Source organism: Peromyscus eremicus, chromosome 5, assembly GCF_949786415.1.
Source record: "Peromyscus eremicus chromosome 5, PerEre_H2_v1, whole genome shotgun sequence".
NCBI lineage: Eukaryota > Metazoa > Chordata > Mammalia > Rodentia > Cricetidae > Peromyscus > Peromyscus eremicus.
The window spans coordinates 110,949,965-111,022,053 of record NC_081420.1 but is presented as its reverse complement, the minus strand read 5'-3'; positions in this window follow the sequence as shown (position 1 = coordinate 111,022,053).

Below are 72,089 nucleotides of genomic sequence, written 5' to 3'. Positions count from 1 at the left end.
TAACTTGTTAAAAGGAATTAAGGAAAAGCTTAGAGCTAGCTGTGATGGGGCACACCTTTAACCCTACCCAGCACTGGGGAGGCAGAGACTGATGGATCTCTGAGTTTGGGGCTAGCCTTGACTATAGAGCAAGTTTCAGGACAGCCAGTCTTAGGCAGTGAAGGACAGAAATTTGGTGAAGATATAAATGAACAATGAGGCCATGTTCCAGCCCAGTAAGCAGCAGGACTTGGCAAATTCAGCCATATGGTTCTGTGTTTAGAGTTAAGGCTAGAAGAAAGGAGTTATGGAATAAAGCCACTGAGGCCAGGCATGTTTCAGGGTTGTCCCTGAATGGAGGCCTAGTAGAGAGGCCATTGCATGAAGCTGGGAATTTGAAGCCTATATTGCCTTGGAAAAATTAAGATGTTTGAGATGCCAGAGCCATGAGAAACCTGCCAAAGAGAGCTGCTAACAGGGAGTGGAACCATCCCAAGTGACAGAGTGTGTTGCAGACAACAAGGCTGAGTGGAGTTGTAGATGTGGAGAGCATTTTGACATCAGATGTAAAGATGCAGAGTTTGGAGTTCACCCAGCTGTTTTTTAGTCTGTCTTTGGTTCAATATTTCCTCACTATGCTCCATTTCCTGCTTTTTGGAATGCTAAACATATCCTGTGCCATTATATGTTGGAAGTATGTAATCTATTTTTTAAATTTTTATTTTATGGGGGATTACAGTTAAGAAATTGTATGAATCTCAGAAGAGTCTTTGAACTTTGGAATCGTAAATATTGTTGAGACTGATTGACTACAGGGACTTTTGAAATTAGACTAAATGCATTTTGCATTGTGATATTGTTACAAGTTTTTGTGGGCCAGTGAGTTGAATGTGATAGTTTGAATGTAATTTACCCCCCACCCCATAATCTCATAGGGATTGACATTATTAGGAGGTATGGCTTTGTTGGAACACATAAGACCTTATTATAGGAAGTGTGTCACTGTAGGGGCAGGCTTTGAGGTTTACTGTGCTCAGGATACTGCTCATTGTGTCAGTAGACTTCCTGTTGACTATAAGATGTAGCACTCTCAGCTCCAGCACTAGAACTGCCTGTATGTTGCCATGCTCCCCCTCATGAGGATAATGGACCGAACCTCTGAAACTGTAAGTAAGCCATCCCAATTAAATGTTTTCTTTATAAGAGTTCTTGTGGTCACAGTATCCCTCTTTCCACAGCAATAAAAACCCTAACTATGACAAGTAGTCTATCCCATTATAGCATTTCTATAGCTTAGCAAGACAGCTTCCATAAGACTGGTAATATAGACAGTAGGGAAAAGACATCACAGCCTTTCAGCACTCACAATTTTAAGTAATAAGATTTAACATAGTTTAACACGGGAAAAGATTTCTTAAAATAAAATTGGCAAGTGGTTGCGAATCACAGTGACAAAATCTCTAGTTCTTTTACACATAACTTAATTGTGATCCAAGCTACAAACCCATACTATAATACTTTAGTAATAAAGGAATGGTATTAATTAATTGATATTTATTTATCTTGCAGTGGATTCTAAAAGATACCTGGCAGTCTATGCTTGTTGTTTTTTATCCACTATCCATAGACATGGATCTTATTTCATTCTAAGGTAATAATTTCGTATGATATGAATTCAAGGGGAAAAATGATGAAGACCTTTTTAAAAACCCTGTATGTTGCAGCTTTTTTTTTTCCGGAAATAGAAACTATTTGCTTCCCTAAAATTGTTATGTAAGAATAAAAATGTATACAATTAACAGGCTAAGATGAAGATTAATGCATTACACAAATATTGGGGAAGAACATTATCGTTCCTCTCTCAAGATTGCAGAACACAAATCATTTGAAATTTCACTCTGAATATAACTTTTAGTAAAAAGTCTACCATCCTATTGTGGTGCTTTCAAACTACCCTAGATAACAGAGTGGAACAGTACCATGTACATGCACACAGGCTCTCACAAACACACACAAAATAACTGAAGAATAATTTTTGCTTTAGTTCATGAAGGCATTTACTTTTTATTAAAATAAAACAAAACACAAAAAATTCCATAAAAATTCTTTCCATGTAATTGGCAGTGTGGTGCAGTGAGTAAAGGTGCTTAACTGTAGGACCCTGGAGACCGGAATTAGATCACTGGAACTCATATAACAGTGGCAGGAAAGACTAACTCTACAAAGTTATTCTCTGACCTCCACATATGCACTATGGCACTTGCATCCACATCCCCAAACCCCACACTAATAGTGAATAAAAATTTAAATAGAAAATCATTATATTGAGTCAGTGCCTATTGACTGCTTATAGTATATTATAGAAAGTAACCTGGTATTTTCATCATTGGAACCTGAAGTGTCTTAGTGCACTTAATGCTCAGCATGCTGACCTAGTATTTATTTTTGGCAGTTCTTGCATTGGGTATTTAATATTACAGAAGCAAATACAAAAGCAGGCAGGATTTTGTCCTTAAGGTCCTTACTAAATTGTTCCATATTCAGTATTCATCTTTCTCATTTAGTTATGGAAAGTATTCTTGTTCTTAAAAAGCTCATTGATATATGGGCAACAGCTATAAAGTTGCAATGCTATATGGATCATTCAAAAAATGTTTTTAATTTTACTTTGTACCAGATAGTAAATAGATGTCAGGGTTACAGTTATTTACAAAATGTCCCTCAACTTATGGTCAAGTGAGGATTATTAAATTCATAAATAATGTTAATTCTTTATAGAAAGTACAGAGAAACCTCTGGGAAGTCATATATTAGATGCTATATCAGTACACATGACTAAAGTATGTAATCCCAAAGAGGAAGCATGTCAATACAAGCAGAGATGAGTTAACCAGACAAAGAGTGGAACAAATGGGAATAAGGAACAGGTGTAGGGAATGAGATCTTTCAAGGTAATATAATTATACAATACAGTATCATATTAGAGGGTGAGAAGTATAACAGGTATTGAGGGTATCAGGTTGTGCTAGAACCTGTTCATAAAGGTTGTTGGATATGATTATAAAAGTAGTCGAACATGATTAGAGAAATCAGAAATGCTGTGGAATGTCATTCTGTATGCTGTGAAGTGTGTTGCTCTGATTGGATGATAAATAAAATGCTGATTGGTCAATAGCCAGGCAGGAAGTATAGGCAGGATAAGCAGATAAGGAGAATTATGGGAAGAGGAAGGTTGAGTCAGGAGTTGCTAGCCAGACACAGAGGAAGCAAGATGACAAGGCAGAACTGAGAAAAGGTACCAAGCCATGTGGCTAAACATAGATAAGAATTATGGGTTAATTTATGTATAAGAGCTAGATAGTAATAAGCTTGAGCTAATGGCCAATCAGTTAAAATTAATATAAGCCTCTGTTTGTTTATTTGGGTCTGAGTGGCTGTGGACCAGGTAGGACACAGGAAAACTTTCAACTACAATTGTAGTTGGGTGCCAATTGTAGATGAATTTCTAAATGGTCTTATTAAATAAAAATCATGGAGCCAAATATAGGGATGAAAGCGTTAGAGAGATCAGAGAAATAGGGAAAGCCACCAGCCAACCTTACCTCACCAACTCTGCAGCTTCCAAATGCCATGACTTCCTGTTTACCCCCACCTAAATGCCTTACTATTCTGCCATCTAATTTGCTCTCTCCATTCAGCTACATCACTTCCTCTTCCTACCCAAATCTGTCAATTCCTGTCTGTCTGTACAGACCTTCAGACCTCAATAGTTAACCAATTTTGGAATTTAAGGCATATGCCACTACACCTAGCTCTGTTTCTAGTATGGCCTTGAAGATACAGAGATCCTGCTCGCCAAGTGATAGGATTACAGGTATGTGCTACCATTGCCCGACTTCTTTGTTTACTTACAAGGGCTTGCTGTTTCCTCTGATCTCCAGGCAAGCTTTATTTATTAAAGCACAAATAAAATATCACCACATTTAAGCACAAATAAAATATCACCACACAGAAAGAATACTAAAGTTTTTTAAATTCTTTTATTTTTTTGTGATTATAATATAGTTATACCATTTCTCCCTTTTCTTTCTTCTCTCTGAAACTTCCTTGGTCTCTTTCAAATTCATGAACTCTTGTTTATTAATTGTTTTCACATGAGTAAAGGTATATTGACCAGACACTACACCCATCAAATCTTACCGACATAACTGTCTCAACATGCTCAACAAGGACATCAATAAGAGACGCACTGAAGGATTTTAATCCAAGTGCTTGATCACATCTTTATCTCAAAATGATGTTTTTGATGGCATATAGGAAAAGGGTTGACATAAAAATTGTCCTTTTGAGGCTTTCAATGAGAAGAGATGGAGACATGCTTTAGAACTAGGATCAGAGAGGGATTTTCAGAAGTGATTTTAATGAATATGAACACTAAGTCAAAATCTTACAATATTAATTAAGATAGCATTCTTAAGGTGCTTTCTGAGGACACAAAATATGGCCTCACATAGCAGAATAAATAAAAGTTCTTTCCACATGGCTAAATATTAAAAACAGCTGTTTACCATTAGTGATTTCTTAAATGAAGAATCAAAATGACAAGCTTGTTAAGACAATAAATCAAATATCAGCAATTATTTTTGGATACCAGAAAGCATACACTCAATGCTATATAACATTATTCTTCTGAGACAGAGTCCCCATGCATAGGTAAGGATGCCCTAGATCTTGAGTTCCTCCTGCTTCAGCCTCCTGAGAGTTAGAATTAAAAGAGTAAGCAATCTTCCTGCCTCTCCATGCTATACTACATTTAATTGAAGATACTGGGGGCCTATGGAGATGGTTTATATAATCTTCTCAAGAATCTGAAGCTAAACAGTTTTCAAAATATGTTTTCTGAGGAAACAGAAATCTAGAAAGATGTTTGATTCATTGTAGCTAGTGGAGTAGAAAGGTTGAGATTTCAGATTAGGCTGAGTGATTGTTTTAATTGTAGTTTGTTTCTTTAGGAATCAGCTTGAGATAGTTTCTGCACAATTTGAATGTCTTCACAGTCTCTGTGAAGAGCTGGTAGATATATTCTTTTGACCCTTTGGATTTTAGGTTCTTGCACCAGAATGCACTCTCAGACCCACAGTCAGACCAAGGACACCTGAACCTGATCCCAGTATTTATTCATATCCCAGTGAGAGGCACAGCAATTTTCTGTATGCCATGTACCTAGACAACATTGTGTAATTCAGAGTTCAGATGTATCATGAAGAATAACCCAGAACCTTGGGAGAAACTGGTTTCCTTCAGCCAAACCCAAAACAAGTTCTGCTAAGGAACATAGATTGTATCAAACTAAGAAAGTGAGTTCTGACCTCCACTTCGAGTGTTTCACCATAAAGCTGCTGAGAATAAAGTTTGCTCACAAGTCATCAGCAAAAGTTTCTACCTAAGCAGGCAACACCTGACCTGTCATGCTGATTGGGGAAGTTTTGTAACCAATTAATAAGCCTGATGTATGTCACTATTTAAGGAACTCATAGACAAAGTATAGGAAATAAACTTAGGCCTTAAAAGCAAAAAACAGCAAAGATGCTTGCTCTTGTGGAAATTAGAAGAAATGGACATGGTATGTCATTCTTAGTTCTTAATGTTTTCCCCCAGCAGCATTCCATGCTTAGCTTCAATAGGAAAACCTATTTACCAGCTTTTTCTACCTCTACAAGGATTGCAGAGGAAGGGAAAGTATTAATATGAAGCTGTAGCAAGAAAGTCAACTCCTCCACAGTCTTGACTACAGCACAGTGTGGGGGTGAGATGAGTAACGCATATGGGGAATGTGTAATTTTTCCACATTACTCCACCCTCATCATCCACTTATAAAGCTTTTGCATTGCCTGGCAAATATGACCTTTTATCTAGCATTCAAAATATCATATTCAAAGCCTGCATTAAGGGAAATTACTTATTAATAATATTATTAAAGCTTTCTGTTGATCTTATCAACAAAATTAAAGTTAAACCTCCGACTTTTGGTATGTTTTATTACGTCTTTGCCTAAGGGAAGGCAATTTGACTTTCTTGATGTTGCCTTCCCTTTCTCTCCTTTCAAAGCTATGATTAAGAACTAATTTATTTAGATCTGCCTGTGATTAGTTGAATGATTCTGCTTCTTGTTGTAATTAATTTTCAGACACTTTAATTGATAGTACCTGTACTATATTTAATGCATTTTCAGGTGCTAGAGTCAAGTTGGTTCCTGTTGAGGCAGTCAAATATTCATCAAAAAAATGGAACACCAATTGTGTACAGAACAAATTTTGATACATGTTTTTCCAATGACGATTTTGAAGGGGGCAAATGTAAAGTCAGCAGTCTTGAGTATTCTAATATATATTAGGAAACAAAGAGTCAAATTATTTCACAAATTAATATAGTACTCATTGATTCAAAGATCAGAGATCCAGGAGTGGCTGTTTAAAGGACTGAATCTAGAAGGAGGGAGGAAGAGAGGGAGAGAAAGAGAAGGGGGAGAGATATACATGCAAATAAAATTTGTTATATAAATGGTGAACTTCAGACAGATTCACTATTGCTGGTAGGAAAGTGAATTAGTCCAGTAAGTATGGATATTCCTCATAAAACTAAACACAGGACTACCCATGGGACCCAGCTCTATGAGTTCTGGATCTAACACAAATGGTTTTAACTTACCATAGCACTGAGATACTTGCATATTGATGTCTACTGCAGCACTTCACCATAGCGAAACTTATAATCCATCAACTGATGTGTGTATAAAGGATATACATATATATATATATATATATATATATATATATATATATATATATGGATTTTATTCAGTCAAAAGAAGAATGAAGTTATATCATCATCAGGAAAAGTCAGAAACATTAGGTCTTAAAGACAAATACCAAACAGTTTTCTGTTTTAATCTTTACAAAGCCTATTTATGGGTCCCTGGCCTTTAAGTCAGTGATAACATTTTTGTGTATGTGAAATAATTTGTCTTGTCTTTCACTCTCATAAATCTTATTCTGTAGATAAGAGCTCTCTCTCTCTCTCTCTCTCTCTCTCTCTCTCTCTCTCTCTCTCTCTCTCCCACACACACACACACACACACACACACACACACACACACACACACCACATAGAAATAGAAAAGAGATTTTTATGGGGAAAGGGAGGTAGCAGGAGGAATAGGGGTAGAAAGGATGACGCAAGATAAATAATGTAAATATGTTGAGTATAAATTGTATTTTATAAAACTGCCTATATGAAATCTATCACTGTGTATAATGAATACTTGATAATAAAATTTCAGGTGCAAATTTTTTTCTAAACTTTCCATATATACTTAACTTTCCATAAACCTTGTAAAATATAAAACCAAATGTCTTAGTTAGGGTTTTATCACTGTGAGGAGACACCATGGTCACAGCAATTCTCTTAAAGGGAAACACTTAATTGGGGCTGGGTTTCGGTTCAGAGGTCTAGTTCACTATTATCATGGTGTGACATGGCAGCATTCAGGTAGACATGGTGCTGGAGAGGGAGCTGAGAGTTCTACATCTTGCACACACAACAGGAAGTGAACAGAGACATTGGGCGTAGCTTGAGCATATATAAAACCTCAAAGCTTGTCCCCACAGTGACTCACTTCCTCCATCAAGGCCACACCTACTTTAACAAGGCCACACTTCCTATTATTACCACACCTTATGAGCTTATGGGGGCCAATTACATTCAAATCACTTCACCAAATAACCAAATTTTAAATCAGAATTTTTTAAATCTCTGTTTTGGGGCTTATCATTAAAGTATATACTGGCATTTACCTTATAACAAGGATTGGGCTAGACACATTAAAAAAGTTTTATATTTTAATTGTTATGAAATCATTTTGTGAATCTAGAAAGGTAAATTAAAATGTTTGCTATTGATTAAGGTTTTAGTCATGATAAAGTTTTAGAAATTTCAAAGCTGATATGTATTTAAAAATGTAAGGGAAATATTTTTCCACTTGATACATCTGAATTTTGCTAGATTTCTTTCTAGTTAATGTCTTCTTGGAGTATGATTTATATACTTTTGTGGAGAACTTTTTGATACAGGTGAAAACTTATGCATACTTTCAAATGTGTTTCTGAATGCACTATCACTGTACAAGGTGAGTCTCTGCAACTTCTGGTTCCTCATTCCCTTCTCCCAGGTGAAGAGGATGCTGCATCTGCACAGTCACAGAATTGTGTTAAATACAATACTGTGTACTTCTGACGTTCACCATAATAATCACACACCCTCATGCACTTAACATTTCACATAAGGATATTCCATATCTGATGCTATATTGAAGACTATGTATTTAAAATACTGTTCAATTATTTTCTCTTTTTTTGCGGAACCTATTGCAACTGAAACACATCAGGAAAAAGCTGTGAAATTTAAATGCCACACTCATGCAGTGTAATACATGCCACATCTAGGCGGCTGCTGTCTCAGTGAGATTTCTGTGACAGATCTGAGCTCTCAATCAGTTCACAGCATAACAGTATGGGAGACTTTCTTGGACATAGAAAACCATTCCCTTAAAAATTCAGGCAATGAAATAAAATTTCTGATGTAGATGAAGTAGACAGTCTACTGGCCTCACCATCACTGAGGTGCTGTCGGCAGAAGATAGTTGCTGAGGAAGAGAGATTGTTCTTTGTTGAGAATGTGGTACTGGTAGGTTTCCCTTACTCCAGTTCATGGCTCACATCCACACATACATGGGCAGCACTAATTAAAATTAGTGGGTTATTAAAAAAAAAGGCATGATGTTAGGATAGAGACATGTTGAGAAGGACATACTGGGGAAGAATTGGGGTTTGGGAGGTAGATGCCGTATTTTATACACATATGGATTTTTTGAGAATAAATAAAAATTTTGAAATTCAGCACTGATAAGCACCCTAATTATGGGGGGTAGTAATGATGATAGTAGTGGTAGTTCATGAATCAGAGGACAACTTCTTAGGAATTTTGTATTTTTGTTTCAGTACTTGCTGTACACGTGAGTGAACAAATGGGAGCTTCTGTAGGCTAGAAGTCCCAGGTTACCTCTTTCTCAGATAAATGACAGAGATGAGTGAAATTCTAGCCCACAAGTGCTTGGGCAATGTCTAGCTTCTTGTTCCTTCTCAGACAGGAAAATATGTCATTATGGCTGCTTTTGGGCACCACCATTTTAGTTATTTTCACAGACATGTGGCTTTTATGATGTGTGCAAATGTTTGGTGGAAGCATCTGACCACCCATGCTTGCTGCTGTCTCTTCTCCTTTCAATATACTTGAAACAGGTGTCGCTTTCTTTATCTTTATCTACTAAAAATTGATGTATAATATTCGTCCATATTTAGGGAGTATAGTATGATTATTTTGTGCATCTGTACAAAATGTAGGGCTCAAGCCAGAGAAATCAGCATTTTCATATCTTCAAACATTAATCATTTTATTTTAAAGTTAGACTTATCATTGGTGTGTATTAATCATAAAAAATAATGGGCTAAGTTGTGATGTGTTCTTATATATGTAAAATATACTTAAGACTGCGGTGTATGTGTTGAGAAACCATAGGGTCTCCTTTTTTTATTTTGAAGTGTATCATTAACTGCTGCCTGAACATGCCCCACTGTGTTAGAGAGCACCAGCAGACTGTTCCTGATACAATGATTTGCTATGAGATTGAGAGTAGGGGTTTAAAAGTGTTATGAATTTTAACGTAAAATCTCTCTTTTTAGAGATTACAAATTAATACATAAACAGCTTTCCTCTTTTCTCTACAGTCTGTTTTCAACATTTCATCTACAGATTTTCCAACACTGTGTTACTGCTTCCTACTGAGTGTTAATGCTCTAGAATCTGCCTAAGGGCAACATATATATTGACTATGACACACCAACAATACCTTATCAAAGTTTAAAATGAGAAAACATCGGGGTAACTCATATTCCCTACTACCCAAGAGGCAATGTCAAGGTTGAATATATATACATCTGAGTCTAAATTTGCATTCTTTTTTAGTAAAATCTAAACTTTGTTTTTAGTAACAAAACTTTTCTCCCAAAGTTGTCATGAGGATTAAATAGGAGGATATCATGTGCCAAGCAACCAGTCTAGAGCCTATGACAAAGAAGTACTCAATAAATGTCAATTTATCTTCAGAAATACTCTAGGTGCCCCTTATATTTTAATCTTGTGTCCTTGCATATTAAAATTATCAAACAGCTATCATTATGGGTCCTTGGTGGTTAGTGGCCTTTCCACAATAGATCTTCATGCTCTTTCCAGACCTTTAAAATGAAATTGCAACTTAATCCTTTTTTTCTCAGCTTACTAAAATCTGAACCTATCTATGGATCTGAATTATGAAATAACAAAAATTTTCAGGAAACTTTATTTACATGGAATTGTCTATTTTCTAGTGAGAATGACTCTTCCAGGTCATTGTTTTGAAAAGCCTTGTAGTAACCTAGTCCTACATTCCATTTTCATAATCCAAATTCACTCTAATTAACCTTTAGAAAAAGCTTACACAATTGTTTTATACACCTATATATCACATTTTATACATATGCACATATCAGACTATATATACACAGTTCAAATTTTCCAACCAATTTAATCTAATTTGTACATACTTTCACATTTATTTGTGCACATTTTTCTGTTGATTTTATCTTTAGAATACATATGTCAATGTTTCTTAAATGTGGCATTTTACTTACAATTTTTTCATGGCTAGACAAAGGTCAGTTTTATAATTTATATTACAGATTAGTTAAAGAAATAAGATTAAGCAAATGGGAATGGTAGCCTTATGATCTACAAACAATTCAGGCAGAACAAATTTATTGTTCTTCTGTTTATGATATCACCCAGATTTTCTCTCTTAAGCTAGTTGATCTACCTGAAGCATATGAGTACAGCTTTAAAATGGCATAGTTCCTTGTTTTTCTTTTCCAGCACTTACTAAATATCTATCACTGATTTTCCAGATTAGGAGATATATTTATACTTAGAATGTTGGAATTTGAAGTGTCTTTCAGAGTCATATTAGTACATTATTCCAGTTTATACAAGTGAGCCTGAGCTTCAGAAAAAGATAATAAAAAGATTAGGCCTGCTTACAGAGTAAGACCAGTCAGTCCTTTGTCTACTGGCAAGAGGGAGTTAGCAGAGATGGCTCAGTGGTTAAGAGTACTGACTGATCATCCAGAGAACCCAGGTTCAATACCCAACACCGACATGGCAGCTCCCAACTGTGTGTAACTCCAAGATCTGACACCCTCACACAGACATACATGAAGGCAAAATACCAATGCACATAAAATAAATAAAAAATTAAAAGAGGGAGTTAAGTCCTTACATGGGTATTAATTCATCTTTGTTTCTGAACATTCCATATGAATTAGATGATAATAGAAAGTTGTCCTGTCCTATGGTTTCCAGCTCGTTGAAGAACCTTAATTATAGCTGCACCACAGTAATGTTGAATAAATAAATGGATAAATAAATAAAAGTAAATAAGCCTTCTGTATTCGTTACTTCTCTCATTACTGTGGCAAAGCACCCAACCCAAACAATTTAAGGAAAGAAGGATATAGGGATATTTTGCTCACAGTTTGAAGGCACAGTCTATTACAGCAAGGACACCAGTGGTGCATTAGCAAGAGGAAGCATAAGTACTCATCACTTTCTCCTGCTTTTATAGAACTCAACTCAAGCCAGAGAATGGTGTTGCCCTCTTTTGGGGTGAGTCTTCCCACAGTCTGGATCCTGTCAAGTTGATCATCAACATTTAATGTTACAGCCTCATACACATCACTACAAAGAAGCAAAGGAACAACAACAAAAAGAAAACACCTATTAATGTCTTGGAATACTAGGTTATAGAATATAAAAACAAACCACTTTAGGACTACAAACTTTGATGCTATATTACCGGGTATTGAATTCCAGCTTCTAGGGTTTCCAGCTATCCTTGAGCATGTTACTCATTCTCTATGCAAAGGAGTTTTCACCTATGAGATACAATGATGAAACAGGATGGTCATTCCTCAGCATTCATAAATTGCTGACACATGGAGATGATGTACACACTGAGCAGTATGAGAAGAGCCAGGCTGCCAGACATGTTGCATGAATAAATGTATGAAAACTATAGCTCACATACTTAATGTGGTGGTGCTGCTAGATACCTCAGGCCATGGCAAGTTCCACATTGCTGTGTCTGAGAGAATCATAAGGCAATGGTTTTGCATTTAGTTAATGGTGTGAGGCTAGTTCATCCATCTTGAACTGTGAGATGGTAGCAGCTTCTACCTTAGCTTTCTTTTATTTATTTATTTTTTGTCCATGACTCATGTCCCTGATGTTGGTTACTAGTGAGTTCCTGCTGACAGACTCTGTCCATTACACATTTTGGTACCCAGATATCTTTAAAAAAATTGATATCCAGAGAACTTTTGGCTCCATCATTCCAAACACAGCAGGGCAGTCTCCATGACCAAAAAAAAAAAAAAAAAAAAAAAAGCATTTTCAGGTGGGAAAGATTCCCTTTTCTGTCCTTGCTCTAGCATTAAGTCACAAGCTCTCTCCTTCAATTCCTAAACAATTTGAAGGCAGTTTTCAAATCAACTCCAGATTTAACTAATCGCAGTTCTATGCAGTTAATCTTAGATAGCAATTTATCACTGTGCAGAAATCCATTCAATTATGTCAGTCTAATATTATGTTTTGACAATCCTTTTGTTTGACTATTAACATTGCTGGCAGTTACTTAATAATTAGGCACAGAACTGATTAATAAGACTTAAGTCTTAACAATTGGATCTTTACATTATTAAAGTTTTGTCTTTTCTTGGCTGGTAAATTTAATGGTACATGCTAATTGATTTGCATATATCATCTTCTTTTGATTCACTCATATGGACTGTATTTGTATACCTTGTGTAGTCTATGCTATGTATTCAAGGGGAATCCAATCTATCCCCAAATCTTTGCTTTATTGCTACAGATTATTAAGCAGTTCCACATTATAGACACAGAACATGACTTGGGATTCAAATTAAAACAAGTTTAAAGAGGCTGCAAAGCTTTTCTCAGCATGCTGGCTTCTACATTAAATACATGAATTAATGCACATTGTCATTCAGGCACACAGTCTCCATTTTCTAGGTTCTAACTACAGTGCCTACTTAAAAACATAATTAAGTTTAAGTAACATATTAAGTAAATTACATAATTTTATCACTGCACATCATATCTGTTTACTATGTGAAAACAAAAAGTTCTATATCCTCCTTATCTTTTATCTATGACTAATATCCATTAGATAATAAGTTGTGCTCAAAGGACAAAATGAATATACTTGAACTTTAAATTATACAACCACTTATCTGTTCACTCACTTATTTGGTTATTTGATGGATTCTGCTAGTCTTTGGATGACTTTACATTTTTTATTGAATTCACATACTTATTTTCTTGTGTATGTGTGCACATGTGATATGGTATTCATACAAAAATCAGAGGAAGACTTGTGGGAGTTTATTTTCTCCCTCTGCCATGTGGAACTTAGGGACCAAATTAGACACTGAGCCATCTTGCCACCTCCCTCTTTGCCAATTATTATTATTATTATTACTACTATTATTATTATTATTATCATCATTAATCTGTTATACAACCATCCTCCATTTCTCCCTTGCTAGCAATACTTTGTATTTCTCTTCCCCCCTTTTACGAAAAATAAATTAGTTTCTCATACAATATATACAGTTTCTCCTCCATTTACTCTTCCCAATTATTCTTCACTGTTACTCCCATCTGGATCCACTCACTGTCTGTCTCATTAGAAAAGAACAGGGTTTTAAGAGATAATAACAAAACATAAAAAAATAAAATATAATAAGATGTAACAGAAACCATCATGTTGAAGTTGGACAAAGCAGTCCAACAGAAGAAAAAGAGCCCAAGATAAGGCACTAGAATCAGAGAACATTAGTTTGAACATTCAAGAGTCTCATAAAAATGCTAAACCGAAAACTATAATATATGTGTAGAATACATGATGAAGACCCATGTCAGCCCTATTCTTGCTGCTTCAGTCTCTGTGAATTCATGAGTGTTGCTCAGTTGGTTCAGAGGACCTTGTTCTCCTGGTGTCCTCCATCCACTCTGGCTCTTAAACTCTTTCCATATCCTCTTCCTTGAGGATCCCTAAGATCTAAGGGGAGAGATTTAATGGAGACATCCCATTTAAGTCTCTGTGCTCCAAGGTCTCTCACTCCCTGAAATGTTTGGCTATGAATCTTTGTATTTGTTCCCATCAGCTGCAGGAGAAAGCTTCTCTGATTGGCTGAATAAGACATTGATCTACAAATATAGCAGAGTATCATTAGTAGTTATTTTATTGTTTTATACACACACACACACACACACACACACACACACACACACACACATCAGTAGTATTTGGTTTTACCCTAGGTCTCTGAGCTGTTTATTCTCTGGTTTTTGGTCACCCAAGCAATATCAGTCAGGGTTGGTCTTAGTTAGGTTTCTATTGCTGTGAAGAGACATCATGACCACAGCAACTCATATAAAGAAAACACTTAATTGGGGTGGCTCCCTTACAGTTTTAGAGGTTCAGTCCATTGTCATCATGCCTGGGAGCATGGTGGCATGAAGGCAGACATGGTACTGGAGCTGAGGGTGCTACATCTTGTATGTAACAGGAAGTTGACTGACACACTAGCAGTATTCTGAGCATAGGAAACCTAAAAGCCCACCCTCACAGTAACACATTTCCACCAAGAAGGCCATACCTACTCCAACAAAGCCACACCTCCTAATATTGCAACTCTCTATGAGACTATGGGGCCAATTAAATTCAAACTACCACATATGGGTTCCATCAGACTGGGCTTTAAATCAAATCAGATATTGATTGGTTATTCCCACAAGCTTTGTACACCGTTTATCAATCAAAGAGTTTTGTAAATTTTCACTTCTCTGTGTGGATCCTGGTTAGCATAAGCCCAGCAAATGGCTGACAACCTGTTCACAGTGATAGGCTTAGTATGAACTTAAAGCTGCTGTCCACAATAATGACATAAGAGCTGTGCTCAACACTATGACAAACCCCATCACATGCAGAGTCACAAAACAGAACTCCTTCAGGTGAACAGGGAGAGATGTCAAGCAAATGATGACAATTCCTATGTTGACAGCTGCTGTTGACAGATGTTAGACTTTAACATTTACATTATATCCTAAGTACCGACACAGTAATGTATGAGCAACTATCCTAAACCTCTTCAGGACAGTAAACATCATTATTCAGGCATCAGTTACTCATTGAGGCAGTTTTCTGGTTTTTCACTTGGCTTTCTCAGTATTCAGATTTAGTTGTGAGTTATTTAGGAGATCCTTGATTATAATGATTGGAGTGACTCCCTCTGGCCTCCTATCTTTCCTATTCATCCTGCAACCAGTGTATGTCTTACACTTTCATTTAAATGATGATACAGAAAGAATGAACAAGACCAATGCTCTTTTTAACATTCCTTTTGTGTGGTGCTTGCTAAGATTCACTTGCTCCAAAGCAAACAGCAAGATCAAAGGAAGAGAGCAAAGCAAACGATAAGAGTCACAAAGGGAAAGACCAAAAAGGTAGATGTTAAAGGTGATGATAAGAAATCATTGAGTAAATGGCACCATTGTCAGGCACAATATATAATGTACTTCAGTTTTACAAAGACCACATTAGAAAGACAAACAAAAATTCTATAACTAAAATGATTTCAAATTACTTTTAAAAATCTGTCTATCAAAAATGTTCTGGTTTGTTTTCCAATTTCTGTTCTTTCTTTTATGCTCATCGCTTTGCGTCCTTTAGCTACCCTGTGTGAACAATATACAGCTCTTGAAGTCATCTGAGAATGAGGTATGGAGAGAACGGTATTTTCCTTGATTGGAATATCTTTTGGTTATTGTTATTCTAGTTTGGGCTCATTTGCTGTGATAAGCACCATGAATTTATTTTTATTTCCCATCATAGTCTATCATGAGGGCAGCCTGATCAGGAAATTAAGTAGAGACAATGATGAATGCTACTTACTGGCTTCCTTTACCCGCTCATAATCAGCTTCCTTATACACATGACCAGGAATGATACCTCCCATAGTAGCCTGGAACCTTCCATATTAGTCATCTGTTAAAGCAATACCTCACAGACATGCTCAGTACAAATCTGATGGAGGCAATTCCTCAAGTGAGATTCCATCTTACCATGTGTCTCTAGTTTGTGACAAGTTGACAAAAGCTAATCAGCTCACTACTTCCCACAAGAAAATCAAGAGAAAATAAAAATAATCAACACATGAACAACAGAAACAGGAGCTTACTACAAGATGAAAAGTTGGATATAGTTTTTAAAATAATTTCTTATTTTTTCAAAATCATAGTATAATTACATTATCCCTCTATTCCCATTTCTTCTTCCAAATCCTCCCATGTATCCCCCACCATCATGTTCTCTTTCAAATTCATGGCTGCAGCTTCTGACGTTTACAAGGGACACAATATCACAGTAAACCCCCTGTTCTTCTTGCTCTTACAGTCTTTCCAACCCATCTTCCACAATGATCCCTGAACAGCAGTTGTGATGCTGTTTTATCAGTTGGGGCTGGGCTTCCACAGCTCGGCAATTTGAACAGTTGTTTTTTTCCGTAATGATCTCCATTTGTTGCAAGGAAAAAATTTTCTTGATGAGGGGGTGAGAACTACGTGTACCTGTAGGTATAAGGACAAATGTTTAGAATGTAGTTGAAGATTATGCTAATTTAGTCAAGTAGTGGTTGGAGATTTTCCTCCAAGATTCATGACTTAACTTCTCTTGGGTAGTTAGCTATGTTTACAGTACCAGGCATGATCTCCCTCTTTTTGAGAAAGTCTGAAGTTATTAAAGAGTTATTAGCTACCAGCAAGGTATATGTGTGACTACTGCACTCACAGTATTGAGTGTTGTAATGTGGTATGAACAGAACAATTTTGTGAGTTGAGGAATCTACTTACATAGTTCATTCTCTAAATCCTTCCAGTGTACTGAGAGCCAAAGCATCTTAGACTCAAATAACATTTGGTAGATCATATTTGATAACATATTTTGAATTACAGGGCCAACATGGGGTTTAATATAGTACATGTAAATGTAGATGCACTTTCATTTTGAATTTCTTCTCTTGGTAGAGACAGAAAACATGTAGGTTACATTTCCCAGGGAGCATGCCAACCTCAGACCCAGAAAGAATTTAGCTCAATGTGAAAAATCTATTCCACCTTATTCTCCTTTAGAAACAATCTTCACAATAGAATTTTGAATCTTCTTTCTATTTACATACCCTGTTCTGCTAACTGGTTGTTACATTTTTTTTCAATTGTGCCTGTCACTATCTGATACAAAATAACTTTCGTTCTAGAATCCTCCAAGACAGTGTGCAAAGGTAGGTAAGTCAAAGGTAGTTTCACTCTCTTCTATTTGGGAATTACATCTTTGCCAACTGCTTCTGTATGTTTTTTTTTGTTGTTGACAGATAGAAGTCCATGCACCCTGCAGCCACAGGTTCTACACAGAGATTCTAATAAGATGAACTTTGCACTAAGATTTCCCAGTGATGAATTATTCCCTTCCTGTCAAGGTCATCCTTTCTGCTCCAGGTGCTAATTTGTGCTGCTCTTGATCCACTCATATTATTGGTAGTGGAGTCCTTGGAACGTGCTCTATTGAAATATTACTAATGTATGAACTGTAACATTGAATTTCTAATCTAATCAATCAAATGGCATATATATGCAGTGGATGCTTGGCTAGTAAAAAGATTAATTGCCATGTGCAATGAAAGCTAACTCTCTATAAGGTGAAATATTGCATGTCTTCCACAGAAAGATGGAAACATGAACACTGTGTTAAGCTAATGACTACTTCTGCCATTCAACCATATGGATTGCCTTTAAGACAAACTGCAATGAAGATTAAAGGCATGTAAAATCAACTCTCTATTAAAGCAGTTAGGGCTTTTCTCCAGATTCTACAGGAAAATTATGCAATCTGTTGCAAAACCAGGCACTTGTCTCCCAGATGGTGCAAGAATCTATCTAAGCAAACATTTCTTCTAGGTCTGTGTAACAAACCAAGCATATTTTTTATTTTCTCTGCTTGATTATGCATCTGAAGACATTTACAGGGAAAGGACCTTGTAGAGTTGTTGTGGATTTGCATTGTAAAATTTCTCAATATTATGGTAATATACACTTCTGAGAGCAAACCTGAAGTTATAAAGTAAAAGATGATGTGTTTTCTGAGATGTACTTTGTGATTTTTTGTGGCTGGTATATTTTTTGTTTTCTTACAAAGGTACTGTGCATGCTTTTGATAAATAATAAGGCCACAGTCTCTCAGATTGTTAATAATCTCTTTAAATTAATGTGGACATGATTGCATTTTAGGAGGTCCATCTAATCTGAAATATATTGTTCATAATAGATTACATGAATTTAATTCTTATTGAAGGAATCATTGACAGAATTATCTTCATACTGGAATAGGTAAGTGGAAGGGATTTTCTTACATATGTACATGCCACGCATGACTGTGTCATATATATGGCAATGATGATCATTAGTGTAAGGGTTTAGGCATAAAGATCAGGCTGTGTTATCCTTAGTATATTCTCCAGCAAATTTCCTGAATCTTTTTCATGCTTTATGCCCATCAATTACTTTTGTTCCTCTTTTGCTTAACTAACTTCAGAAAGACATTTTCTATTACTTGGAAATTAATCAGGTGGCTATTTCCTTTTAAGACAGCAAAGATGTACCTATCTCAAAGTTATACCACAGTGCCTGGCTGCAAATATCTTGTTTACATGGAAGAAATACATACTATGATTGAATCATGTATATCTGAGTTTTTCTAATACATTTCTGATTTTGTTTTTTGCTTGCTTGCTTGATTGGGTATAAATCAATGAATAATGAATAATTTCATAAAAGTTGTGACTGATATATGTAAGTACTGCTGAACCCCTAAATACATGCAACCCAAACACATGTAAATATGTAGATTTACATTAAAATATATGTGCCAGAAATATAAGAAATATTACAAATATATAATATATACTGCTAAAGAGAGAAATTTGAAATTTTCTCTCTATATGTATTCATATACATGCGTATAAACACAAATGAGAATTTTTGCATGAGAACCATATATAGATCTAATTTCTGCTCATGAGGGTAACACATACACAAATAAATTATACCTGCATACACACATATATATACATTCTTCTTTATATGTAAGTATATGAAAGTCATAATTTCAATCCTCACAAAACAAACTAAGTATTAATGAATTTTTTTTAGAGATTCACATATTTTTTATCTATGTGATATCTTGGTGCTTGTCACTTTCTATGAAACTGGAGTTATAGATGGTTATGTGCCACCATGATGAAGGTACTAGGAACCAGACTTCAGTCCTCTGCAAAAGCAGTGATTACTTTTAAATGCTGTGGTGGTTTGAACGAGAATGACACCCACAAGATTATATATTTGACTACTTGGTCCCCAGTTTGGGGAACTGTTGGGAGGGATGTGGGGTGTGGTAATATTAGGGACTATGTGTCACCCAATACGGGTTTTGAAGTTTCAAAAACTCTTGCCATTTTGAGTCTCTCTCTCTCTGTCCCCTGGTTGTGTCTCAAGATGTGAGCTCTCAGCTACTACTCTAGTGCTATGTCTGCCTGACTGCTGTCAAGCTCACTACTGTGATGGTCATTGACTGGAACCCTCTGAAACTGTAAGCCACCAGCAAATCTTTCTTCTATATATTGTCTTGGTCATCATGTCTTACTATGGCAATAGAAAAGCAACTAAGACAACCACAAAGCTATCTCTCAAGCCCCACATTTTTCACTATTATTATTATTATTATTAGTAGTAGTAGTAGTAGTATTGTGTATATACATGCATGTATGGGTGTGCATGCCACTGTGGGAATATGGAGGTCAGGGAACAACTTTCAGGAGTCAGTTCCATTTTTCTACCTACCATATTGAGTCTGGGAATCAGAACACAGGCTATCAGGTTTTATAGCATACATATTCTTAACCTGTAAGGCCATTTTGACAGCTTTTAATGCCTTTTTAAAGTCTGCTTATTGAGGTCAGTTGAGGTGCGAGAAAAAATCATTGCCCAAGCACTGGAAATGCAGGTTGATACAAAGAATATATTAGTTTAATGAAGCAGAAGCAACTGGAGCTACTTTTACTTGTTGCTAGAGAATCTATAGACCAGTGGCAAGAATCAAATCTGCAAGGGTTGACTAGTATCAGGGAGTCTTCCATATTTTCATAAGTTTAACCCCTAGGTCCCCCAAGTTTCATGGTACAGATTGGAGAAGTGTTCGGAGTACAGAGAGCTTTCTGAAAAACAGGGTGACCTGGCTAAAGACTAGCCTTTACCAGCCCTTTAGGGAAGAAGAGAAGCACATTTATATCCCTCCACCTTTCTGCTGACTTCCTGTTTTCTTGTGCAGGTTATACAAATCCAAAATCAGTAAAGGAGTGAGACCTAAATGTAGGATCACAGAATAGTCCTCTCCTCCACTATATCACCATGAAAATAATCTTAGATACTTATAATAGTTATAAGGTGAATAACTTTAAAGCTTATTCTTTATTTAAAGAAAACTAACATATCAACAGAGACAAAGAAAATGAAGAAAATTTCAGCCTTGAAATCTGTCACTGATATACTAGAAAGACGAACATAATTTCATACTAAAGGCAAACTTCTATTTTCTTTAATGAATACATCATTCTATCACTGTCAACAACAACTACAGAATTTAAGCATGAGAAAAACTAGAAAAATTACAAATTTAAGATACCAACACCTTTTAGAATGTCCAAATCAAAGATTTACTATAACTGTGACCATATGTTAATATGTAAAAAAGATGGGGGATGCAAGGAGAAATATTAAAATGCTAAGAAAATGTAATAAAAATAGATGCTAGATACAATAAGAACGTTCCAAGATGTAAAGTAAATTACATAAGACAAAAGAAAAGATAGTATTTAAGAATGGTGGAATTATGGGACACTTTGAAAAGATTTAATCTGCAGGAACACAAGAAGGAACTGGAGAGTAATACAAGGAAGTGGTTTAAGTAATAATAGTTTAAGTAATAATATCCCCAAAGTAATGACTAAAAACAGATCCTGAAATCTAGAAAACTCACAGAACGTCAGTGACAAATACACAAAATACACATCTTGATACATTATAGTCAAACTGTAGAAACCAAAGGCGAATTGAAATCTTTTTTTTTTTTTTTTTTTTTTTTTTTTTGAGACAGGGTTTCTCTGTGTAGTTTTGCGCCTTTCCTGGAACTCACTTGGTAGTCCAGGCTGGCCTCGAACTCACAGAGATCCACCTGGCTCTGCCTCCCGAGTGCTGGGATTAAAGACGTGAGCCACCACCGCCCGGCTGCGAATTGAAATCTTGACAGAATTTCATTTGGGTTCTCTGATGGAGCAGATCTCATAGAATGAATACACATTTTAAAGGCGATTTAATAGCATGGCTGACATGATTTGGGTTATGTAGTACAACAATGGCAATGTGCAAACATGGCTGGCTGAGAAACTGGCAGCTGTTAATTCCACAGGTCTGGGTGTCTCAGCAATCCCAATCTGGCACAGAAGGCCTGGAGGATTCCTGGAAAGCCTTATAGACCGACTCAGACTTATGTTTTAGCTGATTCACACTGAAACACGATGATAAAAATTACATCACACTTTTCATTAAACCACTAGCAAGAAGGAAGCAGGTGCAACTGAGTACCTAATATAAGTTCATAACTGTGCCTTCTGATCCCAGCTGTTTCTGGAAAATAAAGAAGAAAAACTTCTCTCCAGGATAAAGGCAGAGAATACGTCAGACACAGACATGCTTCACTAGAAGTGTTAAAATTATTTCTTCAGAAATAAGTCATGTTTGCCAAACAAGAAATCGTTCTAAATTCCCTGCAGTTAGTGGTTGACGGGGATGGGAAAGACACTTTCTTCAGGGACATAGCTACTGCTATGATGCCCATGTTCCTGTAAAGAACCCAAGGGAAATGAATGCCCCCACATACAGTAATGAAAGTAGAAAAAGGGGACTAGTTGGGAGATAAAGGATCAGTGGGAGGAGGAGGGCAATCCGAGACAGTAGCAAGAGATGAATATTGTAGAAATACATTACATAAATGTATGAAAACATTATAATGAAACACACTATTAATGTATAATTAAAAAGGCCTAATAAAGTGTTAAATGATATTAAAGGAAGTTTCATAGACGGGATTATGATAAAAATCTTCATATTTCTTATTTTTATCTGCTCTATGGACAACTATGTCAAGTAACAGTGTCTTGGGTGATTCTAACAGAGAAATAAGGTAACTGGATGGTAGCCATGTTACAAGAGGTAGCTAGGAAGCATTGGGAAGACGCTAAGTCACCTGAGCTAACTCTGGAGTAGTTTAGTACAACTTGAAAGTGGCTTGTACTCACTGTGTTTTTGCATCACAGATACTGAAACACACATTGTTCCGCTTTTCAAAGAAGTATAATTCTTAAGCTAAGAGGAAAATTTCTATGATATAAAAACTGTGCTTCATAGCAGGAGAAGGCAGAAAATAGATCTATTTAATGAAATGAAATAAGAACAAATGGAGCAAGCAGAGAATGTTTGCAGCCATGAGAGCTGTGAAGGCAAAAATGCTGGTGAGCGTCTCAGTGCAGACAAGCTCGACTCATTAGCATATCAACAGTTGAGTGGATGAAGAAGCCATGTCATACTTACACCGTATCATTCAGCCCTGTAGAAGAACAAAACTTTATCATTTGTGGGAATATGGATGGAACCTGAGATCCTCACTTTATTTTAATTTCTTCCCAATATTTCAGGGGTGAGGTTATTATTTTTTTATTGTTTGAAATTTTCATTCATGGAAATAGTATACTTTAATTGTCTCCACACCCTATTCCTCTCCTATGCTCTTGATTTAAAACCCTGTGTCTAATTAGGCTGCTTATGCATGCTTGGCTTCAGGGATATCTATGAGAGCAAGGGTAGATTCTGAGGCTGTACATCTCTGAAAAAAAATTATTTTCCTTCCTACAGCAGCCACCAATCGCTGGAAGTGCCTCAGCTATAGGGACTTTATGAACTCCTCCTACCCTATCTGTGCTGGGATTTTTGTCTGTCTTGATCTTGCACAATTCTTGTTCATGCATTCCCAGCTACTGTGGGTTCGTGTATGCAGTGGGCCCACCATGTCCTGAGAAACCCGTTTCTCTGCAGTCACAGGCTACTTCTGTCTCTTACTATTTTTTTTTTGGCCTTTTCTTTCTCTAGGATCTGTGAACATTGGGAAGAGGGGTATAACATTGATGTTCCATTTAAGGCTGAGCACTCCCCAGTCTCTTATTCTCTGTAGAATGACTGTGGGTCTCTGTATTCATTGACATCTACTGAAAAAGGAAGCTTCTCTGATGACGGCTGAGAGTTTCATTAAGTGTTCAAAGCTATAACTAAGGGGTGGTTTTATATATATATATATATATATATATATATATATATATATATATATATATAATGTCTGCTTAGAAGAATAAGAGTAAAGGATTGAAGATTACCTTGTTTAGTGAAAGAATCCAGACTCAGACAAATATCATATGTGTAGAGACTAAGTATTACAAAAAAAAAAAAGTCAGAAAAAAAAGGGCAGTTGAGTAGGTAGACAGGAAGAACAGGACAAGCTGTTGCAAATGGTGAATAAATCAAAGACAGAGATGTGCATGTATGAACATGACTTAGTGAAACACAACATTTTAAACAATGGGTATTCACTAATTAAACAATAAAATGGAATGATTATTATACTTTATAAAATCAGCTACACAATTTTTTATAAGATATTCACTTTAAAAAGAGAAATGAACACATAGATTGCACTAGGCAGCTGGATTGCACTAGGCAGCTGTCTTAGGGTTTCTATTGCTGTGAAGAGACACCATGATCATGGCAACTCTTTTTTTTTAATTAAGAAATTTTCTGTTCATTTTACATATCAACCAGAGATCCCTCTCTCCTCCCTCTTCTCGATCTCCATCCTTCTCCCCGCAACCCACCCCCCCATTCCCACCTCCTCCAAGGCAAGGTCTCCCATGGGGAGTCAGCAGAGCCTGGTACATTCAGTTGAAGCAGGTCCAAGCCGCTCCCCCATGCACCAAGGCCACACAATGTGTCCCACCATAGGCCCTAGGCTCCAAAAAGCTAGCGGCTATCGCTTCTCGGCCTTTTGGCTAAGATCAAGTGCAAAAAGCTAGCGGCTCATGCACCAGGGACGGATCCCAATCCCACTGCCTGGCAACTCTTATAAAGGAAAACATTTAATTGGGTGAACTGTCTCATTGAGTATGACTTGAGCACATATGAGACCTCCAAGCCCGCTCCACAGTGAACACACATCCTCCAACAAGACCACATCTACTCCAACAAGGCCACACCTTCCAATAGTGCCATTCCCTTTGAGGTCCATTTTCTTTCAAACCACCACAGCTGCCTTTTGTCACTGTAACAAAATACTGAAATAATTAACTCGGGAAGAGGAATGATTTGTTGGTACTTTCTCTTTTGGAGGGTTGCAGGTGTGAGATACATATTCCAGATGAAAATGGCAGGCCATGGGGGAAGGGCCAAACTGCTCACCTCCTGAGTCAGAAAATAAAACAAATGAGTAGACGCCAGAGTCCCATCACTGGCTTTCGTGGCATGCTTCATGGAAGTCCCACCAAGCCACATCTCCTTCTCCAGACCCCATCACTTCCTGGGAGTGCCACCCGGGCACCAAATACTTCGTACACGGGTCTTTAGGAGGCTTTCAGGATCCAAACTAGCAGCACAGATTTAAAGTGAAGGGTTAGTTTTTCATTTATTTCCTGGTAGGATGGGAAATGGTAAAACCTCTGACTATAGAAGTTTCTTGCCAAATTAAACAAACTCTTACAATAAGATCCCATGAAGAGGGTATGCTCCTTCATATTTATATAGAGTAATTACCTGTATCCACACAAAACTTGTGAACATGAATATTTACAACAATTATATAATTGTCAAAAATGGGAGGAACTGAGATGCCCTTCAAAAGATGAATGGAATGAGTGTGGCACATTGAGCCAGTAGAATAATGTTCACTATTCATGAGAAATGAGTTAGCAAGCCAAAAAGAGAGACTATAGAAACTTAAGGGCATGTTGTATAATGGAAATGAAGTTGAAAAGGCTTCCTATGGTAGTATAGCTGTAGAATATTTTTGGAAAGACACACGACAGTAGAGACAGTAAAGAGAAATCAGTGGTTGTCATGGCCCTGAGGTGAAGATCATGGGGGACATTTGGGGCAGTAAAACCACTATACAAAACTGAAACAATGGCTAGAGGTCATGTGCACATATCATAACCCCTGGAAAGGCACAACACACAATGTAAAGTTCAATACAAGTTAGGGATTATAATAGCAAGAAGAATGTATCAACATCAGCTCTTAATTGTAGTGAGGACACTGCACTAGGGCAGGGTGTTTCTATCAGAGGAAATTATGGGATACTGGAGGCCAGGGTGGTATATAGAACGCTTTTGTTATCTGTTCTATTGTTCCATAATTCTAACAGTGCACTGAAAAATACAATCTATCAATTATTAAAATGTTAACATTCAATATGTTGACATTCCAGTTGTATCGCAGTCTAAATAATGGAAAGTTTTAGTCACAATTTTACTCTTTCACCTCAGATAATCCTCTGTCAAACAAATGGATTCCACACAGAACTGCAAAACCAGCACCTGCAAGGTCTTACTGTCTCACCCCATATTTAAAAGTGTTGGAACTCTGCTGTAATTTTAGCATTATTATACCCTTCTCATTTTAACTCTATCGCTTAAAACTTCTAACTCATTTTTTGCTTTTCTTGAAAATAGATATCTCCTGATTATAATTTCCCTTCCCTCTACTCCTCCCAGTTCCTCCCCACCTTCCCTACCATCTGGATCCACCATTTTCTGTCTCTCACTAGAAAACACTGCTTCTTAGGGATTATAGTGTAATTAATATAACATAAAGGATACAACAAAACTAACACATAGGAGTAGGACAAAACAAACAAGCAGGGGGAAAAGAGCCAAAGAAAAGACAGAAGAAACAGAGACAGATGTAGAGACTCACTTGTTCACACACTCAGGAATCCCATGAAAACACTAAACTGAAAGCCATATTATATACACAAAGGACCTAGGGAGTTAAAAGGGAAAAAATATAAATAAAATACAATAAAAGAAAAGTAAAAAGAAAAAAATTAATATAAAGATAAATAAAAAAGCCCCGAAAGGACATTATAAGGCAATGAACCTTCAAAAATGCCATTGAGTTTATTATCTGTTGGGCATCAGTTTCAGGGCATATAGCCTGTCATTATGAGTAGTTTGTTTTTGACCTCTCTGGCTCCTACAATCCTTCCTCCCTCTCTTCAGCATGATTCCCTGAGCTCTACCTAATGTTTGGCCCTGGGTCTCTGCATCTGTTTCCAGTTGGGGTAATCACAAATCTGATCACAGGAGAGGGCCAATTCAGGCTATTGTTAGGGGTCTTAGCTGAGGTCATCCTTGGAGATTCATAGGAGTTTCTCTTGTGTCAGGTTTCTACCTGACCACGAAGTGCCCCCCTTTCCAGTCATCTCTTTCAGTATTCTCCTCCTTCACCTACCCCTTAACCTAATCCCATTCCCACCTGCCCCCAGTCTACTCAAGAGATCTCTTCTATTTCCTCTTCCCATATGTCCATTATTGGGTCCTCCTTGTTACCAAGCCTCTCTGGATCTGTGGATTGTAGCATGGTTATCCTTTACTTTACATCTACTATCCACTTATGAGTGAGTACATACCATCTTTGTCTTTCTGGGTCTGGGTTACATCACTCAGGATGAATTTTTTTTTCTAGTTCCATCCAAACAAGAAAATTCACATAAACAACTAACTTGGCTCATAGGAACTCACAGATTCTGAACCAACAACCAGGGAGCAAGCCTTCATGGAATTGACCGAGGCCCTCTACATGTATGTGACAGTTGTATAAATTTGTCTACTTGTGAGACTCTAACAATAGGAGAAGGGTTTGTCTCTAACACTCTGGATGGCTCTTGGGAACCTATTTCTCATACTGGATTGCCTTGCCCAGCCCTTAATTCAAGGGGTGGATAGTTAGTCTTGCAGCAATTTGGTATGCCATGCTGTGTTGATATTCATTGGAGGCCTGCCCCTTTCTGAACAGAAACTGAGGAGTAGATTGGGGGGGGCAGAGAGGAGGTGGGGGGAGAGGATGGGAGAAGAACAGGGAGGGGAAAATGTAGTTGGGATGTAAATTAAATAATAATGATGATGATGATGATGATGATGATGATGATAAGAGTAGTTTATTTCCCCAGTGAGACTCCCTTGGAGAAAAAATAAGTTTTCATTTGCAAGTGGTTACTGATTGGAGATGGCATCTGGATTAGGGATGGGGTCCTAAGTCTACTTATCCTTTCAGTTCCAGGACCCTATCAAATGCAGACACACACACCAATGCATGCTGCCTTAGTCTCTGAGTTCACATATGACCTCACAGATCCTGTTGCTTTTCTCTTTCATGTCTTGAACTTTTTATTCATTTCTTTCCACTGTATTTTTTGTGTGTGTGTTTTCACAGATTTCTTTAAGCAAGTTATTTCTTTCCTAAGGACTTCTATCATACTCATGAAGTCCGTTTTAAGTTCTTCATCTTGTCCTTATCCTGTGCAGTAATTCTCATGGATTACTGTGGTACGATTACTTACCTTTAATGGAGACAGTGTCCTGGATGTTTTTTACTGTGGTTTGACACTAATGGATGTCTAGGCATCTGGATTTGGGATGATTGTAATCCTAGGTGTTGATATCTGGTCATTATTGAGTGGGCATTTTGTTCCTTGGTTTCTCCTACCCTCTCTGGTTCTTAGGAGAGTGTGGTGGCTGTCTGTTGCCTGTTAGAGGATTCTTCTGTGATCTTGCTGGTTGTGGCCACTGGGGATTCTAGGCAAAATGTTTCAGTGTACTGGAAATTGACACTTAGGGATAGGGATGGTCTAGGAGGGGCATGAGATACTCCACAGGATGGGGAAAGGAGGATGTTCCATTAGAATCTACTTATTCCCTGGGAAGGAGGAAGAAAGTGAGGAGAGACCACAGCAGGTAGTCTGCTACACAGCTGAGTATGAGCCTGGGGGCATTGGATGTGCATTAGGAGATGGAGACTGAAGATATGAAACTCACCAACCTGCTTTAGTGTCCCACTTGTTCCCCTGCAGGATTGGCTGGTGGGTTCCCAGGGAATGCCTGTTGTATTTGGGAACTGGAATAAAACAATGAGTGTTAGGAAGGTAATTTGGAGGGAGAGATCTGTGATCCACTGGAGATGGGGCAGAAAGGATGGGGGTTGCAGCTAGTGGTCTGCTGCAGACTTTGGGGTGAGACATGCAAGATAGTGTTTAGAGGAGAAGGGAAGTTGAAGATCAGCAGTTATGCTGCATGCTTCCTTGGGTGGAGAGGCTTGTAGACTTCCAGGGAATGCCTGTTGGAGTTGGGAGCTGGGATAATATGATAAGTTTGAGGGAGGACATTTGGAGGCAAGGATTTGTGTGATCCACTGGCGGTGGGGGCAAAAGAAAGGGATTCTGCAGCAGGTTGTCTACTACAGAACTGGAGATGAGACTGTGTATCTTGAGTTTTCCTGCCTGGCCCACAGTCAGGACAAATCTCTCTCACCTGCCAGTCCCACAGCCGCTCAAACCCAACCAAGTAAACACAGAGACTTATATTGGTTACAAACTGTATGGCCGTGGCAGGCTTCTTGCTAACTCTTCTTACAGCTTAAATTAATCCATTTCCATTAATCTATAGCTTGCCACATGGCTCGTGGCTTACCGGTATCTTCACATGCTGTTTCTCATCATGGCGGCTGGCAGTGTCTCTCTGACTCAGCCTTCCACTTCCCAGCTTTATTCTCCTCCTTGTCCCACCTACACTTCCTGCCTAGCCAATGGCCAATCAGTGTTTTATTTATTGACTAATCAGCAACACATTTGCCATACAGAACATCCCACAGCAAGACTGGGGGATTGGTTTGTAGGAGAGACGCATGAGGGTAGAGATCTTCAGTTGGCATACCTGCTTCCCTGTGTGGAATACTCCACCACTTCTAAAATGTGGGGTAAAACAGAAAGTCCTTTCAATTTCTGACTTTACAATTCTGTATAGAATCCATTTGAATTAAATATGTTTTCAGTACATATTGTATTATTATTGAACACAGAGTTTTTTTATATAGCATTATTCATTTGATACATGTTTATTGTTTAAGAATAATATTTCTTTATTACTTGAGGAATGCAATATTTCTTGGATAAGGATTTCACAATCATGGTGAAGAAACATGCTTATAACCAGATTACTAAAGGGTGTGCGTGTGTGTGTGTGTGTGTGTGTGTGTGTGTGTGTGTGTGTGTGTACAGACTCCAGACAACAATGTCAGATTCCCTGAACTGACAGTTGTGATGCATCCATTGTAAGCGTGGGGATCTGAGCTTTGGTCCTCCACATGAGCAGCAGAACAGTGTGTGTTTTTAACCACTGAACCATCTCTCCACTCCTTGTCATACCTTTAGGAGAACAGTTATGTGACAAACTTGAGAATAAGTAATAACCAAAGCATTAAAACACATACAAACTCTATTAATCCTTGTCTATATTATATGCAATCAGAAAAGAATGCAGATGTGAATGTGACAAAAGCTAGTGATCTTAAAAGTCCCATTAAAGTGAACTTTAGTAAATAAGTGCCAACTAAACACCAGACTTTTACAATATAAAATATACATTTGAGGTAGGCCAGACTGTATCACTGACTGCAAGAATACTGTAAGTCCAAACTATTGTAGTAGAAGGGAAAGGGATCTGAGAACTTCCCATTAGGAGTGTATAGCTACTTAATTACATTAGATAAGAGTTGAGAGATAACCACTTAATTAGAATAGGTTACCACCACAGAAAAAGAAAGGGAGTTATCTCTAAAACAGCGGTGGTAAAATCAGAAAGCTGCCAGCACAAATGTAATCCTTCTGTTTAATGTTCAAAAGTATCCCCTGCTCTTTCACAGATTTTACAGATGGAGCTCCTAACTGATTTGTGTTTGGATTATTCTTTCACAATAGACCTATATTTCACTTCTAGACTCTATAACTAAAACAGGTCCAATTTCTGAGAGTCTATCTGATAGAGTAATTTAAGATGGAGGTATTTAAGAATTAATGGGGAATAGATGCAGGGAACCAGTTCTAGGAGAATCTGTGAAAGTCCTCATAAATATTTTATGGTTACTTAATGCTGTGTGGCTTTAATTTGCTTTAGCACTTATCAGCAATCTAAACTCTTCTTTAATATATTTCAGTATATGGACTCAGAACTGTATATTAGATAAAATATATTATCTGATATCTTACAGACACTTCAAAACTGATTTAAACAGCTTTGAAAGTTTTAAAAAGTTTTTGAAGTTTTAAACTTTCTTTCCGATATATTTAATATCCTGTGTATATGCCCCTTTGTTTTACTTATCCTTTAGTTTTAATACCGTTGACATCTCACAAAAGGGGAGAAAACTCTATGGGCCACTTTTCTATGAATACAGTTCCAAAGCCCTGTGGTGATGAGTCATGTTATCTACAAATTCTTCAAATGAAAGACCTATGTTTATTCTTTTATTTGTGTGGTCTCTATATTCACTTTGACTCCTTTTTGAGACACATGTCAAATACATGATTTACTTGTGTGACGTTTATTCTGTTTTAAAATCCATTCTTCTAGGTTAGAATACAGAGTGATAGGTTTCATATTAGCTCCTTCATACACATGCAATTTTAAGTTGTTTTTCTTTTGCTTTTCATGTTAGCACACGAAGTAATGAATGGCACTGTGATGTTTCTATACATACCTGTGGTTTTGATTTACTCTTCCCAGTTGTGCTCCTCCCCTCTGCCTTTCCCTGCACTCCACTCACACCCATTTCTGGTTTCCTCCCCTTCCCCAGAACATCATCTCCTTTTCATTCATTTCACACACATTCCATTGTCCTCTCTTTCTCTCTGCTCCCTTTACCTTGTAATTCTCTCTTCCTTTGAGGGAATTTTATTATTTAATGAAGATTTAATTTAAATCCTCAGACACGTGCTAAACCCATGAGTTTTAAGTTTTTCTTAGGTCTTCTTAACAATGGCTCATTCCTTAATTCAAATAGTGCTTGCAGTATAGTCTTACTGTGTTTCAGAATTTAAAAAATGTGCTCCACATCTTTGTTTCTTTAAATGTTCTTTAAGCTTTTCTTGTAAAAGGCAAAGTAATATACAATCATAACACTTGCTTGCTCTTCCTGTATTTAGGAGGCTGAGGCAGAAGGTTTGTGAAGTTATGTCCAGTCCTGGCTTCATAGTGAGTACCTATATCAAAATATGAAAAATTTAGAAGGTATGACAGTAAGTATTTTGGAGTCTTGAGACACCCAATCTCTGTTATAAGTACTCACTCTGCCTTTATAGAGCAAAAGCAACAATAAATAACAATAAACGGATAAAAGCAAATGACCCACATGGTTTGGTTCTCATCCTTAAATTGCTTACACAGCTGAGTTATATGTATGGATATAACACAATATGCAAATAGATGTAACATGAAACAGTTTTGAAAAATCATTTAGTCTAAATCTCCTTTTTAGTCATCTTTAACTGATGTAGTCTTAATGATCAATGCTCTCTGTTCCTATGCATGATGTAGGTATATTTGCTAAAACCACCAAAAGTGATGTGTCTTATGGAGTACAAACTCCATCTACAAAAGAAAACACGAAGAAAAGAAACAACGTGCATCAAATAGTTTTAAATATGCCAAAGGAAAATATTGAGAAAATAGTGATTTTTTCTCTTTCTTTTCGTGTGTTTGTGTACGTGGTTTGAGTGTCTATGTGTTTTTCACCTGTGAAGACACATACATGTGCATGTGGAGGCCCAAGGTTGATTCAGGGATACTTCTCCACTGTTCTTTCATTTTATCTTTGAGGTGTGGTCTCTCAATCAAATCCAAAGCATGCTGGTTAAAGCTACTCTTTCTGGCAATCTTGCTCCCAGGATGAAGTCTGAGCACTGAAATTACAGGTGGTCACCATGTCCACCAGTTATGTTCCGGGGCCCTCAAGATCCAATCCAGTCCAGTACTTTTGTGTATCTGGCAAGCATTCTAAATGCTGAACCGTCTCTATACCTCATGATTGATTGTTGTGATAAATTCTATTCTTAAAATGGGGATTTATTATAATAAATCCCAAAATTTGATTTTAAGCTTTTTTTTTAGATTCGATGCATGTTAATTAACAGTCTTTAAACCTTCTCACAACTACACAAGAATTGAAATGTCATCATTCCCATTTGCAGATGAAGAAAGCAACATGTGGAAAAATAACCCACATGTCTCTGGTTGTACAATCATGCATCCATTTTTATAGAAACCATAGATATAAGAGGGACTTGAGAAAATGTTAGACACTTTGACATACAGTTTTTTATTCTAGGGAGATAAGATATACACTCTCTTAATTTTACTATGGCTTCTACTAGCCAATTTTCTTAAATACATTTAATTTATACGTTAGATACACTATACTAAACACATGAAATCTTAAATACATTAAATATAATAAGTTTCTTTATCTATACCTCTTGTTATTAGAATATGTCTGATAAAGAATATGTTCTTATTAGGAGGTCAAATTCACTATTAGCCATAAGAAAATTTAGTTATTTTAGTGTCCAGTCCAACCAGAACATCTGCACGCATTTAGGAAGATTTGGGACTGAATGTGGGCTTTGTCCATGGAAGCAAGTAGCCCATACTCAATAATTTGTGGTTCCTATGAATAGCTCCTTTCCTCCATGATACAAAGACACCATGTGAATTACAAGTAAATCTGCTAACAATGACAGAAGTCCCACACACTGCTTATAGCTCCTAAGATCGCTAGACTCAAAACTGCACTTGAACATTACCATGTTTTAGAAGACTTCACTGTCACTCACACATTCACCTCAAACTCAGAGCCAAGACCATGGATCCACTTCAGATCCTGCTGGACTTCTGAAGACTTTTCCCATCTGTAGATGAAATTCTAAACAGTCTTAGTAAATAAGAAACACAGAACCAAATACAGAGGAAATAGCCAAAGAGATCAGAGCAATAGCCATGACTAGCTTTAGCTTACCACCAGCAGTAGCTTCCCCAGAGAGGGTGTTTTCCCGCCTGACTTGTGTTTTTATTGCCTTTCTATTCTGCTTTCTCATTGCCTTTAAGCCTAGCCACATGACTTCCTCATCACTGCCTATCTATATAGACCTTCAGGTCTCTATTTTTGGTACTGGGATTAAAGGCTCGTGTCATCACGCTTGGCTGTGTCCTTGACCACACAGAGACTCTGCCTGCCATGTGGTCAGAGTAAGGGCATGTGCTACCACTGCCAGACTTCTGCTTAATGGCTATTTGACCTCTGATCTCCAGGCAACTTTATTTATTAACATACAAATAAAATATCACATTTCATCACAAATAAAATATCACTACACCCATCTATTCTTTAAGAATTCCATACATGTATATAATGCATTTTTACTACCTCACCTCTCTACTTCACATGCCTCCCTCTCAATGCTCTCTCTCTCTCTCTCTCTCTCTCTCTCTCTCTCTCTCTCTCTCTCTCTCTCTCTCTTCCTTTATAACACATTGTGTTCAGCTAGTGACATGGTAGCAAGGGCAACTTATCAGGGACCATACACTTGAAGAAAATAGATTTGCCTCCCTGAGCAGCTGTCAGTTGCCATGAGTGGAGCTGTTGGAGCTCCCCGTATATCCATGGTAGACTGTTGATTGGCTTGATCTTGTATAGGTCTTGTGTGCAAAGCCAGTGTTGCTGTGAGTTTATGAGTACAGTGGTCCTTTCGTATCCAGAAGATACTCTTTGTCTGTTACCAAAGAAAAGAAAGAAGAAATAAATTATAAAGTATTTATTGTCAAACATAGTTGTTTAAAGTTGCTTCTTTTCTTGAAATTAGGTATTTCTGAGTTTCTCCTGACAGAACTTTCTCACTGAGAATAATATGATAAAACATTCAAATTCACAGAGAAAACAAAATGACACATTACAGAAAAAGTTATCTTAACAATGTTAGATTTCAGGATACTGGAAAATTAAGTAATAATATTTTATTGCTTTAATAATTGAATAGAAAGTACAAAATTTGTACTTAATAGATTAATTTTATGAAAGCTCTTCTGTTCTTTAAAAGTATTAGTTGCAGTGTGTTGGTGCATACAGGAATAGTGCAGCTTATATTGCTCAACTGAATGATAAAATCAGTTTAGAATATAATTAGAATATAAAATAATATAATGAAGAGTCTTCCTCAACATTGGTATTTAAGTGTTTTCAGCTTTTAATCCTTGGCAATCTTTCTTCCTGTTTCCACTTTCTGACAAGATGATCAGAAGTCTGCTGTCTTATTCTTGGGTCCAAATGGGAGATTTAAGCTGGACAAGTCCCTGTTTTCTCAAGTAGTCTCTCACCTGATGCTAAACCCCAACTCAAGTAACAACACAAGCCAGTCTCCTCATGTTCGTAGTTGAAGCCTTTAGGATATCCTTGAGAGGATTTCTCATCCCACCCTATAGATTCAGTTATGTAAGTAGTACATTTTGTCATACCCTTTGGGTTATGAGTGAGGTGGAATCAGTTTTGAGATCCAAACCAAACTTTGGGTTGGGATCCTTCCTGATCTTACAATGTTATATTAGTAGGAGAATTTATAGCAACTGATTTGTATAAAGTTATGTCAGGCTCTGAGTTTCTGCCTCTTTCCTATATGAGCTTGACATCTCCACCGTCTTTTCCACCACCTGTTGCATTTCAAGAAGCAGGGAAGTAATAAAGAGAAATAGTAATTTCATGTTGGTGAATTCAAGATAATTTGTTTAATGACTGATGGGTATATGAATTATTAACAAGAAAATAGAAGAAGATCCAGTAAAATAGAAGATGATAAAGTCTACGTTAAGATTATCCAATACCAAGGAGTTGGAGGTATGTGTGTGTGTGTGTGTGTGTGTGTGTGTGTGTGTGTTTATGTGTGTGTGTACCTATATACATATATATTTGAGTTCATTTAGTGTTGCTTATATACATGTATGCAACACTAAATGAATTCAGAAGGTTGTATTTATACATGCATGCATGTTCACACATATAGAGGTACATGTGTGTATGTCTGTATATGTGTTTATGTGACAATAGAAAAGAAGAGTCCAATAACAGAAAGAAGAGAGAAAAAAGAGAGGAATTGGACCAGGGAGAAGGAAGGGTGGGACTGAAGTAAAGACTCTACCCATGCATGATACTCTCAAAAGCATAAATGAAAAGGAATATTTGAACCCTCAGCAATTATGGTCTAGGAAGCCAAGAAATAAACATAACTCATGAAAGAAATAACTAGAAAATGACCAAACTCAATGTATGCAGAAGCTGGACATGAGCCTTAGGAATAACTATATAGTGACAGTAGAAATTATATTGCTGGGTAGTCCTCATTGCAAAAGTGGGGGTGGGGTATGGTTGAGATAGAATTTTACATATTGCAATTATGTGCCAGAAAAGATACTGTGTAGCTAGAGTTTTCCTGCATGGTCCAAAGTCAGGACAAATCTCTGTCACCTGCCAGTCCCACAGCCGCTCAGACCCAACCAAGTAAACACAGAGACTTATATTGCTTAAACTGTTTGGCCTAATGGCTCAGGCTTTTAGCTATCTAATTCTTACATCTTATATTAATCCACTTCTATAAATCTATACCTTGCCACGTGGCTCGTGGCTTACCGGCATCTTCACATGCTGCTTGTCATGTAGGTGGCTGGCATTGTCTCTCACTTAGCCTTCCACTTCCCAGAATTCTCCTCTCTCCTTGTCCCGCCTATACTTCCTGCCTGGCCACTGGCCAATCAGTGTTTTATTTATACAGAATGATATCCACAGCAATACTGAAGCAATTAAGTGTTTTAAAACCCCTTAGTAGCAAAATAAATAGTTTCCTCAGAACTCTAGATCTTCAACACAAAGACAGCTTATCAATACCAGATTACTAGATTGTTTTCTATCAAAAAATTAATTGTTTAAATCAACTAAAGGAAATTGGAAGTATTGCTGATGCAAAATGTTATTGAATAAATTTATACTTTATTTATTGAGTTGACTCAATTAAGACACAATAAATTTTGAATATTGGTGTTAGAATTTGTAAATTGTCAGACTGCTCATCCACTCTGGTCAAAAAGGCTAAGGGGAGGAAAGAGATATATAATTTCATAGTTCATTGGCATAATGAATATTATTAACTTAATTAGTTATTATTAAAATAACACTCCATACTAGAAAGACTAATGACTCTCTGGGAGCATGAGGCTGTTAAATTTCACCTAAAATGTTTCCATAAATTAAAGACAACACAAATCTTCAAGTTAAGAATTCATGCACAATTATTTCCCAAGTGTACTTTGATTTTAAAACAATACTGCCTTTGGACTTTCATTTTAAAAAGACATATAACTAGATCACATAGTGAAGCCTGTATAAAAATGAAGTCATTAAAATGAGTTTAGACACGTTTCACTTACCTCTGAATACTAAATAAAGGAGTAAGTTGGTTTAATGCTTATTTCTGACTTAGATGAATGTCTGTAAAAGAAGGAAGTGTGACTCCCACAGGAGACACAGATGTGAGGTGGAGCAGCTTGTCATACAAAGGACATCTTCGTTATTCTTACATGACTCAAAATCTCCAAATATTAACCTACCAATACATGCTGGAGTCTGACAGATGGCTCAGCAGGTAGATGTGTGCTGCCAAGTCCAGTGACCAAAATTTGATCACCAGGACCCACATAGTAGAAGGAGAGAACTGAGTCCTGCAAGTTGTCCACTCACCTCCACACCAATGAACACACACACACACACACACACACACACACACACACACACACACACACACACACCAAATAGTAAATGAATGCTGAAAAGTTTATGAATAAATAAAAAAGAATCAAAACAAATGTAAGTTAAGTTTTCTTTTGAATTTGAGAAAGATTTATGGTATTTGACATATGGAGATTGAGCCCATGTTGTGTCTTCAGTAATTCTAAAACTTAAAATTCTCAGCTGGGTATAGTGGCACGTGCCTTTAATCCCAGCACTCGGGAGGCAAAGGCAAATAGATCCCTATGAGTTTGAGGCTAGCCTGGTCTACACAGTGAGTTCCAGGACAGTCATAGCTACATAGAGAGACTCTGTCTCAAAAAAAAAAATTAAAACTCTGATAAATATAATTTAAAAAATTTAAAAAGTCTTGCAGGCTGCCAAACACATGTAGTTCATACAAGGAAAGGAATTGTGATGCTGATAGACTTCTATCTATTATGCATTTCTCTAGACAAAGAGATGGACTCCTTGTCTCTCTGTCTTTTGGGAAACAGAGAAAGAGTTAAAATGTTTGGAAACTGACAGTTTGCTTTTTTTGTTTAAATCCAACAATGAACAGGGGACCATCGTCGCACAGATGAACAGGTACAAGTTTTCCTTTTGATGATGAGGTTGATTTTCATTGAGCATGAGTACCCTTGGATACTTAGAATCAATGTGACTCAATATATGTGGCCCAATTTTATCAGCAAATCAAAACTGCAGGCAGCTCCATTGTACACACTTTCTATTGAAACGACATGTAATTCTAGCAATGAACATGGTTAAAGAAAATGGAAAGAGAATTCTGAAGACTCAATTCCACTGTTTTCTATTCTACCTTTGAACCCTTATCTTTTTCTAATCCTAGGATTAAATCAGAAGTACAGAGATTCTTCACCTTTTATTGTGTTTCTTCAAAGAGTTTCCACAATATCTGTAGATAAAATGGAAAAACACAAGAATAATTCAGAGTGATCTACAAGGTGCTTATGTTTCTAATATAGAAATAGTTACATATTATAAGATGAATTTTCCTAGTTTAATATACTGGCATATCGTATTTCTGCAGAAAGACACATTAATTGCTTAGGAGTAGAGGTACAATTGCTCAGGAGACACAGCTTTTATTGCCTAGCCAAATAAAAAAAAATTACAGACAGACTATTTACTGAAGGCCACGTACATGAATAATATGGCCAGAAATTATCTAAAAGCATTAGACAGTGCTATTGTTTAATAATACTTTTTATTTTGTATATTAAATATATTTAAATTGGTTTGCTCTAATGTGATAGTCCTTTAAATTTATGCAACATAAATAAAATAGAATTGTCTTTGCAATAACAATTTACATTATTCTTTCCATTCTATGCCCCCCTTTTTGTGGTGTTACTCAGGATACAAGCAAGGTATCACATATACTAGACAAGCATTCTACCATTGACTAAATCCATCACTCTGAGAAAGGAGAGAGAGAGAGAGAGAGAGAGAGAGAGAGAGAGAGAGAGAGAGAGAGAGAGAGAGAGAGAGTCTCCATTTATTGTACTGTGTAGTTTAAAGAAAAATAGTGAGAATACTATTTCTCCATAATTTTTACCTTTTTGAAATATTCTTCTTTTAAGATGTACAGTTGAAGTAATAAAGCAAGTCAATATTTTGCAACTGTCTAGTTACCCAATTAATGTGCTCCTTCTAGGTAAATTATGTTGACTCTAAACAATAAATATTTAGCAAAGTTACCCTTGTTTTCTAATCTTGGAAGTAAACATTTTATATCCACACTTATCTATGTCCTTCATATGCACATGTCTGTAAGTTACTGATTTTCTTCTGTATTGTGATTTTGCATCAATATTCTTATGCATTGTTTCTAAATAAGCAGTGACAAAAAGCAAACAAAAGCAAAATGACAAATTCAGATTTAAGAATCAAAGAAAAATTGCATTGGATTTATATGTTTGTTCAGGCTAGTGCATCATTTTTAGCTTAGACTGTGATAGACCTCAACATCCAAGAAACTGTTTTTTTGAGATTTAAAAAATGTGTATGTGTTTCTGTGTCTGCATGTCATCTGTGTACAGGTTCTCACAGACGCCTGAAGAAGGGACATTGGGTCTCTAGAACTAGATGAGATCTTCCTGATGTGCATGCTGGGACCTGATTTCAAATTCATTCATAGATCAATAGGCCTATTAACTGCTGAGCAATCACTCTAGACCCAAATTCAAGAAACATAATGGGAACTAAAATATACAAAAACAAACAAGCAAACAAAAAACAAGTACTATGAGATATTCCCGTATTAAGAGATGCTCATAAATATTAAGTAGAATGACTGTAATTTCCCATTAAGTAGAAGATTTTGGGTTTTGTATATGAAACCTTAATTTTCCAATGGCATTCCCACCTATTTTGAAGGCTGCAGTTACCTTGCTAATCTACCACATGAAATTATAACATATAATGTTTCTAAGTTGCTAATTTGCTTTCTTAGAAACAAAATGAATCTGAGACATAGAGAGCTTGTGTGTATGTTAACTGAAGATGAAAAGACCAGGACAACTAGTAATGGTTGCAGCTACTGTGTGTCATTCATATATTCAGTGCAACCCACATACCACCAACAAGCATGCAGACTTCTTGTTTTAATTAAAACAATACCATGAGATATTGTAATTGAATGCTGTGAGATATTGTACTTGACCTTCTCTTCCAAAGATTTGTGTTTTGGATTAAGTAAGTATTTATCACTATTATCTCCCTAGTACAAGTTTTCAAAATTTGATAGTAATGCATTCTTAATGTAAGTGAAAGTTTTAGAACATAAACCACACTTTACTTTCATGGAGCTAATAATTCTCTGTGGCTGTATTAACCAGATACAAATGTATAAGGCTGGTTTGTGCAATCTAGTAGTGCATTTTTCTCTCTGAATTTCATCTATATCAATGCTGATATACTGTAATTCCATGATCAAGGAGGTAACTGTATTTGTACATGTTTTGGCTCTGTTCAAGATGATTTCATAATCTAAGACACATGATCTATTTCTCTTACCCTAGACAATAGAAATGAATAGCGGAAGCTCCACTTAAGTGGCATTCTGGGAAAACTTGAGAAATCTAGCGATTGTGCCTTTGTTCATTTTGTAATCACAGACTCAAATATAACTACAGAAAGTTTAAAGATGCAGAGAACTTCAATGAGGACAAAGACTCATGGCTGCACAAGATGTACATGCATGAACTACTGTACAATAATAAATTGAGACATTACAAATTTGTTGTCAAATTACTATAAATAGTATAAGTAATCAATGCTTCCAGTAATTTCTCAAGGTCTTGTTGGGTAGATTTCTCCATGCATTGAAATAGATATGCATCCCACCTTTGTCTTAAACACTAGACTCAACAAATAAAGGATTGGATGAATGATGTTATTACAAATTCAGCTTGAGGTTAACTGTTCCTACATAGTGACACTAGTTTACAGTCATTGTTATGAAATAGATTTGGATTTTCTGCACCACGTTTTTTTGGTTTATTTACTCTACAGCATTTCAAAAACAACTTTTTAGTTATTGCCTTTCTCGATTTCAGAGGGGTTTAGTTAAAGATGCAGAAAATTCCAATTGAATGATGTGTTTTACAAGCAGTTATATGAACAAACAAGAAGTGCCCTCTGGAAATTTGCATCTTTTATTGTACTTAAGATTTTTACATTTTTTGGTCAGAGAAACTTAATCAAGAGCATGTTTAGGGCTTGAGAAACATCTCAGCAAATAAGAGTATGCATTGCTTTTGTAGAGGACCCAAATTCAATTCTCAGCGATGTCAATTGACTTACAACTACAGGTCCGGGGATCAGATATCCACATATGTTCTCTACAGGCAACTGCATCCCCCCCCCACACACACACACATAGCCCCACATTGGCACACTCCTACACATACAATTAAAAATAAAAGCAATCATTTTTAAAGTCATATTTTATTATTGATTATATGTGACAAAAAGGTGTCTAGATTATCAACTGTGAATTAGTTTTGCTACATCCTCATCCTACTATTGCTGGACCATTATAAAGTTGCAGAAATATATATGATGGGCACATACAGAGATGATGAAAAGTGCCATTTATTTAACCTGCAGTTGGGGAAGAGATTCTGAGGTTCCTGTTATAAAAATATTTTTTTTTCAATTTTGCTGTACTGAAACTTGAATGTAGTGACTTGCATATATATGGTAGGCAATCACTCTGGCTCTGGGCTAATGTATAATTTCAAGTACAAAGCAATTACACAAATTTGCTCTTCTTAAAAAAAAAACATTTAAGTAGATGCTTAGAATTTGTATATATAATTAAAATAATGTAATAGGCCATGCTTAATTTGGCTACTTGGTTAATAGTTTAAGCAATGTGCATATTGACATCATATATAATCCTGTTAAGATTCAGCGTAGATATTTGTTTCTTGATTTTGTATGTGTGACTCTTGAAGAGAAAAAGCCATAGCTCATGCAGGCAAGCATTCATCTTCTGTTGCATTATTTTCACCCTTAGACCCTACCATGATTTTTGGTTCTGCAGCACCATGGAGATGCCCATCTGAAATTTTCAATAAGAGAATTTATATTTTTGTTGAAACACATGGTAATATTAAGTCATTTTACTGAGGGTCATGACTATGTGTATCAGCGGTGGGGGATGGTTCTGTGTTTGATTGAAAGTCTGAAAAATTTGGAAACCTAATATTTGGATTTAATGAATTACAAAAAATTTCATGTGATTAGGTAGTTTTTGATGGTAGTAATATGTTAAAGGTAGTAATACTTAAAAATTGAAGTATAATAATTTATACACAATATAGATGATAACTACTTGTTTAAAGTCCCCTTGTAGTTAATATTGTAAACCTTTTAGCATTATCTGTATGCATGTGGTATTTATTAACACCCAATTATAAATTTAACAGATTATAAAGCATGTACATATTTTAAGATTTACAGTATATGCTATAAATTGTTAGTTCTAGAAGCAAATGAAACATGTATTTTGTGGTCTTCTAAAGCATTTCTGTTTCTATCTTTACTATTTTGCATAGTTAGTAGTTTTAAAAGTTTTTTTAAAAAAAGATTTTATGTATATGAGTGTTTGTGTAAGTCTTTGAACCACATGGAAACCAGAGGAGGGCATCAACCCCCCTTGAACTCTAGTTACAGAAGGTTCATATACCTGCTGGAACTGAATCTCTGTCCTTGGTAAGAGCAACAAGTGCTCTTAACCACTAAGCCATTGCTCCAGGCACCAACGTTATTCAGTTTTTAGTCACTGCATCTCTAATAAAGTCTTGGATATTTTATAGCTGTTTTACAAGGGAATACTGCATTTAATTTTACCTAATTTCACCCACTCCAAGAAACTGACAGTTTATACAACTCTTTCAAATATTATTCAATTAAAGCTCAGGTTCAATACTTAAAGACTCAAACTCCCTGTCATTTTAGTTTTTGGTTTCTAAACAGTGCCATTACCTTTCTCTCAGCAGTCAGTTAACACACTGCTTATTATTTTATTTTATGTTTCCCTTTTACACCATCCTTTATTTTTCACTTCTGCTCTTGTTCTAACATCCCCAGCTTTCCTGGAATGCTCTTCAGTGATTCATGAAATACTTCCTCAATTCTTCTTACTAGGATGAACTATTGCCTTTTGAGGAAGATGGTTTAAGAGGATTTCTTTGTTCTCTTGCTGACAATATCCATCCATAATTTTTTCCTCTTCCTTTTTTCTTTGCTTTTCTTTTCTTTCTTTCTTTTTTTTTTATTCTTACAGATATACATAGGTAGTGCTCTTCTGGGCCAAAAAGGATGCACGGATGCAGATGGTTGGGTCTGCCATGTTTTAGAATTCAAAATAGCACCTGAATTTAATTATACAGATTAACATGTATGATTTACATGTGATAACAGTACCAGAAGTAGAGAACTGATAACTTGGGACTGAAGCCGGGCAAGAAAAACATATAGTGGTGATTCTCTTGGTTTCTCCCTCATAGTCTGGAAGTGATTTGAGTTCCCATATCAAAAACAAATAGAGATACAGAAAGAGAGATATACAGGTAGGGATGGAGGGAGCCTGAAAAGGAGGGGGGAGGGAGGGTAGGGAGAGAGATTGTTTGTCTTTTAAAATTTTATTTATTTATCTATTTAATTATTTATGTATATATATGTATGTATGTATGTATGTATGTATGTATTTTTACATCATGACAGCAGTTTCCCCTCCCTCCTGTCCTCCCATTCCCTCCTTCCACCTCCTCTGTGCCCTTCCATTCACTCCTCCTCCATTTCTGTTCAGAAAAGCACAGGCCTCCCATGAATATCAACAAAACATGGCATATCAAATTGCAGTAAGACTAAGACCTCCCCTTGTATTAATGCTCTGCAAGGCAGCCCAGTATGAGGAACAGAATCCCAAAAGCCAGTAAAAGAGTCAGAGACAGCCCCTGCTCCTGTTGTTAGTAGTCCCACAAGTAGACAAAACTGCACAACTGTCACATACATGCAGTGTGCCTAGATCAGTCCCATGCAGGCTCCCTGGTTGTTGGTTCAGAGACTACTGGAAAGGGAGGGACATTTTGGGGTCAGGTAAGAATCTAGTGCAAGAGAATTTCCCAAGAATCTATAAGGATGAGACTAAGCTAAGGACTCCTAGCAATAGTGGATACTTAGCCTGAACTGGCCTTCTCCTGTGACCAGATTGGTGCCTAGCCCAATTGTCATCAGAGAGGCTTCATCCAGCAACTGATGGAAACAGATGCAGACCCACAGCCAAACATTAGGAGGAGTTCTGGATATCCTGAAGAAGAAGGGGGAGAAAGGATTGTAGGAACCAGAGGGGTTTGGACACCACAAGAAAACTCAATCAACTAACCAGGTCTCATAGGGGCTCACAGAGATTGTGTATTTCAAAAAGAGATGTTCATTTAGCTCTCTTTGAAGAATATCTTCATAATCTCCATCTTCAATTTCTCCTTATATCTCACAAGTCAATATATTTTCCAAATAGCATGAGATATATAGTTTTAATAATAACATCAGTATAGTATTTTTTCCAAAAGGAAATTGAAAAGTGTATAGGAAACGATCTTTGTAACTCAGGGTCTATGGTTTCCATATCAATTGACCATTGTTCTCTTTGTAGTCTAGGAAATGCATTGTTTCAGCCATACAAAACAGAACCCTTGCTAGTGACATTGTCTTGTCCTGTTTCTGAAGATCATCCCTTTAGTTTGTCATTCTATTGACTGTGAAAAGATGAATGTTTTAGATTTATAGAAAACACACAAAGGTTCCAATTTTTATTCCTAAATATTCGATCTAATTGTTTTTTTTTTCTTAGCTGAATTTTGCTTTCCATTGCAAGCAAGAGAAATTTACATAGAGAGCTGTTTGCAAACAGAATAGTATAGCTCCAATAACTTCAGGAGAAATTAAAGAAAATTTAGAAAGTATAGAGACTGGTACAGGGTACCCCAGCTGCTACCAGTGCTCCTGCTCTCTGCACTTGTGTCTCTTCTCATTCTCTCCGGCGGCAGCAGATCTCCTCACATAGTCAAGCGAACTCTGCAACGAGCCTTGCGCTTCATCTCCTTCCCAAGAAGATGAAGGAGACTTTCTCATATTTGTAGCACCTGCACACTGACAAGAGATTCCTGATAACCGACAACTGTGCTCGTGACTGATTTCCACCTGGCCCAACATTGAATCACATCATTGATCATCACAGTTGGCATTTGTAAGAAAATGTGCTGGTATGGTTTGGATCAGAAATGTACTTCAAAGGCTACCCTGGGAAGTAAGGCTAAGTGAAGGAAGGGAGATCACTGTGCATCCTTGAGGGAGGTACTGGACCCTGCCAGATCTGTCTCATAGCTTTGGTGGGAGTAGCTTTATTTCACTGTTCACTTCCCACCATGATGTTCATCCTCTTGACAGACCCAAAGCAATGGAGCTGTGTGATCATGGGGCTATGATGTTGAACCCATTAGTTAAATCATCCCAAGACAAAGTTGACGATGTTAGTCATGTTGTCACAATCAGAAAACTGACCAGCTTGTCTGTGTCTGCCAGGTAGTTTAGTCTGAGAATCAGAACACTGACAAAGTGGTGCAGGCTTGCTCTGCCCCCAGCGAAGAGCCATATCATTGAATCACTGTTGTTTCCAGTCTCAAAAATTACTCATTCTGTGAACAGCTTGCCTGTCTTAAGTGAAAAAGAAAATTCTCAGGAAATTCTATCCAGTGCATTATCATGACCCCCAAAATTGAAAGCCCTAATTTAGTTTAAGTATTTCTAAATTTAAAAACTGATCAGATACTCTTAGCAGTGGGATCAGAGCCTATCGTTAAGGCTTGGGCTGGCTTTTGGGAACCTATTCCTCATTGTGGGCTGCCTTGCCCAGCCTCAGTACAAAGGGAGGGGCTTAGTCCTATCTCAACTTGATATGCTGTGCTTTCTTGACACCCATGGGAGGCCTGCCCCATTCTGAACAGAAACAAAGGGGGAGTGGATGGAGGGAGGGGCAGAGGGGCAGCAGAGTGGGGGAGGAGGGAAAAGGATAGGAGAGAGGGGAAACTGATCAGGATGTAAAATAAATGAAAAAATTTAATTGATAAAAAAGAGAAAGAAAATGTTCAGAGAGGTAAAGAATTAACTATAATATCAAGCACATTCACCAGCTCACCCGGCTTCATTGTGTAACTCATGCATGATCCATAAATGGCATTTAAAGATTTAGAATGGGGGTCTAAGCCATGGTCTTCCTATAATAATTAATTTTGCAACTGCAATTATAGGAAGCAAAGTAAGACAACCACAATAAAATAGTATTTAAACTTCATTCCTACCTGAGAACATTTTATGCCACTGAGTCAAGAGAACAGGAAGGCCACAGGAAGCTCTGTATTTCCAGATGTTAAAGCTTTGCAAACAGGTTATAGGGAAAGCACATAGTACCAACCAGATTGCTGAAGCTAAAAGAAAAGAAAAATGTGAGGCCTAAGCAGCCCAAGGGGCCTTCAAAGGGAGGCTTGCGAAGGATATTTGCAGGAACAGATAGATACATGGGATAAACCTGGTTTTATGTTTCTATTTACATATTAATTGTAATTCAACTATGGCATAATTAGAGAGGCTCAAAACAAGGCTGTAAAAAACATGAATTGCATAAACAATAAGTATTGGGCTTTTGAGGATTATTCCAAAGTTGACTTGAAACGCTGTCACAGTCCTTGTCTCTTGATTTTATTCATGCACAGTTTCCATTTTAATGATTGATTTATTATTGCTCATAAATTGAAATGAAGCTACTTTTGGCAGTAATACTCTTTCATTTCATTATAAATACTCATGGAAAACTATTTCTTGAGGGCTTTAGACATTGCAGTTAGTTTTTTTTTCTTTTCATTTCTTTTACAAACAAGGCAGCAGATTAAACTAAATCTCTATCACAGATTATTGAGAAATGTTTGTTTTCTGCATGGAAATTAGAAGAGCATCATGTTAAATTGATATCTTGTCTTCTTCAGAGGCTTCAAATAGAAAAAAATGAAAGATTTAGAACTTCAGACACCAATGCAACTCAACAATGGTTTTAAAACTAGAATGTTACTTACATATTACATGAATTCTGCAATAGTATCAAGTTAGTCCAGTGACTTGATTCCAAGTGGATCTGGTTATTAATAGGAGTCACTATGCCATGTCAGTTAGTTTTACACCATAAAATGTGCAGATATTTGAAATATTAATTAATACAATTGAATTAAGCTTGAAAAATCTATAGAAATCTCAGTGTGTTATAAATAATATGAACTCAACATGAGCATGGTGACTAGTAACTAGTTGGTTGTGAGGTTGGGATTAGTAGGCCACCTGTAGGTTTGGGTCAGTACGACATCTATTCCTGTGAACCATAGAATAGGTGAGGAAGGATCTCACTGATTTTTAACCTTTTCCTTGTTCCATTTGTATAAGGAATTTTTGTTTTCCACCCTCATTCTCCTCTCTAAACACCCCATTGCTCCCACAGAAATGCTTTTTTCCCCCAAAAGCCCCATTCTGTACTTCCATGTCCTCTCTTTATATGTGACCCACTCAGTTTAATTGGAGTATCTTACAGGAGTGTGGGTAGGAGGTTATTTACTTGAGTAAAGGCAATTTTTCGGTGCTGCATCACTGAAGAAAATGACACCTCCTCCCACACCACTCTGAATCGCAAAACAGGACCTCATGGGCCCCTGCTTCTTGATGTAGTGTTGATGGACCAATAATGTCCACATTTTGTGCATTTAGACACAGCTTCTGAGAGTTCAAGTGTGCAATGACTCTGTCATGTCCAGAAGGCACATTATTTATTGTGGCTCTCCCACATCCTCTGCTTCTTCCGTTATCTCCCCCATCTTCTGCAATGTTCTCTGAGCTTTAGAGTGGGTGATATAGCTGCCCCATTTTTTAAAAGTAATCATTACTTTTTCTTTCTCACATGTGCTTTTTTTTTTTTTTCCGACTTGACACAAACCTAGACATATCTTGGAAGAGGAACTTAAAATGGAGTAAATGCCTCCCTAAAGTTGACCTGCATGCTCACTGTGGCTGGTTCCACTGCTGGGCAGGTGGTCCTGGATGGTACAAGAGAAAAAGCTGACCAAGCCATAGAGAGCACACCCATGAGCAGTGTTTCCCCACGGCTTCTGCTTTTGCTTCCAGTTTCCAGGTTCCTACCATGATCTGACTTCCCTCAGTTACGGACTGTGATATGCAAGTGTAAGCCACATAAACCCTTTCCTCTCCATGTTGCTTTTGGTGATGGTGTTTACCAGAGTAATAGAAACCCAAACTAAGACAGTGATTTTTTTTTTATTGTGTACGTTTTTCATTATGGTTTCATTTTTCATTTTATTTATTCTTTTTACCATTCTTTCTACTGTGTGTCTTTTCCTTAAAAAATATGCCAATATTGTAAAGTGTCCTGTATGTAATAAGAATATTAAGTATACATGGTAGCTACAGGACATTATTTTAGGAGTAGACAGAGCCCATGACACATTAATGGAAAATATTCACTAGGCAGTAATTTTGAAAGTGACAATGCAGTCTGGAAGCATTCTGCTCTCCTCCAATAACAACACCAGTGTGTTCACTCAATAGAACATCCACTGCAACAGGTTGATCCTCACTCTGTCCTGGACCATATGAGAAGTTTGATTAAGTCTAAGGATTCCTTCTCAGGATACTTCTAATACATAATAAAATATACATAATAAAAATGTACAATTACTATAGAAACCAACTATAAAATACACATTGATCAAAATATAAAACATGAAAATTTGTACTGTGATCATATATATTACTTATATACCATATATAAACTTTTTTTTTTAATTTTTATTTTGCAATACAATTCAGTTCTACATATCAGCCACAGATTCCCTTGTTCTCCCCCCTCCTGCCCCCCTCACCTTCCCCCCCAGCCCGCCCCCGATTCCAATCTCCTCCAGGGCAAAGCCATCCCCACAGACTGAGATCAATCTGGTGGACTCAGTCCAGGTAGGTCCAGTCCCCTCCTCCCAGGCCGAGCCAAGGGACCCTGCATAGGCCCCAGGTTTCAAACAGCCAACTCATGCAATGAGCACAGGACCCGGTGCCACTGCCTGGATGCCTCCCAAACAGATCAGGCCAATCAACTGTCTCACCCACTCAGAGGGCCTGATCCAGTTGGTGACCCCTCAGCCATTGGTTCATATTTCATGTGTTTCCGTTCGTTCGGCTATTTGTCTCTGTGCTTAATCCGACCTTGGTCACAACAATTCTCGCTCATATAAACCCTCCTCATTCTCGCTAATTGGACTCCCAGAGATCCACCTGGGGCCTAGTCATGGGTCTCTGCATCCAGATCCCTCCTGGCAATGGTCGAGAGACAGTCCGAACTGACCTACTCTGGTGATGGGATGGCCAAACACCCTAATTGTCATGCTAGAAACCTCATATATAAACTTTTAAAATTGAAATATTATATAATCTGATCTATTTTTGTTGACATATAATACTAATTTCAGCATAGTGATTAGATTAAGGTTTCAGATATTTATACAATTGCAATGAACTATAACTAAGTACAGAGATGAGACTCTGGGGTTTGTTAGTGACAAAGTCATCATGTATGTCTGATTATGTAAGATCACTTGATCATAGTTTTGATTAAAGTTGTATTCAAGGAAATGCAACTTCTAAACTAAAGAGGGATAGTAACAGAGATATGACTGTGGTTTACTTTTCATCTACAGTTAAGTGGCTCCATTCTATCCACTGATCTTGTATTAACAGCTCTTACCATAGGAACCAGAAGTCCTATTATTTCACATTTCAGTTTGTATCATTGCTCTCAGAGCCAGAAGTTTCCATACCTATGGAATATCAAATCATCCAGATGTATTTTAGCTGTTCTTAAATCAAACAAATAATCTTCCTCCCCAATAAAGTATTTGAATTCTCTTCAGTAGTGTTTCAGGAAACTGTGATCCTCATCTCTCAGGGGTTCTTTAACAAAAATAGTTTCTTAGTATCCTAGAGGATTGCACACACACACACACACACACACACACATAAACAACAACAATAACAACAACAACAACAACAGCAACAAAAACAGCATCAAAACCCCCTTATCCTAAGTTACAACACTCTTTAAACCCAGACATTTAAACAAGTAGTTATCTATAGAATCTCTTACCTACATAGCTGTTGGAAAATGACCAGATCATTTGTGTATGTGTGTGTGTGTGTGTGTGTGTGTGTGTGTGTGTGTGTGTGACAGAGTTTTATTCATAAAGACTCAACAATACAGAAAATAGAAAGTGTACAAATGTGGTTTGCTAAATCACTCTTAACTCCCTGCATGTTTAGACAGAAGATTTAATTATTGTAAACTTCGATGTAGAGAATGACAGAGAATGTGGCATACACACAGAATCTGCTATAGAATCTAGCAGAGGACATTTAAAGAGCACTTATGGTTATTGATCTCATCAGTGTTATTACTCCTGATTGCTTCTGCCTCAGGTGTCCATTCTTCTTTATGATCCTCCCAGTTTAAGGAAAGATTCCTTTTGAAGATAATAAGGACCGATATTTATTCATATTTTCTATCTACTTCATTTTTATAGGGCATATAATTAGTATTTACAGCAATGAAATTTTTAATAAAATATAGTAATACTCTGTAAAAATGACAATCACAAATTTCTCCTCTTATTTAAATATGTAAAGAATTTTATGAATCAAATGTGGGTAGTGAGATTTGGAGAGACCATGGTAAAATGTTATGATTCTTCTCCATAAAATTGTGTGTGTGGGTCATTACTGAAAATGCTTAAAAATGTACTATACAAAGTAGCTGTGCAATAAACAATAGGAAAAGTAAATCTGTATTGTTTTTTAGATGGTGGGAGAAGGAGGTACCCCTTTTGTCTTTTTTAGATAAATAATATACCTGTCAACTGACAAAATATAAGGGAATAAATAAACAATTTATTAATAAAACAATTCTGAAATTCTCAACTTCTTATCAAGTGGAAAAAAAGATGTTCTTGGGATGAGAGTGTGAAGATAAAAAATGATTTCAGGAAGAGACAAAATACGTTTAAGATGGAGTAATTGTGCCTCTCACTGCCCCCTTCACAGCCTAACATTAAGAGTAATTCCCCCTGATTAAAGTAATATTCAACTATACATTGTGAAGATACTTATTAGAATATTTTGAAATTTAGAGTCAAAACCAATGATGCACAAGAGAGTATACTGGTATGGTTTTTCGCTTATGCTTCTGGAGGAGACTCTAAAACAATCCACATTGCAAACGGACCAAATGGAAGTAGTAGCTAGAGAACCATGGTAAGGCTCCCAGGAATATGCAGTTTTTTTGAACTCTAAGGCGTCCCCAGATGCCAGAGCTGTAGTTTGTGCCAGCAGTGAGATGGGCCAGCAGTGAGAGTGGCAGTGAGTAGATGTTAGTAAGATCTTCTCACACATGCTTACCACTCTACCCAGTTCCAGGCCCATCACAGGAAGTACACGGGAGACAAAGAGAATAAACCCCAGAAGAACTAAAAGTCTGGGAGCACAGGTCTTCATATGAGCTCATGCTAATGACAGAGCTGGAAAAAGTCTTTGAATCTGTGTCTCCAGTCCTGAGGTCACCTCCAAGGGTGTGAAAGTGACTAGAGTTAAAATAGCAAAGTTTTTCTAAATGAATTTCAAAATACACCATCAATATCTCAGACTAGGTGATGATCCTTTGGAATAGACAAAAATAATAATTTAAAAGTTTTACAAACTAAACTGAAGGACTGAAGAGGCATTTTAATTGGTAGAAAGCTTGTTTGGAAACCCCAGGCATGTCAAAACCTGGCATGTTGACACATGCTTGTTACCACAGTTCTTGAAAGGTGAGGGCAGGAAGATCAGAAGTTCATGGTCATCCTCAGCTACACAGTGAGTTCAAGGGCAGCTTGAACTACATCAAACTCTGTCTTAAAAAACAAAAGCAGAAGGTGGGAATTGGAGTCACATCCTCATAACTATATGAGGTGGGTCAGAAATGCAGTATGAATTTGTGAATACTGTCTTGTAAAATATATACAAACATTATCAATATGCTCCAGAGTATTTTAACAGGATAGAGTCTTATAAGACATTTAAGACATCATCAGGTGTTACTTAACAAATACAAACAAGAAAATCATCACAAATCTTTAGCATGAATTCATTTTGAAATATTTAATAAGTAAAAATGTATTTCATGTATTGACATATGTATGTGTATGAGTAACAGAATCATGTGTTGTACATTTTTTATAGTGCTGTATATATCATATATTCATGTTGTGTACTAATTCACTTAAATTTAAAAATGTATTCACTAGCTGGGGAAATGAGACCAACATTATATTTAGTTGGGTATGGGAGACATTTTTTCTTAAACATATATTTCCATAACATTTTAATTTAATCAGTCTTTCAAAGCTGTATCAAAGTATGAATAATTCTTCTATATGTAGGTTTTCCTTATTTCTATTTTTTTCAATGAATTTGTACTGAAGTAGAAAACAAAGCTTCTATGTTGTGCAAAACATTTTCATAGAAAACAATACAATTCATTCAAATGTTTAAAAAATTAGTCCAACAGTTAAAGAAAGATATAATAAGAACCAAATGCTTTATATTCTAGCCTTGTTATTCTCCCTATTAATTTCCATTCAACATATTTTCTACAAGGTGTTTCTTTTAATAACTTCCAAATTCATAAATAAGTTACATTCCTTGTCATTATTCTATTTCAAAAATGAAGCACTGGTCATGTTTGGTATACTTAGGTCTTTAACAACACCTCTAAAAGCTCATCATTCTATCAGTAGGGTGTATGACTAGTTTGAGCTAGCCTGTTATTCATTTTCTCAGAGCCTTTGCTGGGCTTCTTGTCTTACTGCTCTACAATGCTCACCACCTTTTCCATCCTAACAGTTAAAACCATCAGTACCCCAGCTCTTCCCCTCTGTTCCTCTTCTGTGTTTTACCTACAATTGTTTTTAATGTTTTTTGTCAGTTCTTTGAATTAATAATTATTGTTATAAAACAGTGTAAATTACACTTTTTGTTTTTGAATACAGCTATTACTTCTTGTGATTTGAAAATCAATGTACAGTTACTGATATTATTTGATGGAACATGAAATGTTAATGGGAAATGTGTATAATAGGCATATGTTACTTATGTTTTTTTCTTATTCTTATGGAGTCAGCAGAGCCTGGTACATTCAGAAGAAGCAGGTCCAAGGCCCTCCTCCTTCCTCAAGGCTATGTGAGGTGTCCCTCCAAGGTAGTGGGCTCCAAAAAGCCAGCTCATGCACCAGGGATGGATCCTGATCCTTCTGCCAGGGGACCCCTTAAGCAGATCAAGCCACACAACTGTCTCAGAGGGGAGGGAGGAGAGAAGAAGGGGATCTGTGATTGGTATGTAAAACAGATTAAAAATTTCTTAAAAAAAAAAAAAACACTCCCAGAGAGAAGCTCATATCCTAGGTGAATTCAGATTCATTCAAGTTGACACTAAAGACTAACCTGGCATGATTTCTATGTGACACCTGAGAAGATAAATATATTCTTATGAGTGAGAAATGAACAAACCAAAAAAAGTAACTGTCCCTCTGTATTAAATGGATATTTGAGTGCTGTTTGTACAAAGTAAATGGACCTGTATTTGTGTGTGCATGTGCATCTGTGTGTGTGTGTGTGTGTGTGTGTGTGTGTGTGTGTGTGTGTGTGTGTGTCTAGAACTTCAAAGTATATCCCTTTTATGGTCTCCATATTAAAAAACACCATGGTAAACCAGCCTTAGTGATTTGCTCCTTTGTGTGTTTTTACTAGAACCATTAATTGTCCAAGGGTGGGCTTGAAGTTCAGGCAACACTCAGCCTCCCGCATGCTGGGATTATAAGGTGTGAATCACCATACCCTGTTCATTTTTCTTTTTGCCGTTACCATCCTCTCTTTGACAGTGCCTTCCAAGTTTCAAAGCAAGTTCAAACTCATAATCAGACTTGCTTTTACAAAAGCCCATAAAGTCTGAAGTTGAAGAATCATGATTCTCTCAGGAACAAAACTGACATTAACCACAGGGTATTCACAGAGGACTTTACAGGTTAATGAGTGAATTCACAAACTACCTTAAGAATCTTTTGGCTACAAATGTATTTGGAAATAAATGAAAATACACTTTAAGAAACTATCAGCTAAACACTTCTAAAAACATACCCAGTGGGACTCAAAACTTTTCTAAAATAACATTATGTTCCTCCTCCATTAGGTTGTTTCCATCCCATGATCAGAATAATTTCTTATAATTAGAAGGAGAATAATATCCTTTGAAAGTGAACTAAGTTATGATCTAAAGAAAACATTTAAAAAACAAGTGTTTTTTTTATTATTATTCTATAGCCATATAAAATGTATTGTGTAAAAAGTAAATTTTACAATGAGGCAATCTCCTTAGGAAATGCTACAATAAACCCAATTTTCTTTTAGGAGAACTTTCAGTGTTTTAAATCTCATTTTCTTTAAATTTTTTTTTATAACACAGCTCAGGAGATTGGTGACAAAAAAACAACATAATGAATTTTGAGGCTGCATAATTTATGACTTCATACTCACAGCGACAGTTTTAACCTCCACTCATATTTACATTTGCCCTCTATTTCCCAGATTCAAATGGTCTTTCGGAGGAGATTGGTTTCATGCGGAGACAGGATAGTAATCAGAAATTTCTATCTTACTCACAATAAATCAGAGCCATTTCTGCCCACATTTGTGGCCACCATTGAAATAAAATGCACCTCTCACTGGGAGATGCCTGTGGCTATTAACTGCTTGAGTTTTGATTTCCAATAAAGACACATTTTCAATTTGTTTAATGTTTCTAAATAGGGGTGTGGTTTCCTGGTATATTAAAACAGTTGTACCACTAAAATCCTTTCTACTTCATAAAATACGGGTTGTATATTATTGTACAGCAAGACTTTATGATACAGAAATAATAAAATGATAACAAAAGTATATATATATATATAATTTAGAAAATGTATTTGTAAACACTATCACCTTTTTTAGTTGTTCACAGTATTTTTTTATTATTAAGAAATTTTCTATTCAATTTACATACCAACCACAGATCTTCCCCAGCTCCTCTCTCTTCCCTCCCCTCAGCCTTCCTCCCCAGCCCAACCCCCCTTGCCACCTCTTCCAAGTCAAGCTCTCCCATGGGGAGTCAGTAGAGCCTGGTACTTTCAGTTGAGGCAGGTCCAAGCCCTTCTCTCCTGCACCAAGACTGTGCAAGGTGTCACACCTTAGGCATAGGGCTCCAAAAGGCCTGATCATTCACCAGGGACTGGTCCTGATCCTCCTGCCTGCCCCCCCCCCCAAACAGCTCAATCTAAACAACTGTCTCGCGTATCCAGAGGGCCTAGTCCAGTTCTATGGGGGGCTCCACAGCTATTGGGAAAATGTACAGAGATGACTAGCCACACTAGTGGAAACCCATGAGCTGTGGACCACTATCACCTTTCAATTCTTACTATTTTCCTGAAGCAAAACAGAACACTGTGCTTCCTCCCATCACCTTATATGGACCAGAAAGGGACTGGAGCAGAGATGATTCAGCCACAGCAAAAGATACGTAAATTACTTGAAAATTTGAATCTGAAGAAGTTGCCATTCAAAAGACACAGGTAGCCCAGACAGGCCACTATCCATTTAACCACATAACTGATTCAGACACAACTGCTTGGTAACTGCTGGTACAAACGTTGTAGCTAGAAAACTGCAATAAGCTGACATTGGCCAATTGCTAAATGTGGATGGGATCATGTATAGAGACCTAAAAAGAAAGAAAGAAAGAAAGAAAGAAAGAAAGAAAGAAAGAAAGAAAGAAAGAAAGAAAGAAAAAAGAGAAAGGCTGTTACAAAATGGGCATTTTCGCTTTTCCAGAGAATAATTGTGGGCAAATCATCAAGGGAATACACCCTCAATATGACAGGGTTTAAGAAACAGTAGCCGGGACTTGCCCTTCTTGTTCTGAGTCACAATTCAGATACATGCACAGGATGAAACATCTAAAGGTATTGACATTTCTTAATACCCCCCAAAAAATTGCTGATGAAACAGTCCATACAATGTTTTTCTTTCATGGTTTGATTGTTTATTTATTTATTTATTTTATTAATTTATGTGTGTGTGTTTGTGTGTGTGTGTGTGTGTGTGTGTGTGTGTGTATGTCTGAGACGATGTGGGTATGGAGATCAGAAGACAACTTGCTAGAGTTAGTTCTCTCTTTCCACTCTGTGGGTTTAGGGCATAAAATTGAGGTCATTAGCCTTGGCAGCAAGTGCCTCTGCCTGCTGAGCCATCTACCTGTTCCCTAATACTGGTTTAGTACTTTTTAAAAAAAATTCTAGGTAAGAAACATATTTTTTTCTGATTCTTAATAATCTGATTTTTAAAATATATTCTGTTTAATAAAAAACTGTGAAAGGAAAAGCCAGGTTATGCTATGACAAACAAACAAACAAACAAAAAAACCAACCAACTTGGAAGATATGTTTTTATCTGTTGTTCCATATTAGGATAACCTCCCTTATAAATTCCAAGACTAAGTCACCAAGTAAGCCAACTCAAGTTTAAATACAACACAAAAGGCAAGGGATATGTTGTGAATGAGCAATTCAGTGTTGTAAAAGTGAGGCTATTTTCATGGGTAGAATTAAATGGTTCCTGTGTCACATGATTTTACCATGATGTACATTACTTCCTTTATTTGTTTACTTACTCTAACAACAAGGCAAGATTGTAGACTCAAGGAAAAATCTTCTCAAATTTGATTAAATACATATATCCTTAAATACAGGAAGCTGAGGAAAATACATATAGAAATTTATGACTATAGTCATTACAATGAGACTTCTGGGCAAAGCAAGTAAAATTCTTGAAAGCCATCAAAAAGGAATGATAAATTTGTCTCACAGAGAGATAAATTTTATTGACTTTTCTTCTGAAATAATGGAAGTCAGTAGGAAGCAGCAGGGGCTTTTTCAAATGCATCCAGAAAAGGCCTGATTTTATATCTAACAGAACTACCATTCAGAGAAAAAGGGGAGAAAGACATTCTCATATAAAAGAAACCCCCAAGTTCTTTTTGCTAGCACACATACACTTAAGGATGGATAAAAGAAGTTCTTAAAAAAACCATAAAAGATGGAACATCTGAAGATCAGGTGGAAGGAAACAACAGACAAAGGTGATGAATGAGCAAGTACTACAGACTATATTTCTCCTCTGAGTAATGTGTTCACTTTTACATAGACATTGCGTAAGGATATACCAAGCAATCTTCCAGAATCTCGTCAGTGTCTTAAATGTTTACATACCAAAGAATAGACATCAGTCATATAAGATATAAAAAATTAAGATCTGAAAGAAGTAATAGAAAAAAATCCCCTATATCATGGCATTTCAGCATTGTTTTATTAGCTGAGAGAATTCTACATGCAAAAACAAGAGTTAAGAGTAATTAATCTACATAATCAATCATAATACCTAAGACACATACACTCATACACACACACACACACACACACACACACACACTATTGTGTGTGAATTAATATTCACGTGATATCCACCAATGTAGACTGTGCCATGGACCACATAACAAACCAAGACAACTTGAAATCATTGAAATTTTAATTATATATTATATACTCTCTGAATATAAGTAGAACACTAAATTTAATGACCCAAGGGAGACCAGAAAAAGTCTTAAACACATGATAATTAGCCAACAGACTCCAGTAATCATAGCACATACAAGTCTCAAAGAATGTAGAGACATATAGGATTGAATAAGGGTGTAAGTACTACATATGAACTCCATGAGATGCACACAAAACAGTTCACAGATAATAATTTATAGAACTAAAGAGTAAATAATGAAAACACATACTGTGTTTATGTATTACATGCTGTAAGATTAATGTCCAATCTCCTCAGAATGATGTAAAAGATCAAAATGGTTCCTGTATAATCCCAAGCATTTATTTTGCAGACATTGACAAGAATATTGTAGTTTTTATGGAAATGCATAGGATTTTGAAACAATCTTGACTAAGAACACTGAAGTGTGAGAAATTACTCTATCAAATACTGTGATTTGTTCTACATCAATAGTAATCAAGATAATATAATATCATCACAAGTCTCCACAGCAAGAAATAATGAGCAAAGAATGAAGAAAGAGACAAGCAAATATCTCCATCTAACCTTATTTTTCTTACAAAGTTACAAAAGAAATTCAAAGGAAGAAAGATAATCTTTTAAAATATTTTTTATTTTCCTAAAATTTTTATTTTTTTTTGTGAAAAAGTCTCACTATATATAACTCAGTCTGATCTGGAAGTTACTATGTGGACCATGATGACCCCAAACTTATGCCACTTTATTTGTCCTAGTCTCCTGAGTCCTGGGACTGTAAGCAAAAACCATTATATCTTTCCTAAAACTATTTTTCAAGGCACCAAACTTGAGAAAAATGTTTGTGTTCTAAGCTTAGTAACTGGTAGATATGGGAAATTATTTTGTGCTAATAAAAACTTTAAAAAGTACTTAAGTTGAGGGGCAGCTAGAGCCCCTGGCCCCTGATTGTTCATTATGCATTATGTATATAACAAATTACCCTACTATATCTTAAAATATGCACATTTTAAAGGGTACACTATTCACAGAAGAGAATTTATGTAGAAAATTGTAATTCTGATTAATAAAATCAAACAATGAAGGTTGTTTTTAAAATCCTACTTACAACAAGTAATTGTAGACTTGGTATAAATTGTATGTTATTAAAAAGTTATAAATTGGGTCTCCTACAAATCAAAACCCTTAGCCACTCATTAGCCCATCTAAAGGAATTGAACCTTTTATTTACTCTACAACCCAGCTCACCAAGAAGAATGAAATACTGATGGATAGAGCAATTAGATATCTGCATCACCAATTATCCTCAGTGTTTCTAGAGGCTAATACATTATTCTAGGTTACATATTTATGTATCATGTTTTTATATTATTATATTATTTTGTTATTTATATATGATTTTGATATATTATTCAGTTTTATGTATTACTAAAAATGTATGTCATTTTTCTGAAGCATTACACACACACACACACACACACACACACACACACACACACAAACACAGATCTAGCATTTATTATAGTTACAAGCATTGTGGAGTTTCAATGAAAAAATGTTTATCACACCTTTTAACTAGAGAGAATTCAAGTTTCATTTGCTTTTTCCTGGGCTGTTGACAATAGCTGAGACCTCTAGTCACGCTTTACATCCTTAAAAAAAAAGCTTGTTCCTAGAGGTCCCTTGCAATTTACAGATGTGTGAAAAATTCAGATTTGGCCAGAGGTGTGGTGTATATGCAGACTTAGGCCTCACTAGCAGGGATCACTTCCTTATCCTTTAGAGGTTTTTATCTTAAATTCTATTCTCTGATTACTCAATCCTAATATGTGCTATTTCTGCCCGAGTTGTAGCTGACCCTCACAGTGAAATCCAGAAAACTCCAGGAAAGACTCTCAACGTGGCCTTAGTCTCCTTTTCATAGAAAATAAAATATATTCTGATGTTAGTTTTCCCTGCCCCAACTCCTCCCACATCCTCCCCACCTCCCAACACACCCAAATTCATGCCCTCTCTCTCTGTGTAGCATTGGAAAACAAAGGAATAAAAGTAAACAAGCCAGAATAAAAAGAAAAGAAACACACATACATATGCACACCACACCACACCACACACACACACACACACACACACACACACCACACACACACACACACACACACACACACATACACACACACCACACACACATACACACACACACACACACAACAACGAACTTTCTGTTCAGCATCAAATTCTTTCCTCTCTCCTTTCCCCCTCTCTCTTTCTCTTTCTCTCTTATTCTTCCCTCCCCCTCCCCTTTCCTCCTCTTTCTTTTCTTTCTTCCTTCCTTCCTTCCTTCCTTCCTTCCTTCCTTCCTTCCTTCCTTCTTTCCTTCCTTCCTTCCTTCCTTCCTTCTTTCCTTCCTTTCTTTCTCTTTCTTTCTTTCTTTCTTTCTTTCTTTCTTTCTTTCTTTCTTTCTTTCTTTCTTTTTTTCTTTCTTTCTTTCTTTCTTCTTTTCCTTTCTTTCTCTCTTAAGTTCTTTTCTCTTGTCTCCAATGCATGCAAACTCTACAATTTTTACTTGAAGGATGTCAGTTCAGGGTACTCCACCAGTCTTACTTGAATTCAAGGTGGATATTTCAGAAATCTGAGTTAATATTTTTTTCCTGGAGAAGCTTGTAGTATTGATCATGGCTTTCTTCTCTTTTATCTTAGGATTCCTGACACTGCTTTTCCCAGGGATAGCTAATACCTTGAGAGGCAAGAAGTTCACCTAAAGGCACAACTTTGAAGTGGAAATTTACCTACCTAGAGCCCACACACTGCTAACCACCTCTTCTGCAGAATTTTCATCTTAGGGCCTGATTTTCCTGTCTAAAGTCTCTCAAGGCCGGACAGCAGACCCATGGATACAGCAGACCTGCCAGAGGCTGCTAACATTATTTCACTAAGAAAATTCTTAAAATTGCTTACATGCCCTATCTGTTTCCTTTCATATAAATAACAAAAAAGCCTCTTGTCCATGTTTCCTCTCATTTATTCTGCTTTCTGAACAACCCTACCACTTAGCCAGGTAGCCCTATACCATATGCCCTCCCTCTTATTTTGGTGGAATCTTAGACTGTAAAGAATTATTTGGTGACAGTCATTTCAAGTATGCATATTTTGTCAACTGGGCTCGGACAAATCACATGTACCCTCAAAATACTTTTCCTAATATACCAGGAAACCCACAGACTTACATTTTCCTCAGATATTTCTTAAACTACTTAAGCTTTGGAAACTGTGGTGGGTATGAGCTGGTAAGAAGACACTGATTTTTGAACTAAATTTTAAAGGGGTTAATCTTTTAAAAATGCCAGAACAAAAAGCAGCAAGTATGGAAGAGAAAATGAAAGCTGAGGCCTCTTGTGGGGTATCCACCATTGATCTATTGGGTTTAAGCCAATAGAAGTCTTTATTAACTGGCTGGTGACTATACTGGGTATTTGGTAACCCAGTATTGCCCCAAGACTTTCTCAAGGTGAGCTTTTCAGCACTGAAAAACTGGCTGGTGACTATACTGGGTATTTGGTAACCCAGTATTGCCCCAAGACTTTCTCAGGGTGAGCTTTTCAGCATTGAAAAACCACTCTGGGTTTGTATATTTTAGTTAACAAGAACAGGTAGCTAGAAGTTTGGGTATAGAAGCTCAAAAGGAAGGTTAGTACAGTTAAAGACTTTTCAACAACTATGAACTTGAATAAATTAAGTTGTTGTTTTGGTTTTAGCTGATGATACTGTTTACATGCTGAGTTTTATGACCGGAGTGGTACTTCCACGAAGGAGTCAGTTGCACTAAGGTCCGGAGGCTTACTAATATCTGGGACCTGGTTGTAATACTCACAAGGTGACTGCAGTATAATTGAGGGGTTGAGAGATGGAGAATATGATTCAGGTCCCTTTATGACAGATGTTATTCAAGAAGGTGGAATTTCCCTGGTTGTTTATGGTGGAAGAATGAAAAATTTAATATGAGAAATGACATAATTAGAACCTATCTAGATCATTTTTTCTTTTTTCTTAATATTTTATGCTGTCATCCTGGTAACTAACCAAACAATACCATTCCCTGTATCTTTCCCAAACTTGAAGGAAAGTGGGGGTGTTGCACATGGCTTTGAGCACAATCAGGTGTGAAATGACATAGCACAAATTATTATATTGAATTCTTTTTAAGGCATGGCATGAATAGAATTTAAAATGAGCTAAGTAAAATTGATTGAAATGAACTCTAGCTTAGGAAAAATCACTATGTAGAAATATGTGCTTTTAAATAAGAAGTAGGGGGCAAACAATCAATAATCAGTCAAGTGGAATTTGGATGTCAGATAAAAGCCAAGCCATATGATCGTGGCGAAGACATGCCTGGTGGGCAATTGGGAAAGGATAGATGCCTGTGATATTGACTCTGCCACAGAAAAAACACAACAATATTTGCAAGGAGAAAAGTAAAAATGAACATTTTGGTTCTGTCCTACAAACTACATGGCTAAAATAGTTGTTTTCTTATTTATTATGATAAGCTATGTCATAAGAACGTATAGAAAATTAAATTGCAACAAGTTAGGTTAATGTTTTGGCACATAACCAAAGGGAAGACTTTTGAAATAAATTGGTCCCTGCAACAAAATACTTTGATATTACTCATGTGAAATCTGATTGGATAGGAAATCACAGGAACAGGGAGTGCTGAGACTCATCAATCCCAAACCTTGCTATAGTACCATAGCTGCATATCCTTGATCCTATTCATCATGCCAGAGCTAATGTCTTTAACTCTTGCCTTTGAGTCTGTTTATTTCTTAGAATTTGCTGTAGGAAATATTAATCTACTAATGAAATCAAAGATTCCTCCAGGGCAGTGACATTTCTGCTGTACTTATTAGTAGATGCTCAGTGCTTGGCATAAGCTAGGTTTCAATACACCACTGGTGTTTGTACAGATGAGGGAGCAAGGAAATACATGTTGTGCAAACATACAAGTAAAGAAAAATAACTCATTTAACATTTTCTATCCTTTGGACTTCTCTGGCTATTGATCATTACTGCACGAATTATAATTAAATTCACAAACAAACACCACAAATCTGGTGTTGTCGATATGATTTTTAGGTGAAATTGCTGAGGTTTTGAGGTACGTGAGCAAAATGACAGAAAGCTGCAGATTCAGGATTCGAGCTGAGCTAGCTGTGTTTCCCTAAACAGCGTCTTCAGTGCCGGGCACAAACAAGGCAAGGAGACAATAGAAAATGTGAACAATGATTTCAAAAGCTTATGAATTAGCTGCTGACTTTGAATGTTTTACTTAACCCAAAATTTCAATTCATGACTCAGTATCTCAACTGCCCAGTAAAGTAATTTCATAGCCATTATTTTATGTAGTTAGGAAATGAGATAAACAACACAAGTACAGGGTTTTGTGTGTGTGTGTGTGTGTGTGTGTGTGTGTCTGTGTGTCTGTGTGTCTGTGTGTGTATGCTTATGAAGGTGCATGTGCCTGTGTTTGCATGAATGCAGAAATCAAAGGTTGATATTAGTTGTCTTGCATGTTCACGCTCCAACTTATGTTTTCAGGCTGGATCTAGTACTTGAATCTGAAGCTCAGAAACTTGGCTAGTCTAGCTAGCCAGCTTGCCCTCTGGATCCTCAATCTCCACCTCCCATATGCTGGGATTATAGGTGAATAGACAGACTAGCTTGGTATTTACCTGTGCCCTAGGGACCCTAACTCACTCCTCATGCTTGTATGGCAAATACTGTACTCTCCTTATAAGTAAAGTTTTAGCATGATGGGTATTAGTAATAACATTAATACAGTGGTAATAGCAATGTTAGAAACCAATCCCAACCTTCCAGTAAGTCATGGTGATGAAAGTATTTATTCTTTTAAGATTGTTTATTTTATATTATGTGTATGTCCCTGAGTGTATATATGTGCACCAAATGCATGATGTTGCTCATGGAAGCCTGAATGGGGTGTCAATCACCTGAAACTGGAGTTACAACTGACTGTGAGGGGCCTAATGTGGGTGTTAGGAAGCAAAACCCAATTTTCAGCAAAAGAAGCAATGTTTTTAACTAATGAATAATCTCTCCAGCTCCAGGAATTTATTTATTTTATCTTGGATGCTTTCAATGGAACCCATAGCCTCATATATGCTAAAAGTAGGTTCTAAATTTTATCCTCACCCTCAGCAATTTACAGCTGTGCACTTGTTAATGGGTTTTAATTATAAAGTGAAGAGGCAAAATATTAGTATTCTTCTCCCCCAAATCATAGTCTTCTTGTCAACTTCCCAGAAAAGGGATAAAAGTTTTAAAATGGAGGCTGAATGGCTTTACAGCTATGCAGAGATGGGTAGTTAATTAAAAAAAATTGCCCAGAAATCCCCATTTGCAATTTTGTCTGAGGTTTGGAGACCCTTCACTTTATTGCAATTAGATAACCTTTCCTTGTTACTTTGGTGATTTTTTTTTCATTCACTGAGGCTAATGTGGTCCAAGTGGGGGTATTTAGAATGTTTTGATTTAAATGCTCTTTTTTTTTGACACCCACTCCATTAGTCTTTAAATAGTCCCTAGAGAAGAGTAAATTTCCCAAATATAACACTAATATTAGATTTTAGGGTCTCATCTTCTTAGACCTCCAGAATCATTAAAAGAACAGCTCCCAAGAGACCACAGATGTAAGGGATCTTGTAAGTGAAAAGTCAGTTGAGAAACAGGGGTCATTCATGTGACTAGAATACTCCAGATGCCAAGAGGGAATTCAATATTTAATATATATGTGCTATCCAATAGACTGTCAACACCTGTATGTGTGAATGTATGTGTGTGTGTGTGTGTGTGTGTGTGTGTGTGCTACTATGCATGTAATTGTTATGATAGTTACTTTAAATTGTGCTCTAATGAAGATTACATGATATAGACTTGTAAAAGATTTATTTTGGCATGTAGAAATGAAGGCCATACGTGATGACAGCACCTGTGGCAAGTATGGGGAGGTGACTTTTGAGATTTAAGCAACTGGGTGACATTCTCCTGATGACTTTTTCTATGGGAAACTGCTCTACTCACCAGTAGAAAGGGAAATTGAGATAGAGACAACGAAATGGCATTGTACTCCTGTAGCTCATAATGCAGAGAAAGATGCCGAGATCTAATCACGTATCTTCATTTTGGGGGGGCGGGGGCGTCTATATTAAATTAAAACTGTATAGAGCATGCACTCTTGATTGACAGAATGAGCTACTCTGAATATCCTTAGCTGTGTGACTGTGAGTAAGCTCCACTTCACAATATACTTTAGACCACTGTGACTACACTTAGTGTAGCTCCATAACAGAAATGTCTGTAGTTATCAGAGTCTATGTGTATTTAAGGAGCAGGTGAATAACTCTAAGTAAGGGAGAGTAATGACAGGGTGATGGAACCAGGTGAACATGACAGACCATCCTGCATGATCTGTTGTAGAAGTAACCGTCTTATTCAATAAGAAACACAGAACCAATACAAAGAAGAAAGCCAAGAGGTCAGAGCTAAGAGCTAAACACCTTACCCTTCCTCTCGCGGTGCTCCTACCTCTCCAAAAGTGACCTACTTCCTGTGTGTCTGTCTTTATAAAGACTTTCTGTTCTGCCTTCTCATTGGTTGTAAACCCAACCATGTGACTGCCTTGTCACTGCCTGTCTGTACAGACCTCCAGGTCTTCTATGGTTGGTATTGAGATTAAAGGCGTGTGTCTCCATGCTGGCTGTATCCTTGAACACACAGAGATCTACCTAGCTCTGCCTACCAAGTGCTGGGATTAAAGGCATGCACCACCAATGCCCAGCTTCTGCTATGGCTTGCTAATAGCTCTGACCCCCAGGCAACTTTATTTATTAACATACAAATAAAATCACATTTCAGTACAAATAAAATATCATCATAATCTGTTCCTGCCCACTTGAACTCAAACACTTCTGCTTTCACCAATGCTCAGGAGCATACTTACACATACTTACTTGCTACATTTTCTAAATGTTTTAGTTCATAACACGGAAGTGTTTGATGCAAGTGTTGCTATTAATTTTCTACAATGATAAAAAGAATGTGTACTCCATATTAAAAAAAAATAGGAGTTACACTCAAAGACAAAATGCTTTAGCTGACATTGATTCTCAGGTTGGCTCTGTACCAATGTTTGAACAGGCATTAATTTAATTGGAGCTAAAATCTGCCAGTAGCAAGGACTCTGTAGCTTGGGAAATTGAGCCTTCTGCTACTCTCATTTTTAAACACACCACTTAGAATTTAAGGAATTCACATGACTTTTTTAGAGATATGAATTATTTTTTCGTATCACAAATTATTTTAACTACTGAACATTCCCCTAAAATACAATAATTCTGCTGTCTTATCTCTTTTTTTTTAAATTTTTTATTCATTTTACATACCAACGACAGATCCCCCTCTCATCCCTCCTTAAGTTCCCCTCTTTTCCTCCCCCCTCATTCCCTCCTCCAACAAGGTAAGTCCTCCCATGGGGTGACAGCTAAGCCTGGTACATTCAGTTGAGGTAGAACCAAGCCCCTCCCCGCTTTATCAGGAATGAGCAAGGTATCCAATCATAGGTAATGGGATTCAGAAAGCCTGCTCAAGCACCAGGGATAGATCTTGATCACACTGTCAGGACCCCCTCAAACAGACCCAGCTACACATCTGTCTCCCACATACAGAGGAGCTAGTCCAGTCCCATACAGGTTCCGCAGCTGTCAGTTTAAAGTTTGTGAGTTCCTTTGAGCTTGGTTCAGTTGTCTCTGTAGATTTCCCCATCATGATCTTGACCCCCTGTTGTTCATGTAATTCCTCTTCTTTCTCTTTGACCAGACTCCCAGAGCTCAGCCTGGTACATGGTTTGGGAATCTCTGCATCTGCTTCCATTAGTTACTGGGTGAAGGCTCTATGATGACAGTTAGGGTATTCACCAATCTGATTACCAGGGTAGGCCAGTTCAGTCACCCTCTCCACTATTGCTAGTAGTCTAAGCTGGGGTCATCCTTGTGGATTCCTGGGAACTTCCCTAGCATCAAGTTTCTCCCTTACCCCATGATGTCTCCCTCTATCAAGAATGGCTAAGATCAGAAACACTGATGACAGCTTATATTGGAGAGGATATAGAGCAAAGGGAACAGTCCTCCACTGTTGATGGGAGTGCAAACTTGTACAGCCACTTTGGAGATCAGTATGGCAGTTTCTCAGAAAATTGTGAATCAATCTACCTCAAGACCCAATGATACCACTCTTGGGCATTTACCCAAGGGATTTTCAAGCATACAATAAGGATGCTTGTTCAACTATGTTCATAGAGATAAGAATTACATGTTATATGTAAGTTTCATAAACATTCTTATTGATCATAATTTGGCAGAATGACACTAAGATTATTATATGAGAAAATCTTATGCTTTATATATGATAATAGTATTTTAAGTTATATGAAATAATATATAAATGGTTTTACCATTATAAACTGTGTTACTGAAGAAGCCCAGTGGAAACTCCTCCCACCTCTGAGCATTCTTACTTTATAATAAAATAGTGATAAACATTGATTGAATTATTGAGGATTAAATTGTATTGTACACATATTCCAAGTCCAACATCTGCCACTGACGTCCCTTTATCATCAGTGACTGGTCATATTATGATCTAGTCTAATTCATAGATTTTTACATATGAGAAGACTAAATCTCAAAGACAGAAATCAAATTGACCAAGGAATTGTAGTTACCCAATGGCAGAGCTAAGATTGAAACTCTAGTCTCCTATTGACCTCATCAATATTCTCTTTAGTTTGAACATAATGGTAGTGGAAATTGAAGTCTATGAATTAAGATTTCACATAGGAACAAACTGCTTATAAAACAGGGATGTACAGGAAAGAATTAGAATACAATTGCATATCAAATGGCTTTATTATCCATAATACTCTCCATGTATACTTATTTTATGTTGACTTTCAAATAAACTTATCCTATTTTGTAGAGAAATACAGATACAGCAAGAACCAGCATCCTCTGCATCACACTTATGACCCAGAGCTACTTGAAAATTGAGGTGATTAAGTTCTCCATAAAACAAAAGGTAGACTCTTCAGGTAGCTTATGATTCACTTATTGTTCTTGCTATTATCCTGTTATTATATTTCAAGTTAAAAGTTTGATAGATAGGCCCCAAAAGGCAGTCTTGTAACATCTAGGATATATGAATATGCTTGTTTGCCTGATACAGAGGAAGAGTTTCCAGATGGAAGTAGAATTACTGATCAGTTTAATTTAAAATCATTCTAGATTTTCTCTGTATGTCCAGTGTAATCACAAGTGTCCTTGAGAATGTAATCAGGAGTGAACAATGCCACAAAGGCATCACCTATTTATCATTTTGTGGAAATTAAAGAGGTTTCTAGATAGATTTATGGTAGTGTAAGTTGGAGAAAAATCAAGACAGCTAAAAATTTAAGGCAGCAAGAAAAAAAAATGGAGTGAAGAAAAGTTATTGCCCAGTTTTCTATCTGCTACAGGTAGATGTGGAGATGTGGTATTTGATTCATGGGTATGCTCCCAATAGACTAGTTGGGTTTTTATGCAGATAACTTAGACAGGATTTTAAGGAAGCCATGTACTAAGCCCCCAAATTTAGCAGTCACCTGTATTCAACTGTACAGTTCAATTATCTCAGTTTCTGACTAGACTAGGACAGTGGCTATTGTAATGGTGATTACTGTGAGTGTGTCCTATGTTCTAAGACAAAAGTGACCTTGCGTATTTGTTGAGGATGTATGTATGTTGTGTTGAGTTGTGTTGTGTGTGTTTGTGTGTGCTCACTGAGATTAAAATGATCACGAGCCTATAGGAAAAGCACTACAGAATTATAGTTAGACTACTTTCAATGAAAAAAGAAATGCCATTTATTTTTCCACATGACTTTGTATACAGAAATACATTAAATAACAAGAGAATAAAACCCAATAACATTGACAAAGGGAACTGCAGAGCTGTGTGTGTAAAATTCAAAGACGAATATTTGAGTCTAGTCTAATTCTTTTGAATTATGGATATATATATTTCCTTGTATCCAATAACATATTTAGATTTTTGTGAATATTTTCTAAATAAGTAAATAAATAAACAGAAAGTGCTGGTAAATTCAGATAATATACTTTTCAATGATCTCTAAAACTTGTTAGTTTAGAAAGAAAATAACCTTTTTGGTAGAATCAAATATGCATTAAGAGAGATCTGAAATTTACCAGTTACAGTCCAGGTGAACTTATCTCATTCTTCTAGTTTAGTTTTACCTTAGGACTTCTTAAATACTTTGCTAAATGGCACAGTATGACACTGATTGTTTGATTTTTTTAAACTAATACACACATTTTCTTTCCAGTTGTCCACAAAAAGTGAAAGTTATGATGAAAGCATTTTTGTGTGTTTATGTTTATATACAAGCCTGAACTTTCCATGACCATTTAGTTTTGGAACAACATTCATGAACACTATACAATTAACTAACATTAGTTGAACAAATGTCTTTGATCCAGCTCATTTCACTCATAAGTAAAATATAGGTGCTGACATAAGTTAATAAATTATCAGTGAAAATTTGAATACATATTGAGCATAAAATTGTGAAAGCAATTATTTTTTAGTGTTCAATAATGATAGATGACATATTATTCCTGCTCTGTTAAAGCAAATGTACCTGCCAAAGCATAGTTCCAGTATAGGTGTGGGAATAGATAGTATATGTTTGAATGAATAGATATGAAGCATAAAAATGGGATTTGTCTTTATTTATACATTTTTTTCTTTTATTTTTGCGATCATAATATAATTACATTCCCCCTTCCCTTTCCTTCCTTTAAACTCTCCCATATAACACTCCTTGCTCTTTTTCAAATTCATAGCTTATTTTTCATTAATTGTTGTTACATACCTACAGGTAAACACCAGCAGACTGATAGCATGGCTCATGTGCACATCACATACATGGTGTGTAACAGAATTTACTGTGGATATGCAGTAAATTTGAGGTCCACTATCTAGTATAGATGCTGCTGTACAGGTGTGGATGAACCATAGAGTAGTAGGAAAGAGACTCTGCATTTGAATATTTTGTGTTTAAAGATGAAATGGTCATAAGTGGTTATGACCTACTCTAAGGGCGCAGTTCGAGATTCAGCAACCCCAACTTAAGTTTTCTTCATGGAGACTCACTTGTGGTTACTCATTATTCAAAATTTAAACCTTTACCTATGAGGTTCATTTGCATAATCCTGTAGATGATGCCTGGGATATTTTAAGGAATCAATTTTGAGGAGTCAGTTTTAAGGAGACAATATTAAGTGACTAATTTGAGGTAGTTAATCAAGTTCACCCATGAACTACCCTTTGAGCTTGTCTTTGGGTCAGATCTGGAGCTCTCTTTTGTCATTCCTTGTCTTTGCTTTTCAAGGGTTTTTTTCAATACTTTGATGCCTTTCAGTCCCCATCTGACCTGTGGTCCTGTCTGTCCCAACAGTCCAGAAATAAAACTGTATTTTAGATTCAGAGCCATTTGTTGTTTATTTTCATGTATTTTTAAATGTGTGCTGGTTTATAATTCCATTATCATTCATCTTTAAAGTTAAACTTTTTATTCTTTGAGAGGGTCACACTTTACTCTAAGTAGGATAAGGTGTCCTGGTGGCTGATGACAACATCTGGACTATATTCAGTAATGTACATTTTGTTCCTGACTTTTAAAAGATTCTCAAGGCCACATGGGATATAGACAAATTTTAGAATCTTTGAGGGCACTTCAGGTCCAATACTTTGATTTTCCTATGACCAGACTGGTAACAAACAGAGTCAAGGTCAAATAGCTACTCATCACTGTTTCCATTTCTATGTTTAGTTTTCGGGGTTATGGTCAAAACTGTCAAGATCAAAGATCATTGAAGATTTGACCAATACATGAAGACTTATTGACAACTCATTTTCTGAGAAAGGTTATCTTTCTGCAACTTCGTGAGACTAAAGCTTGTTTCTGGAATATTCATTATGTAATTGAATCAATCAGAGCATGTATAATTTACTTCTTTTACATGGAAGAGAAATAATTATCTCCCAAACTGAAAAATTGGCTTATCTAATAAATCAATGAAATGATTATTAATAAACTAGGAAATATACAGAGTATAGTTATGCAATTTATTGCTAGGTTGATAATGTCCTCAGACAGTGGATATTTCTGTTTCAGTTTTTGTTACCGTCTACTTTGATTTGAATTGTCATTTTTGTGAAGTGCTGGCAATGAAATAGTTAACAATAGTCTATATATTTTACTTTCTTCTTTATTCAACTTCTTTTTCATTTACTTGTTGTCCATCTGTCTTTCTGTCTGTATGTCTATTTATTCATTTATTCTTCACATACAATACATCCTGACTGCAGCTTCCCCTCCCTCCACTCTTCCTACTCCCCGTCTACCTGCCTTCTCCTACAGATCCACTGCTCCCCCTTTTCCCTTTAAAAAATAGCTGGTTTCCCACTGATATCAACCGAACATGGCATATCAAGATGCGTTAAGAGTAGGCACAAATCTTCATACCAAGGCTGGGTGAGGCAACCCAGTATGAGTAAAAGGGCCCCAAGATCAAGTAAACGAGTCAGAGACACCCCTCTCTCACTGTTCAGAGTCCCACAAAAGGCCCCAATCTAAACAATCACAGCATGTGTGCAAAGGACCTAGCAGAGAACCCTGTGATTGGTAATGGCCACTTCAGTCTCTGTGAGTCCCTATAGTCACATTTAGTTGATTCTATGGGCCATGTACTCCTGGTGTCCTCAACCTCTCTGGCTCCTACAATCCTTCATTTTCATCTTCTGCAGGATCTCCCATGTTCTGCCTAATGTTTGGATGTGGGTCTCTGCATCTGTTCCTATCCTCTCTCTGATTATGATTGTCTAGGCATTGATCTATGAGTATAGCAGAATATCATTAGGAATCATTTTATTGACTTTTTTTTGTCAGTCAGGTTATACCCTAGGTCTCTGAGCCTTCCAGCTTCCAAGAATAGAATGGAAGAAGTTAAGATACTTATTGGACCTCTCTCTATATATATTTTACATCCCAACAGCAGCTTTCCCCCTTCTCTTCTCATTCCCTTACCCCAATTCCCCTTTCCCCCATCCACTGCTCCTCTGTTTCTGTTCAGAAAGGGGTAGACCTCCCATGGGTATTAGCAAAGCATGGTATATCAAGTTGCAGTAGGACTAAGCACACCCCTTTGTATTTCAGCTGGGCAAGGCTATCCAGTATGAGGAATAGGTTCCCAAGAGCCAG